The sequence below is a fragment of the Eubalaena glacialis genome, chromosome 15 (assembly GCF_028564815.1).
Source record: "Eubalaena glacialis isolate mEubGla1 chromosome 15, mEubGla1.1.hap2.+ XY, whole genome shotgun sequence".
Classification (NCBI taxonomy): Eukaryota; Metazoa; Chordata; class Mammalia; order Artiodactyla; family Balaenidae; genus Eubalaena; species Eubalaena glacialis.
The window spans coordinates 13,198,732-13,270,820 of NC_083730.1; the positions used below are offsets into that span (position 1 = coordinate 13,198,732).

The 72,089-nt window shown below is 40.4% G+C and overlaps 1 protein-coding gene across 1 annotated transcript; it reads right to left on the reverse strand.

The window, feature by feature from the left end:
* Positions 1 to 19,953: 19,953 nt before the first annotated feature.
* Positions 19,954 to 42,987, reverse strand: SERPINB5 (serpin family B member 5). Its single transcript, XM_061169951.1, has 7 exons — positions 42,910 to 42,987; positions 36,896 to 37,070; positions 33,959 to 34,096; positions 31,308 to 31,425; positions 28,413 to 28,555; positions 23,744 to 23,911; positions 19,954 to 20,449 (listed from the first exon to the last, which is right to left on the reverse strand). The coding sequence occupies exons 2-7, from the start codon at positions 37,061 to 37,063 to the stop codon at positions 20,057 to 20,059; spliced, it is 1,128 nt and encodes a 375-aa protein (XP_061025934.1). The 5' UTR covers positions 37,064 to 37,070; positions 42,910 to 42,987; the 3' UTR covers positions 19,954 to 20,056.
* Positions 42,988 to 72,089: the final 29,102 nt, after the last annotated feature.

Genomic DNA, 72,089 nt, shown 5'->3' on the forward strand with positions numbered 1-72,089 from the left:
TGTGGAACCTTGGTTCTCTTCTTCACAGAGAGAACAAGTGATAGTCCCAGCCATCCCAGGAGGGGATCCATAGTTTAAATACTGACCAGAAATGAAGGGGGAAATTTCAAGGATAATTTATTCCTATGAAATTTCATCCGGTTACCTTGGACTTTTGAGGAAAGAGTAAAGAACTACGTGCCAAGTCAGGGGATTTGCCTCATTTAATTTGTCTCAAGTGAACCTCTCTATTTCAGATATTATGAGGTCCCCAGGCAACATCCAGTAAAGCTAAAGGCACATGGTTATGCATAGAACCCCAAGAGCAAAAAATATATGTTTCAGTCCAATTTAATAACTATGCTCAAACTTAAGAGAGGTATCAGGATACTTGCAGAAATTTTCCTGCCAGACTTTCTCACTGTGTGAGATTTACCTAGTCAGTAAAACTTATTGACTCTCAGTTTCTTCACCAACACTTACTGAGCCTTTTGGGTTCTTCAAAACCAGGTGATAAAAGAAATGTACAAAGTAGACAGTCAATACATGTCAACTCCGAATTTGTGCACCACCAAAAGAAGTGGGAACTGACAGTGGAATTTAGGGTGACAAAGTAGAGAGCCAGGAGTCAAAGTTGGTGACAAAGGGATCAGGGAAGACCACATCACTCTGTTTTGTCTATGATATAACGGGAGTCTAAACAATTGCCTTGCCAAAGCCAAGATACATTTGTCCTCTGTTCAGTAATTCAAGAAATCTGATCACAACAACAAAAAAAAAAATTAGGGGGTGTTTTGGGGTTCCTTTTTTTAGTTCCATATTTGTTTATTTTTAAACCACTTTATTAAGATATGATTGACATACAATTAGTTTCATCATCCAATTAGTTTTATTATATAATAAAGTTAAACATTGATAAAAGACAAATAATAATAGTACCAACTTTATAGAATTGATTTACAGGTTGAATGAAATCATGTGTGTACATAATGTACTCCACACTGTGCCTAGTGCCCAAGAGCTCTCAACAAAAAACAGTGGTTTTCTTAGTCCAGGGGAGATCAGGTTCTGTCTAATCTAACTAACCACCATTGGCTGGAATGGGTCAGTAATGGAAAGAGGTGAAAGTGTTAGCCCATCGATGCTTCCTTTGTGGGAGTAGAAAAAGGAGGAAGCCCCCAATTTCTCCTAACATTATCATTTTTTTTTAATTTGCCAAAAATGTTGGATACATGTATATCTATAACTGATTCACTTTGGTGTACACCTGAAACTAACACAACATTGTAAATCAACTATACTGCAATAAATTTTTTAAAAAAAATAAAAATGTTTAAAAATTTTTTAAAAATAAAATTTGCCAAAAATGGTAAAAATAGAATTGCCCTGTTTTCATTTGCATTTCTCTGATTAGTTATAAATTAATCATCTGTTCATAGTCATTGGCATTTATATTTTTTCTGTTAAATGCATCTTTGTATCCATTGCACTTTTTAAGTATGAGTTGTTTATATTTTCTTATTAATGTATAGATGCTCATTTGATGCTGTATATACATATTAACTCCATCTATTGTTTTTCCATTTCTGTTATTTGACCTTTAAATTTGATTGTTATTTCATTCAAAGTATAGTCATTTTTAATTCTTATTAAATCTTTTTTCTTTATGACTTTTCTAGGAAAACTTTTTCTTTTTTTTTTCAACTTTTATTTGGAACTAATTTCAAACTTGCAGAAGGTTGCAAGAATGTTATAATACAAAGAATAACTACATAATCTTTATTCAAATTTACTAATCACTAACATTTTGTCTAATTTGCTTTATAATTCCATCTCTACCCCACCCCTGCCTCTCTCTCTCTCTCTCTCTCTCATATATACATATACATATATCATATATTCAGAAGTATTGGTAAATAGCTGCATACATCATGGCCCATTACCCCTAAATATTTTGTCATATATTTCCTAAGAAAAACGACATTTTCTTACATAACCAGAGTACAGTTATTGAAATCTGCAACTTTAACATTGATACAATCGTTCATCTACAGTTCACATTCCAAACTCACTAATTGCCCCCAAAATATCCTTTATAGCAATTTTTCCCAGTTCAGGATCCAATCCAGGAATACATGCTGCATTTAGCAGTCATATCTCTTTTGTCTTCTTATCTGGAACAGTTCCTCTGCCCTTCTTTGACTTTCATGGAATTGACATTTTGAAGAGCACAGGAGAATTATTTTGTAAAGTGTCCCTCAGTTTAATTTGTGGTTGTTGAAGCTTCCTCCTGATTAGATTCAAGTTATGCATTTTTACAAGGAACAATACCTAAGCAATATCGTGCCCTTCTCAGGGCATCATATCAAAAGCACATGAAGTCCATTTGTCCTATTACTAGTGATTTTAACTTTGATCATTTGTTTGGGTGGTTTTCTCTAGATTTCTTCATTGTAAAGTCACTATTGTCTTTTTTTTAAATTTTATTTATCTATTTATTTATTATTTATGGCTGTGTTGGGTCTTCGTTTCTGTGCGAGGGCTTTCTCTAGTTGCGGCAAGTGGGGGCCACTCTTCATCGCAGTGCGCAGGCCTCTCATTATCGCGACCTCTCTTGTTGCGGAGCACAGGCTCCAGACACACAGGCTCAGTAATTGTGGCTCACGGGCCCAGCTGCTCCGCGGCATGTGGGATCTTCCCAGACCAGGGCTCGAACCCGTGTCCCCTGCATTGGTAGGCAGATTATCAACCACTGCGCCACCAGGGAAGCCCTCTGTCCTTTTTATGTTATAAAATAAGAGGGAGATATTTTGAGACTATACATATCCTTACCTTCATCAAACATTTTCAAATTTCAGCACCTATTAATGATCCTTGCTTGAATCAGTTAATACTATCATTGTTTCAAAATAGTGGTTTTCTAATCAGTAGTCCTTCTATATTTGTAGGTTGGTATTCTAGGAAGCCGTTCTTAAAATCAGCAAACCACTGAAAAAAAATTGAACCTAGCTTGTCTATATTTTGCTTTCAACCTTTCATCCAAATCTTGTGTAGGAAAAAGATTGTCATTTTTTGAGACTCTGGCTCTGTGATGTGAATGAATCCATGTTTCGTGGTTTCAATTTCCAAATAAGTTTCATCACAGGCACTCACCTTCCTCAGCCATCCAGTCATTATACCAGGAGAAGCCCATAAGTCCAAAATGCTATGGCAACGTCTCACCACTACTGGAAAAGCAACTCAAAAGACAAGTTCTACTGACTAAGGTACAGAGGCACCATATTAGAATATGAATGAGTACAAATTACTGCGTATTTTGCTTGGCTGGGTTTCTCTGGGAGAAAAAAAAGAAGAAAAAAAAACCTTGTGAGTTCCAAGGTCTTTCATATTCCAATAGCTTTAATCCTCAGAACGTAAGTGTACAATCAAAATCAGCAAAATCTAGCTCTTCTGAGCCTGCTAATACTATGCTTTTTCATGAAAGTTCATGGAACAAATAAATTCTGTGAATAGTATGTAATGTGGAAAAATCTGGTCTCTTGGTGTCACTGATGGTACAATACAATAAGGCAGGAAGGACATAGTATGAAAAATTCAGGACCCTCTCACTTTAAGTCCATACAAGCCTTACAGATAGCTTTGCTTTTTAATGAGTTGTCTTCTTTAAAAATAGATTTCAGTTACTATTGATTTTACAATTGCTTTTGATGACACAAAAAAATCATGAGCTCCTACAACCAAACAATTGAGAGAGAAGTAGAGGGGTCAATCTGAAACGGCACTTAAAAGCTTATTTTCAAAAATAAGTTTTTATTATGTAGATGCAAGTAAAACAGAATCTTGGTGTTTCTTGGGCCAGGGGTGGGGGTGTGGGGTGGGTAGAGAGCCTGTCATAAGATGCTTAAATGTACCTTGAGGGCATAAAACCACCAGTCTTATAAAGACGTTTAAAATTCAGTCATCACGTTTAGAATTTTTCTAATTAAGATGTCTTAGCTAGAAAAAAAGGCAATAAAAAATACTATCAAATAAGCAGTAAAAGACTACTTTGAAATTCCTTCAAGGTCAGTTTCAAAGTCAATTGGAAGGTGAAATTCATATAATAGAAAAGATTGTGGTAAGCTTAGAGCTGAAGATATGGTCAAATCCACTCAAGAATCAAAAAGGGGCTGGAAAGTATTTTCATCAAAGAGTACATTTTAATGTGCTCAGTAAATAAACAACTGATTTAGTGGCTAAGGTAAGCCCAATTTTTTAACTTACAGCTTGATGAAGCATAATTGGGCTCTTTTACTGGATATTGTTCTTCACTGAGATATTGAGAATGTGGGTGAAGACATTAATTTGAAAGTACTGGTGAAGAATTTTTCAAGAAGGCAAGTGAGTTTAGCGGGTACGATATCAACTTAAAATATCACGCAGTAAAACAAAAGGGGAATTGAGCCCACAACAAGTAAAACTGGAAGCAATAGCCTATGTTAATATAATTCCAAACTCTGAACACAGCATTCTCTGTGCATCCCAGGAACCGCCTCACCTCACACTTTTTCTCTGGAGGTGATATACAGAAGGGAAATTGTTGAAAAATTCAAGCTATTCTCATTCAGGCACTATTCTCTTTATCGAAACCTATTGCATAGCCCCCAAAAAAATTTTTTTCAAAAGACCATAAAAATTTAGACCTATAAAAATATTAGGGAGAAAAAAATATCCCCCTCCTCCAAATGTGGATATTTCCCACCTGTGCAGATTTCTATAATTCTACCCTTGGAGATTATATTCCTTGGGCCAGGAAAATCCAAGAGTTGGGAAGGTGCTCTGAAAAAGGAGATGGGACGCCATCCAAGTTACAAATAAGCCATTATAGACAGAGTTATGCAAACTCATCTCTAAACTCAGCTCTGGGTGAGCAGTGAGGATCAGCACCCTTTCATTACAGTCATGAGGGAAACTGGTTTAACATGTTTTTAAAGGGATTAAAACTATGCCTCTGTTTCATTATCTGTAAAATTAAGGGGTTGGACAAAATGAACTCTCAGGGGTGACATTCTGTAATTTCAGACTTCTGTAATTTCAGACTTCACCCTATGGCATCATAGGGTGCCATATTTGTTCACAAAAAAATTGAATGGGAGGACAACTGGGCTGACTGGTGATTCCACCACGATGTCAAGGTTGAAAGACCTCATTAAATGCCACATTCATGATTCAACCTTCTTACACAACTCCAACCACGAGGATTTAACTTTTTTTTAATCAATATTTTTTATTGAAGTATAGTTGATTTACAATATTATAAGAGATATAATATGAGAGATGAGATATAATCAACATTTCCCACCTAGAATCCTGCAGTCACCTCCTGGCTGTATTTCCTGCTACTGACCTTTCTCCCCTCTGATACATTTGCTACAGTGCTGTCTTAGTGATTCTTCTTCATAAACAAGATGATCATACCCTATTTCCTATTAAAAATCTCTACTATTTCTCCATGTTTATTGTATTGGTATCAAGAGGAAGATGCATAAGCTGATCTTTGTATTATGCCTCTGGCAGCGTGGAATTCTGGCTACTCTGAAGGTTCCTACCTCTACATACTTTTTAATGCATGGTTGGGCTCCTGCGATGTAAAAGTGATGGTCAAGAACAGCGCCGTCCAGGAGAAATGTCCGCAACGATGACAACATGCTGTGTCTCTGCTGTTCAGTGCAGTTGCCACTGGCTACATGTGGCTATTGATCTCTGGAAATGGGGTTATTGTGACAGAGAAACTGTATTTTTAATTCTACTTAATTTACTAACAACATATGGCTAGTAGCCATCATAATGGACAACATGGTTTCAGAATGTTAAAAAAAAAAAAAACAACTTGTGAACTGAAATCTGAGCTTTAAAGGGTAAGCAAACTCAAAAAAAGGGAAATCCGATCCCTAGACTCCCACATTAACCTCTGGACTCTGAAAGGCTGCTAGATCAATTACAGCTCAGTAGCACCTCCTGGCCCTCAGAAAAGGAAAATGCAAATCATTTGAGAATAAATGCCTCCAGTATTCCCACAGATTAATAACAACCAACTATGGTTTTACAATAAAAATCCCCAAACATACAAAGAAATAAGCCACCACGAAAGAAGGTTGGCAGAAAAAAGAAAAAAAAACAGATTTAGAACCCAAGGTTTTCAGCTATTGGAATTATTGCATAGACAATATAAAATAGCCATGTAAATAAATAAACGTGTAAAATGTTTTTAAAAAACAAAATAAAAGTTACAGTCCCAAGAATGAACAAGTATATATGACCAGGCATATTTGAAAAGGAACCAAGCAGAAATTTTAGAGATGAAATATGCAAGTATTGAAATTAAAAACTGAATAGACGGTTAACAAATTAGACACAGCTGAAGAAAAAATTAATGAGATAAAAGATAGATATGAAGAATAGCCTAGAATGAAGTGTAAAGATGTAAGGAGATGGAACATATAAAAAAGAAGATTAATAGATGTGGAAAATAGAATAAAAGGATGTCTATTTTGAGTCCCAGGAGCAGAAAATGGATGAGAGGCAAATTGGAAGAGACAGTGGCTGGGAAATTACCAGAACCAATGAAATATTGGATTGGCCAAAAAGTTCGTTTGAGTTTTTCCATAACATCTTACGGAAAAACCGGAACAAACTCTTTGGCCAACCCAGTACGTGACTCTATAGATTCTGAAAGCACAACTTTATCAGCAGAACCAGAGCCAAGCAAAATTATAAAATAGAAGGTTTTCTTCTGTGCCCTACCCATTCTTGGAGATGCCTTTCTCATTTTCAAGCATCCTCTGCCAGGCTTCCAAATGCCCATCTCCTCCACACTGCCCCCAGCCTATTCAAGCTCATTAGACACACATCCTCATCCAAACCAGCCCCTTCAAGATACCAGAGAATGATAAAGAAAGGATCAGATAAACCAGCCACTGCTTATATATATTCAGAGCTAATGGGTTGCCTCTCCCAATTTGATAATGCTTTAAAATAACTTTACATTACAGATGTGCCTTGAGGAATTATTGGAATCCAAGGCACAGTGCCAGGAAGGGATGGGAAAAGAGAGAAGCTCTGAGTGTCCTCAGTTAACCTCAGTTTGAGGGCCCTACCTTGCTGGATGACTAATGAGAGATTTAAGTGCCTAATTCACCCACACATAAGATTAGCCCCCAGGTGTGGTGGGTCCTTTGTCATGAAAGAGAACAGACTTCATATTTATTAACAAAATGAGGAGGGTGGAAATCAATATTTGATGCTGTCTCTCGGAGCACCTCCAGCCCTCTAAGTATCATATACAACCAATATCTAAGACAACCAACATACAGCATTCCTCTGGCCACGATTATTGGTGACAGTGAATTTGTCTCTTGAACAATTACTTATTGAGCACTTGTTATGTGTCAGGCACTGTTGTAGACATGGAGAGACAGCCCAAAGCAAAATGGACAAGAGGTCTGTCCTCGTGGCCCTTACACTGGGGTGAGAAGTAGACAACTGTAAATAAACAAAATATTTACATACATTTCTTTACAAATATCTCTTCTTACAAGAATATATATGTATACATAGATGCATATGTGATATGTATGTATATATCACATATGTAATATCTATATATGACTGCAATATGAACGAATGGAGGAAAAGAAAAACAGGAGGCGATTTAAGAGTCTGTTTCTATTATTCAGAGGAGAGACATGGAGTTTGGATCAGGATAGTAGCAGCAGAGAAGTAGGTGAATTTGAGACATATCAGAATGCAGCGATTGGTTGTGTGAGGTGAAGGTGGGAAACTTGTGGAAAATGGTATGAGTCCAGTTTGGACCGCTGGGTGGATGGTGTGGCCATATACGAAGAAACAGAACAGGAAAAGAGAAGGTGAATTCAGCGTGGGTCCTTAACTTGGTGTGTCTGTGTCACCTGTAGGTGTCCACGGGGCGGTTGGATATGCGGCTGGAACCCAGCAGGGAGACCTAGCAACTGAAGCCAGGGAATTGTATCAAAAACAAAATGGGGCCCCAGAATAAAACTCTAAGGATTTTTAACATTTAAGGGGCAGGCAGAGGGAAAGTTGCAGAGTGCTGTGTCTTCGAGGCAAGGGGAAGCAAGCACTTCAAGAACGTCCCCAGAAAAGCAGGGGCAGAAGGTCTAAGGCACTGCCTGAGTGGACGTGTCTTAAAAGCTACTACAACTAAGTTTGAGATCCAGAGCAGCACCGTTAGAGTGCGAGAAACAGCGCCATCTAGTGGAAGGTAAGAGGAACAGACGAGAGAAGACCGATTTTCTTGTCTGTTGGAGTTGGAAGGAACTTTAGAAACAATATTATACAGAGGAAACATAGGCCACAAGGGCTAAGTTTGATTTCCCCAAAATTTACGCCAGCTCTCCAGTGAAAGAGCTAGGACTAGTACGTGGCTTGTCAGATCCCAAGCCAGTAGCCTCTTTACACTGAACTGCCTCCAAAGGGTTTGCAGATGACAGAAAGCACTCGGACCCGGACTAACCAGGACCAAGGAGTCCTGGGGTCTCTCAGCTCCTTAAGACCTGCACAAGTTTTGGATCAAATCCGGGTTCCCTGCCCTGCGAAATGTCCAATGCCTTCCCAAGGCGTATATGAATTCTCAGACACCTCCAGTTCCAGAATCTTCCTCCAGTGAATTCCTATCCTCAACTCTACTTCATAGGGCTGTTCCTTTACCTCAGCCTTGGCATCAATCCAGGCATGGAAACAAACCCTTTCCATGGGGCCAGGTTTGAGATAACAACCGAAATCAGCCTCACTCAGCAAAAATGAAAAACACCTCACCCAAGGCCAACACGGAGGTGAAGAACTGGGCATTAGAAAGCTTTTTCTTGACAGTATTTTGACTATTTCATCACATTACATGGGTTTCCCTTATCTTTTCTGTCTTTGTTGACACTTTCAGAGCAGACAATTTTTTTCATATTGTCTTTTATAGAAAGTGTGACCATATAGTTAATCTTCCAAACCAGACACTTTTGAAAGTGAAAAGGACACCAAAACTAATTAAAATACAGACATACATATACATATACATATATGAAATCTTTACTTGACAAACTGGTTTTATTTTATTGGTGGGCTTTGCAAGATTTCTGTACAAAAACTATTTTCAAAAATAAAATGTTATTTTAAAATAACATGTGTCTGTGCACACAAGCAAAATAGGAGAAAGAAAAAACCTCCTAGAATCGATTATCTGAGCGTTAAAAAAATAACATAAACATAAGCAGAATCATTATTGTCGTGTAGTTTAAGCATTGTCTTAATTATATTGGTCTCTAAATCGGTCACTAGTATTTCTCTGAAGATTGTAGTTTTTCAGTATGATGTATTTTTAACTCTTTCATAAAACTGCCAGAAATTACCTTCAAAGTTGCATTTGATGATTAATAAAATTTAAATTCTTGAGAAAATAGTCTCTCTCTAGGTGCTGAAGTACCTGTTAAGCTCAGAGCAAATTCTGCTACATGAGGAATAGTCTGAATTCAGACTTTATTGCAACGCTTAAATAATCCAGCTCCAGTATTGTCACAGGGACAGTCTCTGTGTTTCTATTCAGAGAACATTTATTCTACAAGCCAAAATGTGTCAAATAAGTTATCTCAGTTTATGAGTCTCTTGAATGTTTCATTAAATTTAGATTATGCAAAATTGACAGCCTCCGTTTTATTCTATTTGATAAGAAATATAAATGTATCCAATTTTTAAAAAAACAAGTTCTATCAAAAGATACTTTCCACAAGTGCAGTTACAGAATTTCAAAATTAAATCTTGTACACATTTGAGCACCTCTTGTTCTTAAACTTGTTCAGTTCCCCCTTTCTTTTTCAGGAATTAATTTAAATGTCTTCCTGTCAGCGAGTTTTGTTTTCAGTAATTACAATTAGCCAAAAGCACCAAAAGCTGAGGTTTGTGGGGAGGTCTGTTCCTTATATGCTTTGATTAGGCACTTCCCCCAATAGTGAACATAATGCAACCAAAAGGTAAAGGATTCATTCTCCAAAACAAGAACAAAAGTTTTAGACTATTGTAGGACATGAGTTGGTTTACAACACAGTTCTTCAAAGATTCAAGTATTTCTAAAATCCAACTGATGGTGGATTTACAAAAAATTCTGTAGTTACTTTGTGTATACATTTTAAAATGTATACCTTTTACAACTGCAACTTCCGTTTTGGTAGAATAACACAGCATATTTGGACACAATTATGAATTTTATGAAGACCACAACCAATTTCAGCTCTACTGCTATTTCATTAGGGTGTTCTTAAATTTAGAAAAGAAAATTGTTTTCATTATACCATTGAGGTCACCAAAGTTTCTATTTGTTATCACTAGAAAAATAAATAAGTTTATCTTTAATGCTGAAACTTTTAAACTAAATTTATTATTGATTCATAATACTTCAGATGTTTTTCATGTGATAGATGGAAATTCCGAAAGCTTTATGAACCAGACAAAAGAAAAAGGGAACCACGATTGAAGTTACGATAAATGATTGTCTATTTGAAACAGCTCCTGACACTGATATAAAGCTGTCATCATTTAACTGTTCAGGGCATTCGCCTTCTAATGGAACTGAAACATCTACAGCTAGTGCTTCCTTGGCCTCTGTGCACGCAAACACACACACACACACACAAAACCCTTGAAATTGAAAATGAGTTCATTAATTTAGAAGAATAGTCACATGATCTGAATGAAAAATGACACTTCCCAGGGTGCTGCATCAAAGTCCCTTCTCAATGTGGTGTATACATACAATGGAATATTATTCAGCCATAAAAAGAAAGAAATCCTGCCTTTTGCAACATGGACGGACTGGAGAGCACTGTGCTGAGTGAAATAGGCAGCTTCCATTCTCACGAGTCCCGCACGTACTTTCTGCCCAACAACCAGGCCTGAGGCCAGGTTGGTCTGCCCAGCATATGCTGTCCCCTCCCTTGTTTGCCTAACCTTAATAACGCCTGCTCGTCCTGGAAGACTCAGTTCAGATCCTGGAGGGTCCCTCAGACCGAGCTGGGCACCCTCCCTCTGTGCTCCAGTGCACGCTCTAATTCCCCCACCAATCCTACCATAGCTGATTGTTCATTTTCTTTCTTTTTGTTTTGTTGTGTTGTGTTGTGTTGTGTTTTTTTGACCACACCGCGCGGCATGCGGGATGTTAATTCCCCCACTAGGTGTCGAACCCATGCCCCCCGCAGTGGAAGCTCGGAGTCTTAACCACTGAACCGCCAGGGAAGTCCCTGATTGTTCATTCTCTGTATGACTGTGTGTCTTATTCATGTTTTTCATCCCACACATTTTGGCCAGTGTCTAAGACAATAAATGTTTATCCAATGAATAAATGAACGATTGAGTCGATGAAAGTTTTCTTGATAACTTTGTGGATGGCCATAGGACATGATAGTCTGGTCAGGTAGTTTCACAGTTAGGTGGGCAAACAGTTTTGCCTACTAGATGCTCAACACAATTTTATTTAATGAAGAAATATTTCATTTTCGAGCCTGACGTGCTTAAAATTATTGAAAAGAGAAGTGCAAATCTTGTTCACTGTCTACTGTAACTCCATTCATTACTGGTGCCCGTGGTCCCACTGGGATGAATTTTACGGCAAAGAAAACCACACTCAGCAAGGTCTCACATTCGCCAGCTCAGACAGGCTGACTCTCCTGCAACTTCGCAATGACGCCTCCCCAGGGGTGGGAAAACCTGTTCTCTACCTGGAAAGCCATTGACCTAATTATCCTACTCATTCAGTTCCTGCTTTCCCCTAAGTCAACAAAGAAGAAGAATTAAGGACAAGGGAAAACAGCTCATTCCAGCTCCCTATAACCTGCCTTCAGTGTTGGATCAAACTCAGCCATCAACTCCAGGCTGTTGAGAAAGGAAAGAGCCCTGTTTATTTGGGTGCAGAACACAAAGTGCCCGACTCCCGCAGTGTCCAGAGAACTCGTCCTCAGGCAGAGAACTCCCTTTATCCACGCGTCCTCCCTAAAAAGTGCCGGGACTAGGGGTGGTGATGGTAATGACCACTTTTGGACCACAGGCTGCCTGAGGAGGAGACAAGGGTGAGGCCAAGGAATCAAGTCCGGTCTCAGCTTGTCATCACAGCCAGCGGGATACTCGCTGCGACAGTCCCGGCTGTTCCGGTGCTCAGTACACACCGAGATGCCTCGCTCCTCACCAGCCCTCTCCCCCTGGGTAGTTACATCCTCATAAACATGACCTATTTCTCATCAGCTTATTTGCTCCTAAAATCTATCTACTTCTTTTTTTCATTTGTGGTAAGAACTCTTGATCTGAAATCTACCCTCTTAACAAATTGTTGAGTGCACACTTCTGTGTTGTTACTTGTAGGCACGATGCTATCCAGCAGGTCTCTGGAACATCTTCATCTTGCATGACTGAAGCTTTAGACCCAGTAACACCAGCTCCCCAGCTCCCCTCCCCACAGGCCCTGTCAACTGCCATTCTACTCTCTGCTTCTATGAGTATGACTATTTTCGATGCCTCGTAGAAGTGGAATCATGCAGTATTTGTCCTTCTGTGACGGGCTTATTGCACTTAGTATAATGTCAAGATTCATCCATGTTGTCACATATGGCAGGATTTCCTTCTTTTTAAGACTGAATAATATTCCGTTGTATGTATATACCACATTTTCTTTATCTGTTCATCCACTAATGGACATTTATGTTGTTTCTATCTCTTAGTTATCATGAATACTGTTGCGATAAACATAGGAGAGCAAATATCTCTTGGAGATCCTGATTTCAATTCTTTTAGATATATACACGGAACTGGGATTACTGCATTACATGGTAGTTCTATTTTTCATTTTTTGAGGAACCTCCATACTGTTTTCCTTAGTGGCTGCACCATTTTACATTCCCACCAACACAGTACAAGGGAAAATCTATCTACTTTTAATTGGCCTAATTTTATGTAAGGATCATTATCTTTCCAAAGCAAAATATTGAATTTTTGATGATGATATCAGCAACAGCAATTATAATAGTAGTAATAATGATGATGTGATTATGCTTTTATTTCTCTTTCACATTTTACTGAGTACTGAACGAAGCCACTATTAACCTATACAGCGCCTTGTGTGAATTAAAAAGAGTGACCCTTCCTCAGACCGACACAGCCCCACCCCCTGGTGCACTGCTCTATGAATGGAATGCCAGCCTGATTTCAGCCCTTTCTCACCCTCTCTGTAGGGTGTCCTTGTGCAGTGACTAACCTACAGAACAGTATGCAATGGTGCTCATGTAGGGGGAACCCAAATAAAGAGTAAAAGACTGGATAGCCTGCAGGAAAAGAGCCAGGTCTGTGCTTATAACTAGACAGAAAAAAACAGCTACATGATGTCAGGAAGCCTGCTTTATTGCCTTGACCCTTTCCACCTCCCTTGATAAACTCCTTTCTGGGACTGCTGGAAGGGGAGTCTTTTGACAACTGATAGAGGTCCTAGAATTGGCAAGGAGAGTCTCTGCCTCAGGGGTTTCCTTCTTCCTGCCAAAGTGGGGGGCCATAGCTATCATGCTCTTCACTGTGGGGAGGCCGACCTTGGTTCCAATGTGTAGAGGAGAGTCAGCTCAGTCAGACCCTCGCCCAGGCTTTTGGCAATGGAGGCAGCGGTTGGTTCCGTGTGCATGGAAGGGTGAAGACTGGCTCAGGTAGACAAGATCTGTCTCAGCCGGTGAACTACTGGCTTGAAGAGGAATCTCAGAGACCATTGAGATAAACGCCCTTCCTCATATTCGAGTGGAACCCCAGCCCTTGAAAGGGTGAGTGGCTTGGAGCCGGAATCCAGGCTTCCCACCCACAGGGCAACTTGACAAACCGAGATTTTCTCCCCAAGCTGATATTGGTAAATTTACCTTTCCCAGAACTTGCTCCACAAAACAAAATTCCTCCAAGGTGCAGTATGGCCAGCAGGTTGAGAGGTCCTATGAATTTCAGAAACCAGTCTTCTTCACGCCCTCCCCCGGAGAGTCACAAAGCACATTGACTGACTTTTCAAAAGCTGAGAAAGGACTGCAGACCCTGTTTAACTCTGTTCAACCCAAACTTTTCAAGACTTTTTAACCATGGACTCCTATTTTCATATCAGCTTCTCATCCCCACAGAACGACTGTTCTTCCAGGCTCACTTTCAGAAATACTGAGTGATTTTTTTTAAGACAGCAAAGAAGCCTTTGTTAGGTCTAAGAGACAGCCACGGCAACTCAAACCCGTGGATGACCTGCCCAAGCAGATGCTTTTTTCCCATCAATCAAAAGCATGTATTGCTATTTATCATTTGTGGGAGGCACAAGAGAGCCTGTGGTAGAGTCAGGGAGGGCTCAGTCCATGAGCTCAGGGTCTGGCCTGAGCTACACGGGTCTGGCCAGGCTTCTGGAAGGCGAGGAGAAGTTCCAGGGGCACATCTGGATCTATCCCATCTCTAGAGGAGAATAACGCCATCTACACTCTTTGTGGCAGGACCTGGGGGTCAGAAATAGTCATTTACTGTTAGTGAAAACACTTTGATCCCCTCTTGAAAGCCCTCACAAACTGGAGCAGCTATTATTGCTGGGGTGGATGATGGTGACCGGGACAGAAGCCACTGAACAGGCGAATGCCCATCTCCTAAATCTTCCCACCATAGGGGGTGGGATTGAGGGCAAGAATGTTGTAGAAGCAGTTTCAGGTCTAAGAGCAAAAATGTGAAAAAGAGAAGGCTTACAAATCCGGTGTTAAATAGCAAATGGCATGCAGTTGACTGAATATGACACCTAAGGAAAAAGCTCAGAATTTTCAAAAAATGTATTAGCTAACCAGGAGTGCTTGAAAAGTAAACATTCCTAGAAGGCTTGTTTATTATGTAAATATGTAGCTAAGGTTTCTCCTTATCTACAGTCATTTGTCTTATATTTAACGTAATACTTCATTTTAATGTAAACAGAAGAAAATCTGCCCTTGAAGGTAATGGTTTAATTCACCAAGTGAAAAAAAGTTTTTAATTGTTATTGAAGTATAGTTGATTTACAATGTTGTGTTAGTTTCAGGGGTACAGCAAAGTGATTCAGTGCCATATATATATTCTTTTTCAGATTAGTTTCCATTATTAGGTTATTATAAGATATTGAGTCTAATTTTCTGTGCTTTTCTTGTTGGTTATCTATTTTATATACAGTGGTGTGTATATGTTACTCCCAAACTCCTAATTTATCCCTCTCCCCACCCTCCTCTTTGGTAACCGTAAGTTTGTTTTCTATGTCTGTGAATCTATTTCTGTTTTGTAAATAAGTTCATTTGTATTATATTTTTAGATTCCACATATAAGCGGTATCATATGATACCAAGTGAAAATTTTTTAATGTAACCAAATGCATAGAGATTATAAACATGGGCTCTGGAGTCAGAGAGCTGAGGTTTACATCCTAACAACACAACTTACTAGCCTCATGTGCTCTGCAAGTTTCCTCATGTCTCTGATCCTCAGTTCCTTTCACCTAAAACAGATCCTCACAGGATTGTTGTGGAAGCTGAATTATAATATATGTCACAGCACAGTGCCCGGCTCATAATTACTCCAAGAATGGCAGTGGGGTTGTTAAGAGTCATAGTTGGAAAAGCTAATCATTGACAGTAATGATGTAATAATAATAATAATAATAAAAGATAGAGAGGCACTGATAGAACACGTTGGAAAACTGTTCGGCAGTATCTCCCAAAGCTGAATACTTGCATAACCTATGGCTCAAGTAATGCCATCCCCAGGGATGTGTGTGTCTATGTGTGTGTGCAAATACATAGATGCGTTATTTTTATATACACCCATAACAAGGCAGCTCTGGTGTCCACACCACAGCCCTGGGCACTGCTGTCCTCAGGCCGTCTGGACGCCAGTGCCCCGGCACCGTCGCAGTTTCAATCCGGGCTCCTGCCTTTTCCCCTCAGGTTCCACAATCGTGCTGAGCCCTCCCACGAATCTCCTCATTTTTTCTTCCATAGCCAATGGGCACACGTGTCTCCTTTGTGAGATCCCTGCCTCTGCTCTGTCTTTCCATGTCTGGACTGAGGCTCCAGGCCCTTCTAAAATCCCACTTCCTTCTCGATGCTATCTGGGTGCAGCCACCTCAGGCAGAAATATGCTAACCTGCCAGCCAACGCCAGGTACGCTGAGCACTCCCCCAGGGCGGGAGGGAGGTCTTGCTGCTCCTGGGGTCCTAGCGGGGACTTGTACAGGGGCTCGCCTAGAGTGTCGGTTTGGTTTTCCTGAAGGAGAGAGACAGACTGATGGCTTTGACAACACTGGGCGGCCAGAGGTCTCATGTGATGCATCAATCACAGTAAAGCCATCCAGAGAGAGCCTGCCCCAATCATGGTCCAAAGGCCTTGAGTCACAGTGGAAGAAGTGTGGGCTGTGGGATCAGACAGAGCTCAGCCCAACCCTGATATTTACCAATTTGGAGGCTTTACCCACTTCCTTTGATCCCACGTTTCCTGGTGAAATAGACGGGCATAGCCCCTATCTCTAGGGTTATTGTGAGAATAAGCAAATGGAGTAACATCCATAAAGCATCTTCACATACAATACACGGCCCATAAAAAATGGGCCTAACTGGGCCGGTTACATCTAAGGATGTTTTGGTTGACAAGAAAAGGACTGCCGACATAAGATAAATATTTGGGAACTCCAAAATGGAGACGGTATAGAGGAGAGAGGAGTTGTTCTAGGTGCATCCGGTGGCCATTTGTCAAGGGTTGGTACCAGCTGGAAGATGGTGGCATTGAGTACAGATGTTAGGCCCCCTCGTTCTGGCCCCCGTCTGCTGAGTCTGTGACCTTGAGCCAATTATATATCTAGTCTGTGTCTCTCAGCATCCTCATTTATGAGATGGGATTGTGGTTTTCCTCCTCCTCTGTTTGTTTTGACGATTGAATGAGATAATACAGCTACAACTGGTTCAATGGTGAACTAGACCAGGCAGGTGCTAGGAAAGTGCAGCTTAATTCTTTCTTTCCAATGCCTTCAAGCCCACTCTGCCGGCTCTTCCTCACCATCCCCTAGACCAAACCCCCTAAACTAAAGGCCCTAGACTAACACTTCTCCAGTCACTTTCTTGTATTAATACACACAATTTCAGAAGTGAAAAAGCCACCAGAATTCTTCTAGATCAGAACTCCAATCTGTCTTTTGATTAAAAGCTTCTCCATCCATCACAGCTGGGGTCTGGTTTGGGTGCACTAACCACAGAGGAAAGGAAGCAGAGGGGGGCTTGACCATCACTTACCTACCTGGCTCTTCTGCTCCTCCCTACAGCACCTGACTCGTGGGGGCAAAGGAAGGAGGGAGAGGTAAGGAAGTAAGGACCTAACTTGACAGGTGAAGACGTAATCCAGGATCTCGTAGGAGAAGTGTCTGATAGTAACTCTTTCTCACAGGGTGCTCTTCTGGGCTCTTTGCAGACCCCACACCTTCCCTGGGTCAACCGTCTGAGCAAAGTCTCAAAATAATCAAGCCTGGCTACCTCCACATCTCACTGTAACTGACAGCAAGCAGGCTCCACTCCGCCTGGAGACCTTTGTCCTTGCTCTGACTCAGGGACCCCTCCAGCCAGCATCTGTGCTTTAGGTAGAGTCCCAGGTTTCTGAACCTCGGTGCTATAGGCTCGTGTGAGTACCATTTGCTATGGGGCCCTGTTCTGGGCATTGTAATGTGTTTAGCAGCATTCCCGGGTCTATCCACTAGATGCCAGTAGCACCCCTCCCTCTAGTTGGGACAACAAAAATGTTCTCAGACCTTGCCGAATAACCTCTAGGGGGCAGAATTGCTCCTGGTCGAAAACCACTGGCTGAGACTATCCGAGGCAAGAGTTAAGTCCAAATTTCAGTGCTCTCTAAATTCCAGGAGACAGGTTAAGTTCCCTGAACACTTACTTGGCTTAAAGAGGCACTAATCTCTCCTCTCCTTGAAACACTCACTAAGCTTTTGCACAATCATCCCACACCTTCTATTTCACAGCCTCGAGAAGGGGGATAACAAGCCAACAGTGGTAAAACCTGGCTTTGGCCACCCCCAGAAATCCCACACAAATGGTCTTTTCTTTTTAGAATGTGGAGGCATTTGTCACTTTTTGTACTCAACGTTTATTGCAAGGGGGGGGGGGACATTCTATCTGAGCACTCTGCAGAGACACGAAAAGGGCTGTGTTGAATATAAGGTTCACAGATACCATAATTGATTTAAAACAAATGTACATGACATTGACCAAAAAAAAGTACTTAATAAGAAAACATTTTAGGCATATACAGCTTAACTTGATAAAATTACATTTTGAGGTAGGGCCCAAAGTGGGAAAGGCTGGAGAAAAGTTCCATGGCCTCCTACAAGGCCTCTGCTTTCATGATACACTTTTATGACATTGGAAGTCATTCTACCACTTCCCTGGTCCTTCCCTCCCCAGGATGAAAGGGGCTGGAAGGAGGAAGCAAGAGCTGGTGGGCAGGAAGGAAGACCAGGAAATAGGGGCAGTCATTATTCTTATTCCTTTTTATTCGACATCAATCCCCGTCCCCAAAGCATTTTGTCAATGGAGGGCTTGGTTCTATTTCAAAATGGTCAATCTAACTTCATGGAAAAAAGCAAGTCATGTAATTCAATAATATTTTATTTTCAACAGCATAAAAGAAATTCAATATTGAACCTTCGGAGTAAGAAGAAAGTTGAACCTATTTACAACAAAGCCAGAGGAGAAAGAAGGGAGGGCTGTCACCAGATCCAAATCTTCCATGCTGTCCTGTTTCTGTAGTGAATTAACACGTGAACTGGTGACATAAATAACTTCTCAGAAACATCTTTAAAAACTGCAATTGTTGTAGGTTCCCAACTAGCTGTCTACAGTAACTAAACCCATAGGCTTTGGAAAAATACGATTGACAGCAGTGTGAGCATATCAATAGCTTTTGTCACGTTTCCTAGCAGCGTGAAGTTCCTCCCCCTTTCCCACTATCACAGTACACAGAGAGACAAGTCCCTTCAACACTCGTAAAATTCTTTTATTGTCTACCGTGAAAGTCCCTGTGCATTTAAGCCCTGGTGGTCAGACATCCACAAGCCTGTGAGTCGGTTAGAATTCCCTGCCAGTGGTCTCTCGCCAACCCAACAACCAGGAAGCGGTTCTATCAAAAGTGAAAGTGAATTCTTAATAAGATCTGAACTTCCCCTTGAGGTGCTGCCCTTTGGTTACTACAGGTCCAACACTCCAAAATTTCAAAAAGTTCTGAAAACAAAGTTTTTTCATAAGTAGGAGGCACACTGATTTGGCAGCAAAACCTGATACTTATGGGCTACCTGGAGTCTTTATTTTGTGCGGATATCCTACATTTAGTGGCAGAAATATTAAGGTGTTGATTTATAGGGTGCTGCTCCAGCCTCTATCAATGGAGAGCCATAACATACAGTAGGTGCAACATATTATCTTTCTAAAATCCCCAAAAATCAGAATTTGAAGGAAATATTTGTCCCGCAGGGTTTAATGTAAGGAGCTGTGGACGTACAGTAGCCTGAACGTATGTCCAAGTTTCATTGGTGCCAAGAAAGTTTTGCAGAGCCCATGTACCAGTTTCTTCAGTCTTTCAGGGAAAAGCAAATGTCTGGAACATCAAGTATCCCAGTGATGGAAGGCTAAGCTTTGGTAATAAAATCCTCCAGATCCTCCTTATAGGAATTTTCTTTGTGAAAGACTGTATTTCTGCCAAAAACCCTAGATAGTTTGACAAATGATGAATACATATTTTTTCTCTAAGGTGATTCCTTTTCATTAAAAGTATTGTCTTTTAAGGGGGTGGGAGGGAAAGAACAACAAACAAACAAACAAAAAATTGGAAAAAAGGCCTATTAGTGTGAATACCAGCAGCTTCCTGATCCAGCAATATTAACAATTTATTGTATTTAGAAAATGATTCTCGGTTGCAGAGTTTACAGAGAAGTAGGGTGGGACTTAACCTGGGAACCTGGGCTCTGCCACTTAAGGAGAACAGAACTTGCCAAAGAAAATGATGTTTCGAGTTTTGTTGTGCCTGATGATGTAAATAAAGGGGTGGTCAGCATTGAATTCATCCTTGTGTTGCAGGATTCGTGATCCTGGCACCTCTATGGAATCCCCACCTTCTTCAGTTATTTCTAAGCACACTCTGTGAATGACATTTGAGAGGGCCACTCCCTTGGTCTCTGACATTCCAGAGAAATCAGATGCATTCTCATTAAAGATGTTTTTCAGCCCTAGGTTTTCCAGACTAGCCTTGGGATCAATCATCTTTTCCACCTTAAATTTTGGAATGGAGAGTTTGACTTTAGCATTGGCCATGGTGCTAGGATTGGTCCACTGCAATAGCGTCTCTGAGTTGAGTTGTTTTTCAACCTGAAGGACAAAAAGGAGAGGAAATTGTTTTTTTTATTTCCAATTATAAAAGATCCTCCTTGATTAAAAACATAAAATGTCATTGTGAGCCCTATTTGGAAGCAGTACAGATGGTTCATCAAAGATGGAATCAGCCCTGCAGTTTTGGCATGTGACTAGGTTCTCTTAAAAATGGTCCACCCACATAGAGCTACCATATGACCCAACAATCCCACTCCTAGGCATATATCCAGAGAAAACCATAATTCAAAAAAGATACATGTACCCCAATGTTCATAGCAGCACTATTTACAATAGCCAGGACATGGAAGCAACCTAAATGTCCATCAATAGAAGAATGGATAAAGAAGATATGGTACATATATACAACAGAATATTACTCAGCCATAAAAAAGAATGAAATAATGCCACTTGCAGCAACATGGATGGACCTGGAGATTGACATACTGAGTAAAGTAAGTCAGACAGAGAAAGATAAATATCATATGGTATCACTTATATGTGGAATCTTAAAAAAATGGTACAAATCAACTTATTTACAAAACAGAAATAGAGTCACAGATGTAGAAAACAAACTTACGGTTGCCAAGGGGGAAAGCAGGGAATCAGGGGGAGGGATAAATTGGTAGATTGGGATTGACATATACACACTACTATATATAATACATAACTAATAAGAACCTACTATATAGCACGGGGAACTCTACTCAATACTCTGTAATGACCTATATGGGAAAAGAATCTAAAAAGAGTGGGTATATCTGTATGTATAACTGATTCACTTTGTTGTACAGCAGAAACGAACAAAACATTGTAAATCAACTATACTCCAATAAAAATTAATTAAAAATAAAAATGGTCTACCCAGCTACCTAGCATTGGTCTCCTCCACTCACTCCACGACAATGGTCCCTTTGTTCTGAAATTTATGAGGGCATTTCTTTTAACTATAGAGTAGCTCTATAGAAATGAATGCATGAATCATGATGTTGCATGGATAATAGTGAAATAAGTATAAAACTAGAAAAGTTTTTATGCATAATATTTATTGAATACTTATTTTAATTTCTCTACTAGGGAATCTAGAATATTCGTGCCCTAGACATAGTATCAAATTTCATAACTCAAATTAAAGCTAAAGTTACTCTTCTTAAAATGAGAATTTGAACTGTCTAGGATCATCCTTTAAGATCATAGGTGATGAATGCATCTATTTCAGTTGGCTATTTTTAAAATGAGAGATATGCAATGACACATAAAATGATTTAGTCATAAAATTCTTCATTGAGCAAATCTTAAATTGCTCCTTGCCCTTACAGTCTCCCCACTGGCTAGAGGAGAAATACATGTACAACAGACAATGATACTACCTTGACTATTACTACATGGGGCAATCCTGCACTGAAGTTACTCTTGTGAAACCTATAAAAATCAGGGAGATGACAAGGTCACAAGCTGGTCACAAGTTTTTTTAATGGGAGAGGGAACCATTGGATTCTCTTGCTAAGCTATGATAAGTATTTTTTCATGGATACTGTTTTATTTAAGACAAATTATTAAGACCAAAAGATTGTCATAGGTAACTAGAATTTTCGAGCCAAAAAGTATAGTCTCTTGGCCATTTACTACCTGAGAGTGAGAAGACAGGAGAAAATTCATCCATAAGTCAAAAGTCATTAAGAAGAAAAAATAAACTTTTTCCTCCATTGTATGGGTCAAATTGTGTCCGCCCCCGCTCCCCACCAAAATTCATGTATTGAAGTCCTAACCCACAGTGCCTTGGAATATGACTTCATTTGGAAATAGGGTCCTTGTAGGTGTAATTAGTTAAGGTGAGATCATTAGGCCCTAACCTAATATGACTGGCGTCCTTTTTCTAAGAAAGGAAATTCCGGACACAGATACAGACACACACTCACACAGGGAGAATGCCTTGGAAGATGAAGGCAGAGATTGAAGTGATGTGTCTACAACCAAGGAAAGCCAAAGATTGCCAGCAAATCTCGAGAAGCTAGGATGGACAGATTCTCCCTCACAGCCCTCTGAAGAAACCAACCTGCAGATACCTTGATCTTGGACTTTTAGCTTCCAAAACTGTGAGACATTAAATTTCTGTCGTTTAAACCACCCAGTTTGTGATACTTTGTTATGGCAGCCCTAGCAAACTAAGATGATTTGTATCCTTGAATATACCTTCTGAGACTCAAAAGATCATCTTCTTTCATTCTGTACTTTAATTTAAAAAAAAAAATGGTGTGAGGGTATTTTAAGGAAGTAAAGTGTGAGACAGCTGAATAATGGCTGCAAGAAAAAAATGAGACTAAGGCGTGAAGTGCAGTAAAAAAAGAGAGGAGTGAACAGAAGAATGAAGATGGGAATTATGATTCAGTTAATAAAGTGATGGATAAAACATAGAATCAAAGTAGCAGGTAGGATGGGGACCAAGTTAGACTGTCCCCTGGAAAGTCAGGGAGTAACTGAGGTGTGACGGGAAATAAAGCAGGTGAATCCTGGGTTGGTCAAAGAACCCCTCCTTCTTCCTGGCGGAGGGTGGAGGCCCAGGTGGAGGGGAGCCAGGAAGCCCGGAGGGCAGGACTGAGGGAGAACAACGGGTCTTGGGGCTGCAGGGGGCTGACAGAGCAGAGGGGAAGCTAGAAAGTCATTCCCAGGCAGGTGAAATCTCTACTGTCATTTAAACCTTGTGTCTCTACCTGTATAAAAGCATAATAAAACCTTGTATACGTGTGTGCATTAAAAGAACTTTTCAAAAACCCATAGAACGTGCAACACAAAGCGCAAGCCCCAAAGTCAGCTGTGGACTTGAGTGAATGTGTCAATTGTAACACACGCACCACACTAACACAAGATGCTACCAACAGGGGCTCTAGCCTGGAGTTAAGAACACAGATTCCAACTTCCTGGGCTCACCTTCCGATTCTACACACCACCCACGAGTTCGTGACCCTGGACCAGTTACCCACCCTCTGTGCCGCCGGCCCCTCGTTGGTAAACGTGAGTACGGTAATATTATAGTTTCTAACTCCTGGGACTGCGGTGAGAATTAGATGAGCCAGTGCGCATGGGGAACTTACAGCTCCTGGCACGTTATCAGTACCAAATAAATATTAGCTGTTCTAACATTGAGGAGAAAGGCCCCCAAAGAACCGTGAAACCCTTAGAGACCACTGAGCAAGTGAATCGTTAAGGCAAGGCTGCCGCCACCCCACAAGCACCGCCCGAGCATCTCCTTGGCTCCGCTGCGCCTGCGCGCTGGACGCCCGCCTCCCTCCTCACCTGTTCCAGGCCCGTGGACCCGTGCTCCACATCCTTGGGCAGTAGGATTATCATGCTGAGGTGCTTGTTTTGAAAGGGAAGCTCTATGAGCTTACAGTTGATACCGTCGACGTTGCCCATACAGAACGTGGCCTCCAGGTGCATCATTTGCACTGGTTTGGTGTCCGTCTGAAAAAGGAGAAGAAATTTGCTCTGCTTTTTTTCTCACACACACCCACACACCCCTCTATACACACACATACTCATAAATTCGTTCCTGATGTAGTTTCACATCATTATGGCTTAAAGAGGCAGGCAGGTAATCCACACCATCAGAGACTGTCCTGTCAAGAGTTTATGACTACCTTTGAAAAGTTATTCATGTGCTTCATAATTACAGGAACTATCCATAATATAATACTGTATTTGCATATATAAAACATTAAAAATAAGACAGGATGACTGGAAATACAGGCAAACTTTAACTTAGCCTTTATAGACGCCTGTAATTACAAGATCTTTAAACCATTCCTGGTAGAGCTCACTTGAAAGTAAATTCCAGTGCAAACCCACATGTCCATTTATGTAGCTTTTCCTTATACAATGCCTAATATGGAAAAGTTAACGTATAGCAGAACAAAAACCATGCTTGTTTTGTTCTCCGTCCGCCTTCGGTTTTAGTCACCCCTCCCTCGGTCCCCTCTTCCTGCTCTGATCTGAGAGAAGAACCTTGGTTTTAGTCTCAAATGTGACATAAACATACTCTGTGACCTTCAGCAAGTCACTTAACCTCTCTGGGCCTCAGTTTCCTTGTCAGTGGAATGAGGGGATTGGAAATTTCAGAATGATGGTTCCCTCTGGAGAGGAAGCAGGGAGATGGAGGGGTGATGGGGCTACACAGGACAGTGCAATTCTTGCTATATTTTTTCTTTAAAATATCTGAAATAAGGCAAAATATAAAGATTTTACAAAGGTGGTTGTTGGTACATTGGTGTTTGTTATACTATTCTCTATAATTTTCTGTATGCTTGAAATATTTCATGATTTTAAAAATTAAGAATGATAACAAACAAAATTATCTCTAAGTCTCTTCCAGCTCCTATCACTCAGGCCTTTCTCTCCAGGCAGCATCCCAGGACTTTTCTTCTCCTCTATGTCCCCATTAATATCTGACCTTGTGTCTCTGCTACAGAGGTGACTCATTTTCTGAAGAAAAATTAATTCATACTAAGGAGTAAAAGACTGATAGTAATTTAGTGCAATTTATTGTCTTGGTTTATACCTCCCATGGGATATTTGCCTGTTAACCGAACCTCTTTGGGGGGGAAATTTCAAACATTGTATCAGGTCTGCAGGAATAATATTACAGTAAAGCTTTTATCCGGGATCTTCAAACAGTAAACTGAACCTTACCCAACACTATCTTCAAGCAAAGCTAGACTTTACTTATTTTATTTTTTGTACATACCTCTATTTTAACACTTGTCACAATGTTAGAAAATGTATGTATGTGCCATCCCCCACCCCAACTAGCCTACAGTCAAAGCAGAAACCATTTCTTATTATCTTGGTATGTCCCAGCACATAGTAATTGCTCACTAAATATTTGGTTGATAAATAATTGAAGACTGTGACTCTATGTATAACCAGAAACAAAATTATGATTTTAAAACAAACATACTACTTTTGAAATTAACTGGTAATTCTTCCATGTATTTCCCTCAAAGAAGTATAGATTTGTCTAAAAATCTCCATCAGGTTAGATTACTAATAGTTTCTGAATTCACAGAAGCTGTGACCACCAAAAACGGTCATCTATTTCATTTATCAGCACTGACTATGGATACAATAATCCCATTTTCTAAAACATAAATTAAGATGTATCTTCTGAAAACAGGACTAAGTAACGACCATCCCAGAAAATATTGAATACAGTGTGTGTGTTGGGGGGGGGGGGTGTGTGCGTGCACGTGAGTGTGTGTGTCCACCTTGTCAGGATAGGTACTGTACTAAACTTTTTTTTTTTAATTTATTTTTGGCCACGTTGGGTCTTTGTTGCTGCGTGCAGGCTTTCTCTAGTTGCGGCGAGCGGGGGCTACTCTTCCTTGCGGTGCATCTCATTGCGGTGGCTTCTCTTGTTGCGGAGCACAGGCTCTAGGCGCGTGGGCTTCAGTAGTTGTGGCACGCGAGCTCAGTAGTTGTGGCACACGGGCTCTAGAGCACAGGCTCAGTAGTTGTGGTGCATGGGCTTAGTTGCTCTGCGGCATGTGGGGTCTTCCTGGACCAGGGCTCAAACCCATGTCCCCTGCATTGGCAGGTGGATTCTTAACTACTGCGCCACCAGGGAAGCCCTGTACTAAACTTTTAATAATATAACTTCATCAATTTAGTCTAACCCTTAAAAGAGACACCAAAGGATATGAGAAAAGATTTAGTAATATCACCCCAAAAGTTCAGGAGCTGACAAAAGCAATTCAAAGGAAACAAAGGAAAAGTAAGAGCGCCTGCATTCAAAAGCAGGGTATATCCCCACGCAGCCTTGAATAGTGTTTTATTTTTTTGTTTGGTGAACCGCTGAGAGATCAATGGCATTTTAAATCCTTATTCATTCTCTTCGTAGAGTCTGAGTCTCCAGGACGTGATACGACCTAGCTTTATGATTTAACGACAAGGATAAAGGAATTGCACACATTCTTCCTCCTTTTATAAAAGACACCCATTAACATTTTCTTAAATGTAAAAGCCGCAGATCTGAGGGTGGTCGGCACAAAAGTCCATGGTGAACTCACTCACCGTTACCTGGTTCTGATGATGTTCTGGGCTGGCCCTGCAGCCGGTATGAGAAGCACCATGTTTCACGTTTCACTTAAACATTCTCAAGGCCCCTTTGTCAGCCCTTCCCAGGGAGGAGAGCCAACCCTAACCACTCTGGAGGGGACACTCCGTGTGAGGGTCACTGGGGCCAACACTTGGTCCCCGCTCACAGCAGAGGCTATGTACAGTCATGTTCAACTTTAGCTCCAAATAAAAGGCAACACTAAGAAAGTCAAGAAGCCGTGTTTAAAACTCAGGAACCCATATGTGAAAAATACAGAGTCTAAAGAAGTAATTGTTTGGTGCCTGGTGTCTGAGACAGAGCCCTGTGTGCAGGGTCAGTCCTGGCCCTCGCAGGCAGCAATGAGAAGACCACTGTAATTTGGGAAGCCAAATGGAGGTAGAGCAAGTAGATGGGGACCTGGCTCCCTCCCTAGGACCACGGAGGTTTTGAGTAGGTAAGGAGCACACTCGGTGATTACTGTCCTCTCCCAGTGAAAACGGCCCATGGATCCTGCACAGGAACCCATGGTGGTCCCAAAAGCCAAAAAGGTTTTGTTTGCTATTGGCTGTTTAATCAAACTGATCCTTACAGATCGGTCATTCATTCAACAAACATTTGCTGAGCACCTACTAATGTGTCAAGGACTGGGCCAGGAATTATAGAAACTGAGATGGGCAAAACATTATCCCTGCCCTTAAAAGTCCATGCACTGGTAAGAGATCTAGATAAGTAAATAAATAATTAGATTTCAGTGTGGAAAACACAGCTGGGGCAGGGGATTTGGGAGGGGAGGGTGTGGCCTATGAATACAAACGCTGTGGGTACAAACAATAAGTCATGGAAACCAGTCCAGCTAATTCAGGTATAGACTGTATCTTGAAGGTCTTTTCTTCCTGGGTTCTAGCACTAAGAAAGTACAATGATAATATTTGGCAAAAACAAAAGTGATTAATGCTAAGTACTCTAGGTGCTGGGAGAGACCTGAAAATTAGAATTGATGCATAAGAGTTACAGGGTAAATAAGCTTCCTTCCGAGATTGTGCTGACTGACGCACAGTTCTGAGTTTGCATTCTTAACACAAGCCAGATCTCATCAAATGAGACCAAATCACACCATCATATAGATTCCTGGGGTTTCCTAGGTCCTCTACCGAAATGGGTCAGTTTTCCAGTCTCAGTTCTTTGGTTTCATTTATAGAGGAGGCACTTTACCTATTTATATGAATTATTTTTGGCATGGGATATGGTTTCATTATTCACTCAGTAGTATTCATGAGACTTCCCTGCAATACAGGTTTCTATTGTAATTCTTCCTCCTAATGAGTCCTAGCACTGCAGATGAGTAAGCCATGCTTTTTCCTTCACAGCCAATGAGTACTTCAAAGCATCTTTTAAATTAAAATATCAGAACCATTTACTTCACTATTAACAGGTGAGAAATGAGATCACAGAGGAGCTCATTAACCTGGAACAAGATTCCCAAATGGTCAATGTTTCATGATGATCCAAAGGCCTCTAATGTTGGGATTTGGTTTGTTTCTTTTCTTTTCCTTTCCTACTAATGGTCCCAAACATCTGTAGTTATTTTCTGGTTGGTGATTTAGCTTTACCCACTGTGTTAGAAGCTCTATAAACTCTCACTCAGATCAGACCCTGAGGACATTCTGGAAAAAGAGTGAGAGTCTCTGGCTTATGGTTCTTTTTCTACACTTAAACAGTCCCTGCCCCTCCCCGCTGTTGTCTAAGGAAAAGCACACTACCTCCTGTGCCTTAATTTTCCTCATTGGAGTGAATTCCTAGGGTCCCTCGTGTTGCTCTAATTTTTCAGATCTATAGTTGGGATCCTTTGACTGCAACACGCAGCCCACATACCTTATTGATTCTGAAAGGACATTCTTTGGTTTCTGATTCAGGAAATTTCTTCATCCACTTTCCAACAAAGTAGGCAGCATTAACCACAAGGATTTTGGTCTGGTCTGTTACACCGTTGTCAGCTAAAATGTTCTCAAAGCGGCCTGCAAACAATGTTAGGAAACCACAAAATTGCACGGGGTTATGCTTCCAAACCACCTCTGATGTCCCCATGCAAATCCACTGACTGGGCATTTCACCCTGGCTAGAGCCGCGCCATGTACAGCCTGGTAGCCCAGACCATCTCATTTAAGAAGGACCCCTTTTTCTCCTTGCATCTTGCCTCAACCAGACTTTCCAAAGAGACCTGGGGAGGAGAGTGAGGGGGAGAAGGGAGGGGGAAAAAGACGGAAGAGGAGCAAGAAGAAAAGCACAAGCTACCCCTGTGGAACGCCCATGCTGTCCGAGGCCATGTGCTAGACATGCACATGCACGGTACCATGCATTGCTCCCCACTTTACAGATGAGGAAGCTGAGACTCCAGGTTAAGTCCCTCACCCAAGATGATGCATGAGCAAGGGTGAATTCAGGATTCAAAGCCAGGTCTTTGTGACTCCAGAGCCTGTGCTCAGGAAAGAAAATGCAAGAAAGCTTACTTTCCACCGGGCCCTGTGCTCGGAACTGTCACGTGTCTTATCTCACTTCCCTCATGATGATCCTGTAGGGCAAAGGTCATTATCCCCATCTCATAGTTGAGGCCGCGGAGGCTCAGAGAGGCCAAGTGGCTTTCCCGGTTCACTCAGCTGCCAAGCACGTCTGAAGCCACCAGGTCAGTGCTCCCCTCTTTACCCCGCAGCTCACTGCCCCCTCCCCAAATCACACTGTTCTGTTTGCATCCTGGTCAGCTGTAATTACCACCATAAGCTCCGTAACAATTGTAATGACCGTAGTGCTCAAATCCCCAACAGCCAAAACAGTTAGGTGGTAATAAACCCTTAATAAAATTAAGTCCTCGCCTTTGAATAGCATTGACTTTTTTGCTAAGGATATTTCATTTACCTAATCTCTCAGATCTTCATACCACTGCTCAGGCCCAGTTCCTGGGCCTGTGACTAGGTGTGAAGGGCCCTGCACTGGTTTCATGCTCTGCTCTCGCCATCTTAAAATTCTTAATGTGGTTTTTAATATAAAGGGCCCTGTGTTTCCATTTTGCACTGGGACCCACAAACGATGTAACCTGTCCTGTCAGTGCTATATGCTGGGTCGAATATGTAATAGCATCACTGAAGAAGTGGGGAGCTAGCAAGTGCTGGCTAACTTCAACCTCGAGCTTCTGGTTTCAAATTCAGAAGTCTTTTCACTAAACTACGTTCTCCAGTAAAAAACTCAAATTTATGAAGATTTTTAAAGAGAGTCCCTTGGAGAGAAAATGCAATGCATTAACGATTTTAAAAGCAAAACTGGGGAGCTTCCCTAGCAGTCCAGTGGTTAAGACTCTGAGCTTCCACTGCAGGGGGCACGGGTTCGATCCCTGGTCAGGAAAATAAGATCCTGCATGCCATGTGGGCGGCCAAAAAAAAAAAAAAAGCAAAACCGTCACACAGCAATTTAAACGGGAGCTGCCTTTCACGTATACATTTTAAAATTGTGCCTAACCTGGTATTAGTTAGACCAGATTTTTCTTTACATATGAAGCCAAAGAAAATTCATTTCATTAATAAATATATATCGATGTACACATTTGTGTGTGCATACGTATTTAAGGCTACCATATATTATTTTGGCTATCATATATTATTTGTTAGCATATATGATCTAATTTAATCCTCACAACAACCAGGTAAAAGTTAAATCAGGTAATATATGCCCCATTTTACAGTTCAGTAAACTGAGGCTCCATATCCAACTACCTCAGTTAACAAGTGGCAGTGTCTGGATTTGAATCTAGGTCTTGAACGACTCCCAGACCACGTTCTTTCCACGGCCTCACCCTGCATTTATAGCGGGGGCTCCGGCATTCCTGAGTCCGTGCGGCAAGAGGGCCGCCCTGGCATTCTCACAGCAAGTGTGTCTCTCCTGCCGCAGCAGTATGTCCCTCCCCCGACTTCGGTGACTGCAGTGGCACCTGAAAAATCCAGTTTGCTCTTTCACAGTGAGGTGCTGTGTCCCAATAGCTGCCTCCCTATACAAATACTGTACAAATACGTCCCCTGGGAAGGGGGACGTGAACACTGATTTGCACCCAAACTCATCTTAGCTCCAATTCCTTTCTAGCAAGGAGCGCACCTCACAGAGAATTTTAATGGAGGGAGGAGTCGGGAAAGGGAGAGGCCTGAGGGAAGCGCTGAGCAAGAGGCAGGGCCAGGTGGAAGCTGCAGAAGAGACCCCGGGCCCCGGGGCTATCAGAGGGCCAAGGGTAAGGAGAGTTGTGAGACCTGGGACAAGTTTCCACCATGGTTTGTTTTGTTCTGTTTTTTCTGCATGTGTATTTGATTATCTAAGACGTTTTGTCTTTTTTTTCCTTGACAAATTTGTAGAATTTTTGAGCCAAAAGTGGCCTCAGGGATCATCAAGTTATAGCCCAAGCCCTTCATTTCCAGATTGAAAAACCAGCCTCGGAACTGGCCCAGAGCCGTACTTTGTTGGAGGCATATCCAAGCCTCCAGAAGGGCATGTGGCAGCCCGTTTTAGCAGACTAAACCTGAAGTACTCAGAATTTCTGCTAACTGATGATATGATGCAGGAAATGCCCAGAAATCCAAGCGGTTGAAATGGCTTGATGGACAAGAATTTAGCTTGTATACCGAAAACATTCAAGGAATCCTCCAGATGTTCAATCTTATACTTAGCAGATTCATGAGACGATATGGTCTGTTTACTTAGTGATTTATAGCAGAATAAGTAAAGGATACTTGCCATCTGTGAGTTCCTTAACTGAGTTGTTGATCTGACCTTTTGTTTCTTCCAATTTATCTTTGAAATCAACAGTCTCCATTTCATTTGCATAGGGTCTCTTGGTAGACCTGATGAACTCCTGAAAAACATCCAGTTCATAAAATTACCAAGTCCTTAAAGTCTGTAGTTAAACCATTATGTTGGTACACAATTCTAGCACAAGGACTTTTAAATCTCTATTACTATGGATACTCTTTCAAAATCTGTAACACTATATAAATTGAAACCTTATATAAAAATCAATGAGTTTTCTTTGTATTGTTTCATTTGTTCAATTCTAAGACAATATCAATTATTAAATGCCTCCATCAATTTAGCATCAGTTTTGGGGGAGAAAAGAAACATTATGCTACATGCACACAACAATTATAATATGAATTCCAATTTCAGAAACATTAAAATGTACATACAGATAAAATGTAAATTTATATATGTATGTCTTAGAATGGAAGAAATGTACAGAAAAGAGAACTCTATGAGAAGAAAAATCTTATCCACACTGAAATAAATAAATATTCTAAAGATGCTTGCTACTCAAAGTGTGGTCCAAGAACCAAGACCTGCAGCATCACCTGGGACCTTGTTAAAATGCAGAATCTCAAGCCCCACCCCAGAATCAGAATCTGAATTTTTAACAAGATTCCCAGGTGATTCATCTGCATGTTAAAGTTTGAAACACAGTGCTGTAAGGAACAGAGCAGTTCTTCTAATTATAATGCTTGTTAAAAATGCAAAACCTGGGACTTCCCTGGTGGCACAGTGGTTAAGAATCTGCCTGCCAATGCGGGGGGCACGGGTTCGAGCCCTGGTCCAGGAAGATCCCACATGCTTCGGAGCAAGTAAGCCTGTGCGCCACAACTACTGAGCTTGTGCTCAAGAGCCCGCGAGCCACAACTACTGAGCCTCCATGCCACAACTACTGAAGCCCGCGCGCCTAGAGCCCGTGCTCCACAACAAGAGAAGCCACCGCAATGAGAAGCCTGTGCACCGCAACAAAGAGCAACCCCCGCTCGCCGCAACTAGAGAAGCCCACGCGCAGCAACGAAGACCAATGCAGCCAAAAGAAATAAATTAAATAAATAAATTTTTTTAAAAAAGAAAAGGCATTAAAAAAAAAAAAAAGGAAAACCCTAACTCCGGTCCCTGGTGATCTTGATTCTAGTGAACCAAGGCCAGGAATCTGCACTTCTAACACCCAGGTAGTTCTGATACAGGTGGCCCTCCTCAGACCACACTTGTTTGTACTGTTACTAGTAAAATTATAGATGACATACAACCAACAGGAACAATGGAAACAGCCTTTTAAAAAATTCCTTGCAACTCCCGGTTTGAAATAATTCAAAATGTTGAGTGGAAAGTCAACCAAACTAAACACAGCTTGATTAAATATCATGTCACTTCACTTCCTAAGCACAGGACTCCTTGGATTTTTTTCAGAACAACTACAGGCTTGCCCAATTTGATTCTGTTCATTGCAACCCAACCTTGGGACTGAGTGTTACCATTTACTAACAGAGCTAAGAACATTCCAGAGACTCAGCAAGATGAAGGGCCTCCACCATCTTCACTGCCAACAACAAAATGCATTAAGCATCACTAAGGACCACCTAGGGAGTTTTTAAATTCTTTTCATGCCCAGGCCCCAACCCACATCTCAGTATTTCTTTAATTCCCCAGGTGATTGTTGGAAGAAGAATGGCTGTGTATATGTGTCTTTAAGCAGTAAGAATGAACTCACAACATCTAATGACCTATGTCCTCAAAAGATCCCCACCAGAAAAACACATACCTATTGCCGAAAGTAGTAAAACTATGGCAAAATATTTAACTGGTAGTCTACCTTTTAGATTTGGAAAGCTTGAAATTCTGACCATCCAAACACTAATTGAATCAACTCGATATTACTACAGTAGAGAATGAACATCTATGCAGCCGAGGATATTGGCTATGTGTTTCAAATACATATTTTTTAAAGTATTATGATATACTCTGGATCAAATTTAAGAATATATATAAGTGTTCTTTATATGATTCCTTCAAGAAATAGCTGAAATTACCACCTCTACCTTGTATAGATACCCACCTGAACAGCCTCATAAAACAAACAAAACCAGTTTATGACCGATGAAAACTTTTAATTCATACAGTTACAATTTTTTTCACTGATTTTGAGAAATATCAGGAGAACATTGTGTGCATGAACAAATAAGGTAAAGAACTTAAAATGTTGTCCCAGGCTATATGCCCTGCTGTTCAAGAACAAAGATGTTTAAATCATGAGCTGTCTTGCATCTATAGAGACACATTTATTAGAGAGTAATAATCCCATTCTCCATTTCTTTCAGTGAGGAAGCTAAGAGGAAGGGTGGGATCTGTGAATGTTTTAGAGGGAAAAGAAAACTCACAGCTTCTCTATATTTTAAGTTAAAATATGTGACTGCAATTGATTCCCTCTAGATTCAACCTCTCCATTAGGACTAACTTATTTTAAATAAATCGTAAATGAGCATCCTAGGAATGATTTTCACTGACGAAAAGTTGTTGGTCTAACCATGAGAACGTGTCACCCCTGATAAACAGTTGAATCTTGCTAATTGCTTTGAACCACTTACCGTGGAAAGATTCAGAGATTTGTCTACATAGAGCCGTTTGATTAGTTTCAGAGAATAAAAGGAACTAAGTTTGTTGACATCCGATGTTACTGTTTGAAATCCAAAGGGCACATCTTTGACATTTTCAAAATGAAGGACCTGTGAAGAGAAAAAAATCCATTATCTGTGAAGCACTGCCTCTTCCCACTGAGGTGGACACATGGTCATGGTCAACCTCCTCGGGGTTGGTCCTGAGTATCTCCTGGCTCTGTTTTTCCCAGAAGCAAGGCTTCTCAACCTTAGCACTGCTGACAGTTCAGACTGGATAATTCTATGTTTGGGGACGAGCGGGGGCGGGCGCTGTCCTGGGCATCACTGACCTACTAGGTGTCAGTAGCACTCCTTCTTCCATTTGTGACAACACAAATGTATCCAGACATTGTCCAATGTCCGGGAGAGGGGTGAGGGAGGGGAGGGGCAAATTGTTCCCAGTTGAGAAACACTGCCATAAAGATACACTTCTCTTGATTTAACTATAAGGAAATTTCGCCCTTTCTTCAAAGTGATGCCTCCATGTTCTTTTCCAAACTTGGAAAAGAAGGAAGCTGGGTTATAATTTCTATCCAATTTAGAGATAAGAAGAGAGAAATTAATACCGAGAGACAATCATTAGGCAGGTATCAGATTCCAGGATAGAGGTGTCCCTAGCCAGAGCCTATCCAGTCCCTTTAGTTGCTCTAACAAGCGCCAAATGGGCTGATATGTCATTTATGGTAGGCAGCTGCCATGCCATCGATGGGCTACAGTTAGGTAGCCTTTGCATCCCACCCTGTACCTACTAGAAATGTCATCTTGCCCAACTCTTCAGAACTGTACTTTCCCCTCTGTAAAATGAACTGAGAACACCAACTCTTCTGAGGTGCTATGAGGATTACAGATATTATATGTTAAGACACCTAAAATATCGTATGGATTCAAAATGTTAATAAGTATTCTTATAGTAATACTCTAAGCCACTTAAAACTAGGATGCTATCTTCTGTAAGACCTAAATCCTTTTATTTTTTTCCTAACTTTTCTTTTGTTTCAACCAATAGCTCAGCATCTCCTCTGCTCCATGGTGCCCAAAACATGATGTCAGGATAAGGTGATTTTCTCCTCACTCTTAACTCATAAGAGCCATGCCCTGATGCCACACCTCAGGTGATCACTAAATGGGCACATTGCACCACCGAGTCACACAGCCTCCGTAGTGCAGGGTCAAATTGGCTGGTCCGAGGCTGTACATAACCCTCATGCCTAATGACAGGCAAAAAGACCAGAAAATTAAAGAACCCACGTAACCACTGTGGGGAAACAATTGCATGTACTGAAAAGACCTTTATTGTTATTACTGAGGAACAGACCCACTACCAGGAAGTCCTCTTTTCTATCTCTTCTCTAGTGGGAGATGAGAAATGAGGAATGAGAGATGGGGTAGGGATTGTGGGGTGGAGTTGAAAGAGGAGGGCGGATGAAAAGGTGCAGCTTCTCTTCCCACAAAGGAAGTTTCCTTCTCAAGTCCCGCTCAGTTTCAAGCGTAAATTTGCCATCCTGACACAAATAACATTTTGTGGGTCATATTTTCTGGGGGTTTATAGATAAAAGATGTTCCCTTTTTAAATGCTTATGAGCTCATGAAAAGAGAGATTCTGTTGAACTGGAATGATCAATAGAAGAATAATAATGGAATGGAATTAGAAGGGTTTTCACTTATTATCTAAAGGTAAATGGCGAGGATTGGGGGGTAGGGGGTAAGAGGCTGAGCTGCTCGAAATGGGAAGGAGGTCAAAAGGTACAAACTTCCAGTTATAAAATAAGTCATGGGGATATAATGTACAGCATAGTGACTATAATTAATAATCCCGTATATTTGCAAGTTGCTAGGAGAGTAGATCTTAAAAGTTCTCATCATAAAAAAAAAATTTTTTTTGTTACTGTGTATGGTGACAGACATTAACCAGACTTACTGTGGTGATCATTTTGCAAAATATACAAATATTGATCATTATACTGTACACCTGAAACTAATATAATGATACATGTCAATTATACCTCAATTTTTTTTAAATAATAAAAGTATATAAGGACTTAAAATGTAACAGTATAGAAAATCATCTCATTTGAAGGTCTAAGAACTTTACAAAGATAGTCAACCATAGCCAAAAAGGGATTCTTAAAAATTTTTTATTTATATGTGTACACATATATATACATACTCCTATATACGTGTGCGTGCGTGCGTATGTGTGTGTGTGTGTAAAACATCATCTTAGCCCATTCTTCTCAAATGGGATATTCAAATCCCAGGGAGTATTCTAAAACATAAGTATGCACAATCCATCTTCTTATTTATCCATGTTACTTAAAGGTAGATAATTTCAAACATTATTTCTGTATTGAAATAAACATGGATATATTCTATCTATCCAATAAGGATATAGAATAGGGTAGAATATATTATAGAGTAGAATATAGTTCAGGCTGCATTTTAATATAAAGGATGATGCTGTAAATAAATTTCGTGCGTAAGACAGGGGGGTGTAGATTTACACTCTTTCTGGTCAGGATATTTGCAGTGGAACATTTAACAAACATCATCTTGATTGATGCTTACAATATAATGGGTAGAAAGATGTCAGGTGACTTGCCAAAGGCCACTTGTTAGTGGAAAACTTGTGATTGCCTAGCAGATCCCCGCGTTCTCCACAACAACATAGTACCTGTTCTAAACATGCGTTGCAGGACAGATAAATGAGCTTTCACATTTAAAAATAGATTAAGAGAGTGCTGGAAATGGCAAAACTCTTATTCCTGAGCAATTCTGACCACAGAGCCTCATTCCTTTTTCCCCAGGCATCACCTGTGTGTTCTTATAACTTTGCTTCCACTCAAAGCAGAAACAAGGCATGGGGCTTACCTGTCCAATTTCGTCTGCTGTGTCACCTTTGGCGCCCACTTGAACAAGTGACAGAGAGGTGGAGAGACAGATTGGAGAGAAGAGGACATTGCCCGCTGGCTCCTTTTCACACAGTTGTTTGAACAGGTCAACTGCAAAAGCCGAATTTGCCAGTCGCAGGGCATCCATTGTGGGCCTAGAAAAAAGGACAAGAGTGAGGTTATTTCTAAATCATCCTTAAAGTGTTCTCAACTGCATTTTGCCAACGCAATAAGAATTCTAGTCAAACAAAGTCATGGTCTTGGGTAGAAGAGAGGAAGGAAGGAACTTTCAGTAAATGCAAATTTAAAAGCCAGTGGTAAAGAAACTCCTGCACAAATGTCCTAAAATCTGAACACCCAACATGTGAGGTCCTCTGTGTGTACAGCTCTGCCCGGAATCTCCAAATTCGAGCCCACTTGGCTACGATGGCCTCTGCACGTGGTCAGAACAATGGACAGCACTGATCAAAATCAGTTGGTTTTATTTATCCATATTGTTTCAATTAGGATTTAGGTTAAAGCATACAAAATTGAATTTTTTGTAGATCAAAAATAGTCAAATCACAGCAGTTTTGTGTGATTCAAGTTAATATTTAGTAACTGTTATGGGCTGCATTGTGTACTCCCCCGCCCCCCGCCCAAAGGGTAGGTTGAAGTCCCACCTCTGGGTAACTGTGAATGTGACCTTATTTGGAAATAGGATCTTTGCAGATTGAATCAAGTAGAGGTCATCAGGGTGGCCCTAACCCAATATGACTGGTGTCTGTTTAAGAACAGGGGAAAAGACACAAAGACAGACGTGCAGAGGGAAGACGATGTGAAGACACAAGGGAGAACACCATATGGCGACAGAGGTAGAGATTATTGGAGCAATGCTTCTACAAGCCAAGCACACCAAGGTTCACTGGCAATACCAGAAGCAAGAGAAAGGCACGGAACAGATTCTCCCCTAGAGCTGGCCAAGAGAGCAAGGCCCTGACAGCACCTTAATTTCAGAATTCTGGCCTCCAGAACTGTGGGAGTATAAATCTCCACTGTTTTAAGCCATCCAATTTGTGGTACTTTGTTACAGCAGCCCTACAAGATTAATAAAGTAAGTATTGCCTTAGTAGGGCACCCGGCACATAGCAACATTTAATAAATAATAGCTATTATTGTTTTTGTTGTTAGTACATTATCTACTATGTAGAAGACACTATGAAAAGTATTGTAAGGATCACCTGAGTACCCTCTCCCTTTCTCTGAGTTTTCCATCTCTTTGGGCAGATATGTATACATATAAGCAGAATGCCATGCCATGTGAACAGTGGAACAAGTAACATGGGAGTTAAAGAAAAGAGAGGGCAGCGTCATCTAAAAATACGGAGCCGGGTAAAGTGGAAATAGCAGCAGTGAGCCTCTGGTCTTGTCTGAGAACTCTCGTTCTCATTACCCCTAGAAGACGTGACACTGAAGGTCGTCAGGCAGGATGTGCTCCCCGGTGTCAGACAAAGCATCACCACTCAAGACAGAGGGCTTCCCTCAATCGGGACTCAAGGATGTGTTAAAGTCAAATGCATGAATAGGATCTCAATTTTGCACCTTATACCTGAACAGAAATTCAAAATGCAAAGACGTGAGAATAAGATCAAGGAATGGGCCCTTGATCTTCAAATAGTTCTTTGGAATTCTCCCTTTTATGGGACATATGGCTTGTGTGTAGGATGGAATCAAAAAGATTATAATATATCTTGGAATCTGTAAAAACAAGCTCATTAGCAAAAAAAAAAAAAAAAAGTTTTGTTGACCCGTTCATGCTCACTGGTCATCTCCAATGACTGCTTCCTCCTTTGTCCAAAAAGTACAGCTAAGTGAATTCAGTGTTCTCATTACGCACCTACAATAAGGTAACCTGAAGTCAGGGCAGGCATCTTACATTTTTTTAAGGCCTACTACCTTATGCTCTCTCATCTAGGGAGAGCTGGGGGCCATGAGATGAGAGTGAACTCTCAGGGGAAGCAGACCAGCATGAGGAAGGCAGAGGGCAATAAGATAGAAACAGAAGCATGTGTCCACCACAGGGAAATTAAAAGAAACTTTCTAAAAGTCTGTTTGGGGATCCCAAACAGACTTTCAGGACAAGAAGTCTGGCTTTCTCCAGCAGCAAGTTTAACACTGATAATGCTGAGTTCATCTATGACTAAAATTCAACAGGAGCTATTTCTCTACCAAATAGAAAAGCCTAAATGAGGTATTTCTTCACCAAATAGAGAAACCTAAACCCAAACCCCTGCAAACGTCTCAAAGCTTCAACAACTCAAGGCCTAACCACACCAATGATAGTATGAAAACATACCAACTATGTTTTAACAAGCCCAAGTAGTTCTTCCCAGCCCATATTTCCAACCACCCAGGAGGAGAAATTAGAATAATTTTGCATCATTTATAACAAACTTTGAAGTTTGATGTCTTTTGTGTTTTTAAGGCCTTGGAGTAATCTGCTGAGCGAGTTTGACGGCAGACACCTAAAAGTGGATCCCAGAAGTGGATCAAAGTGTAAGGAAATGCCATTTTGTTCCACTGAAGTATCATTCCTTCATTCATTATAGCATTTTGCAATTCCTTTCATCTAAATGGCTCTATGTGAATACAAGATCATGGTGGCTTTAAGTACAGTTAATTACACAATATAATTAACACTTTGTTGCAATTCAAGGCTTAGATTCAGTCCCTGTTGGAGAATGTAAATCAGGGCACACCTAACATCTGAGGTGTCTATAGGGGTAAATGATCACCAACTATGTAATCAATCAAATATTGCCTGGTAAATCTAATCAGTTGCTTGGTGATTAGTGGCAAGTGACCTAAAAACACTGTAAAGCTGATTTGGTCTGAGATAGTTCAAGGGATGATTTTGGCCACAGCCAGTTGCCACCTCACTGTGGTGCAAGATGAAGCATTTAAACAAATCTCAGCAACTTTAGCAATACACACCCAGGAAAATGGGTCAGGTTCCTATGCAGACCATTTTGCACGAGCAAATGCTATAAAAATTGTGGGTACGAGAGTAGAGATTAGCAATTCCTGCGTAGTAAATTTACATATCTAATGACCTGTTCAGGGTGCTAAAATCGCTGCAGATTCTTTTCATTGTATTATTCCATTGTTACAGAGATAACTTCTTTCATTTTCATGAAAACCTTCTAATGATTAGAACAAGTAAGGAGAATTTCATTTACAGCATCAACATAGAAAACACCACATCTTTTATTGACTTAAATGTTTAAAAGCCACTTTTAATCAGGGAAACGTGAAATGAAAGTTTAAGTAGTAATAAACAAACAACAAAGAAATGCAACAAACAAACAACAAGAAGTTGTAAGAGTTTAATTGTAAAGTTGCCTGTTTTGTTTTTATTGTTTGCAATACATCCTAAAGCCATAAACCTTTAAAGGGGGACAAGACCTTGGATGGATTTAGTCTGGCCCCATCTCTTCAGTTTACAGGTGTGGAAAGGGAGGCACACAGAGACGAAGTGATTCTCCCAGGCCACCCACGCGGGGAGTGAGAGTGGTCAAACCAGACCTGGCACTCACTCTTCTATGTTCCAGCCTGGTAGTTCCTGACCACACGTATCACCTTCCTTCTTGGTAATTGTGTCTTTGCTGACATTTGTTCTCTCAGGAGTCTTTAGAGTTCCAAAAATCCTACGTGTCCTGGATTACCCCTTTAGAGATACCAAGATACCTTACATGTTTTCTTCTTTTTTTTTTCTTACGTGTTTTCTTTTTTTTAAATCAACACAAAACTTTTTTTTCCTGATTTTCCAACTGGCAGAAACTCATGTTCTCTTTCCACTCTTTGTGTTGCAAACTATCAATCTTATATTGCTTTCATTTAATAAGTATTAACTGAGTACCTAATAATGCGTGTCAGGCACCTGATCTAGACATTAACAAATCAAAGGTGAACATAGCATGGTTCCTGCCTCCGAAGAGCTGTCACCTAGTGGCATGATATGTGCTGTAGGCGTGATGGGTGTTTTGATGGGGGCACAAGTTATCATGCAGCCCTTAGGGGAGACAGCGCACTCATAGTAGAAATCTCAGTGAGCTCTCCTCAGAGACAGTGACATCAAATAAGTCGCACTACAGGTGCGTCCTAAAGAATAAGGAAGAGTTAGTCATGCAAAAATGTGTGCCAGAGAACTGCTAGTTCAGAGACAGCAAGCAGTCCCCAAATGAATGCAGACATGTGCACTGGGGTGTGAGGAGGCGTGGGAAGGTCAGTTCTCTCGACTCACAGGTGCTCACTGGCCCCTGCATCAAGATTTCTAATGTTTTTAATGCATCTAAGCCAATATTCCCCAAACTTTTCATCTGTAGACCATGTGGTGGAAACAATCCTTAGGCAATACCTTTGCCTATTACAACAACTACAATGGAATGTCTAAGAACACAGTCTGTGCTGTTCACTTTCTAACCTCACAAGGAAAAAAGTCAGAGACAAATCAAGAAAATAGGAGATCCTGCAGCTTCTGCCATGTGAAAGAATAGCATGAGGATTAATGAGGTGATGAAATGAGTAAATGTACATGAAAAGTGCTTTGTCAGCGGGAAAGGACAATGTGGCTCTTAGTAATAAGGTCAACTGCTTAATTTCCAATGGCAGGGGAGCCTCTGCTTTGCTCAGATATTCTGAGCCATCATATCTGCTCCCATCTGGTTAGAAGCCTGATCTTGACCTCTGAGCCGTCCCACTGCTGCCTAAAACAGTAAAATAGGGCCAGACTCACCATGCCAGGATGACCAAGATTGCTGAGACTTCATACCTTCAAAGTGAACCCGCAACCCAGAGGGACTGAAGTGGCAGAATTCAGGTGCTAAGAAGCAAAGATATAAACCCACTGACTCACACAGAGAATCCTTTCTTCAGACAAGCTTCCATCTCTCCACCCATCCAGGAACCCACCAAACACCTGCATATACTGGTGGGGACTGAGGTTTTGACGTACCCAATTCTATTCAAAACCTCTTCAGTAATGTAGGGGTGACAAAGCTGTTAAGAAAATTCATGGTGACCTGGGAAAGTCCACGAGCCGTGAGTTTGAAGACTTGGATTCCACTTCATCCCGCCCCATATAAGCCAGGGGACTTTGGACACCCCTTCTCCTCCGTGAGCCTCCCCTCCTCCTCCACAAAATCGGGGGTGGCGGAGATGTGAGCCGAAGGACGTATAGGACCCCTCAGCTCTGTGAATCTGAGCCTCATCTGATTACGAGCCTACAGAACAGCCTGGCCTGTTAAATTGCTCTTTAGGGTGACACGCTTAAAGAAAGCCATCAAAACAGTAGCTTCTATGAGGAAGAAACTACGAGCCAACCTATTTGAAAAGTCATCCAAGAACACACATTTGAAATCTGTAATTTGCTTCAAGTATCTTGAAGCCCAAGAATAGGGAGGGAGAATACTTCCTGCCTGGAAGAACGCAGTTGCAAGTAAATGGACACCCACTGGATGCTTTAAAATGCCAAAAAGAACAGCAGTTCTGAAGTCTGAAGCTCAGCCCACAGTGCCAACCCAAGAAGGTGAGCCCGACACTCCTGTGCGTCTCCACTTTTTTCAGGTTTGGGGCACCACACCCTTTCCGAAACTAGCTCCGCAAAACTCATTCTGAGTTCCAAGGTAGGGCTGGAAACGTCCTCGGAAATACTCTCTACTCTGCGAATCACTGTTGGGCCCTCCCAACACCAAAACCTCCCGGCCATGCTGTTTCTTCATGCTCTTACCTTGTGCTTTTAAGTGATTTTGCTCCCTACACGGCATGCCTGGTTCCCAAAGGGCTGGGCGCTGGAAATGCTGCCCATGTAGGCGGCGACAGCCCTACTGAAGCTGACAGCCTACTCTTGAAAATAAGCCATTCTGCCCACTGTGTTCACCATCTCAAAGAACTATTTTCTTTTAAGACTTGCCAAAAAGAGGGAAATCACCACCTTGCTACCTGCACTTTGCTTACCTGAAGTTACAGCGATCGCACGGCCAGGGAAAAGGAAAACCAGATGCGGTAGGACCTTGATGTGGGGCAGAGGCAGGCTGCTTGCTCACCTGAACGCCGACCGGGACCACGCCCACTGTGACCACGCCCTCCCTCCCCTCCCTCCGTCCCTCCCACTTCTGCCCTGGCCCTTACTCATGCCTCTTGGCAGCTTGTCCGTGATTGGAAAAAATGATTCACGCTGAAGTTGCTGTTGTCTGCACAGCTTCTAAAGGCCTGCAACATGCTCAGGCAGGACAGGGCTGTCGGCGGATCGTGCCTTAGGCTGAATACACGCATACATACAGAAGGGCAACCCTAGTAGCCCACGTGGGACTGGAAGGTGAAATATTATATAAAATAGAAGGAATATGTGATGGTCGTAATAATTCATACTTTTCAAGTATGGTGGTGCCACAGAAAGCACCCTCACCTCCATGGCTCATTCTGCTAGACGCCGAAGAGGTAGCTAGCTACCTATTAAACAGAAAGGTGATCACAAAAGAAAGTAAAGAATATATAAATTAAATACATTATACTTAGCAGAATATGTAATACCAAATTGACGCGACAAATTGTTGATGGGGTTCCCAGTAAGATATTGTGATTAGGATTACCCAGCTTTAGGGACTTCCCTGGCGGTCCAGTGGTTAAGACTTTGCCTTCCAATGCAGGGGGTGCAGGTTCTACCCCTGGTCGGGGAGCTAAGATCCCACATGCCTCTTGGCCAAAAAACCGAAACATAAAACAGAAGCAATATTCAATAAAGACTAAACAAATTTGTTGTTAATAAATTAAAGACTTTAAAAATGGTCCACATCAAAACAAAACAAAAAAAAAAGCCTTTGGAAAAAAAAGGATTATTTTGCCCTGGAATCTCTTTGCGAAGTCTGCTGTTTGCATATTCCAGAGTTTTCCTGCCTTCCTGCAACTCCTTTTTTCGGTGGGAACTCCTCCCTTCCTACCGAATCTGTTCTCCGGAAAAGGACCTGAAACTGAGCCAATTACTTATCTGCTGTGCTCATTTAATATTCCCTGTTGTTCATTTACCACATTGCCGCATAATAATCTATTTTATTGTACGATCTCCTCTATCTCACTATGAGAATCTTGAAGGTAAGGACCAAGCCTCATTCATTTTTATAATGCCAACACTTGGTATGGTCTTGATAGACAATGTGCAGTCAATTAATGCTTGTTGACTAAATGAAAGAGAGCCACTCATTTTGCTAAACTAAGAGTGACTAATAGCTTCCCTTCTCTCCATGCCCTGGGTGTTTTATTATGAACCAGGATCAAAGTCATAAACTAAATGAGTTGAACTCCTAAAGTAGAATTTTAGGCATCAGGGGAGCAAGTAGAGGTAAGAAGGTCATAACAGGGTGATGTGGACAGGATACCACTCGAAAATGACACTATCCAGCTGTGGTGTGGAAACGTGGGTTTAAACGGGCCGAATCATAAATTTAGAAACTGACTCTACAACTCACTGCTTGAGAAATCCTAGGCAAAGTGATTAACCTCGGTAGCCTCAGTTTCCTCATCTGTAAAATGAGACACATATATACACGAAGAGACAATGCACATAAAGTGTCTGGTCCATAGCATGTAGTTATTATCAGCATTTCGCCTATTCTCCAGGCAGGCACAGGCTCAGGGAATAATCATAATGGCCAAAAGGCTGGTGCAGGATATTCACATTTAATTCACTGCCATATTTTACTGAACACCTGGTACCTGCTTGCTACTGTGTCCCAAAGATTTAATGAGACTTGCACTTAAATCAGAAATCTTTGTCCACTCTCTCTTTTGATGTCTGAATTCCCTTTACAACTCTCCTGTTCAGGGCTTGTCTAACCTGGGCAGAAACACTTCCAGAGACAGGAATTCAGCAATACCCAAGGAAGCCTGGATGTAACTCTGACTCTTGGAAATAAATGTTTCTTTAAAAATATTTAGTGGGAAATGACATAACTGTTTGTAGGAAGAAGCATTTGCTTTATAATTCCAAAACTAATCTATAATTGTCTTCTCTCGCTTTTATATGCCACAAAAAAAAAAAAACCAAAACATGTTATTGACTTTGTATTTAAAAGAGTAGATTTTGTGTGTGGGAGGGACGAAATACAGCTCAAAAAATGAATTAGTCATTCATTCATCATACAACTTTATCAAGCAATAATTTCCTCTAGATCAACAACAGTAATCATCAGCTCAGATATTTAATAACCTAGGAGACTGTTTTGTTTGTGCTTTTCCTTACCTGTAGGTTGAAATATTCCAAATGTTGTAACTTGATGGCTCAGCATTCTGGGGGCGGTGGCTTGGTACACCCAACCACTCCCAGAATGACTCAGAGGAGCTTTGTTACAGCACGCTTAGAGTGGTTTTCTCCCTCTCTCTCTTCTCTTCCAAGAAGATGAATTTCAGCCGCAAATTCTTAAGCACCCTCCCCAAATACCTACAAATCATCAAGTGGATTTTTTTTCCCACTGATCAGTGTTCTTCCCACTGACGCCTATGACAGCTCTCCCGTACAACAGAGGAATAACCCGAATCTTACACGTTTTCAACAAATTACAGAAATTGCACAATAAAGGGTCCCCTCTACTCACTGAGGACTATAATCTCCTTTCTGCACATGGAGAAACTGAGTCAGGAAAGATAAGGCAACTTCACCTTAGAGTTTCTGAGATAGAAAAAAAGTTTCCAAAACCCCAGATTTATAATCCTTAACCCTGACTATGTCCATTTCGAGAATCCAACAGCTTAACATGTTTTCATACTTCTTGTCTTATCATCATCTAGTGTTTGAGAAGCCTAAAATTCCATCTAGAAGAAATTTTATATTAAACAACAACCTTTTCTGGAAAATAATTTACATGAATTCTGCTAATGTACATGAATTTACATGAAATTTTACTAAGATGCAAACTTAAGGGGGAAAAAAGCTAAGTGAAAAAAATAAAGATCAGGAATCCAGAGAGAAACCACAGACAACCAGATGGCATAAGTGGCATAATTTGCCTTTAAAATCCTTAATACTGTGTGTAAAGGCATAATCCAAGCAGAAAATTCACATCACTTAGATTTGGTTGATGGATGTAGAGAAAAGAGAGATGACAGTGTGGGAAAGAGAATTCATCTTGGAGTTGATTCTGAGCCACACTCTGCTAGGTGTTAATCATCGGCAAAATATTTAACTTCTCTGGACCTCGGAATCCTTCACAGTAAAAAGGAGGGAGGGGTTGGACTCATTGTCCTTATGTTCCTTTTGGATGTAAAGGTCAAAGAGTGAAAGCCTGCCTTCACCTAACCAAACAGAGCTCAATTACTCTTGAAAATGGATAGTATGGAATACATTGGGATGTGACATAAAAATAAAATAAAAATTAAACATATTAGTTCATTAATGACTGGGTATTAATTCATTAGGTAACAGAGCTATATGATCTGGTGACTTCACATTCAGCTGTTCAAATATTTGCATATATACACTATGTTATCATTTTCTTTTCTTATATAATTCTTATAGGACAAAAGGAACAAATAGAAGAATCAAAATGCAACCTTTCCAAAATATCCAGTAGAAATAAGAATTTCAATACAACTGGTAGGAATGTACATTGGTCAACTCTTCTGGGAAATAATTTAGCAATATGTTACCTTATTAGTAATCATCTCCTTCAGCCCAATAATACAGCTTTTAGAAATCTTTTTTAAGGAAATAATTACAGATAAGGTCAGTGATTAATGTACAGAAATGTCCATGTTTGTATTATTTATAACAGAAAAACTAGAAACTAGCTGAATGTCCATCAATAAGCAAATAACTTAAAAAATGTTTTCTAAGACTAATACTCACAAAATTAAGTTGTCTAAGAGTAGGTTATATATATATATATATATTAAATATGTATATGGAAACTTTTGTTTTATGCCGTAATGCACTTAAGGTTGTATGATTTATATTAAGAAATTATGTGTGTGTGTGTACTTAAAAGAAAATGCATAAAATAATTTTAACAGTAGTTATTTCTGGCTGATGAAATTAAAGAGTATTTTTATTTTCTGTCTATAGTTTCCTGTATCTTCCAAATTTCCTACAGTCATCATATGTCATTTCTATGACTAAAAAGTTATGTTTCTTTTTTTTTGAATTTTTGAATTTTATTTATTTTTTATACAGCAGGTTCTTATTAGTTTTCTATTTTATACATATTAGTGTATATATGTCAAAGGTTATGTTTCTTGACAAGTTACTTTCCAAAAGCTGTCTGCCACAACTGGGCCTTCACATAATAAATCTCCCATCAGCCAATTACTACTGTGTTGTACAACAGATACCTTCTATTTTAGTTGTTAATAAAGGGATACACAGGTTTAAAAAAAAAAAAAAAAGTTGTGCTTCTTAAGAAGTTAGCAATTCCAGAGTTTCCCTTGATGAGGTCTAGGACTGCTCAGTGGCCCAGCAGAAGCTGATGTCACACCCCAGACCAGCAAGCAACCCCGACCCTTTCAAGATGAGCCAGGTCAGGGAAGACGGAGCCCGAGGGTCTGGGGCACAGGATCCCCCAGCAGGAAGGGAGCACAGGTGGGGCACACCTGGCCCTCTTTCTCCTCCTTCTTCCTCCTCTTCCACAGCACCAGCCCACGTGCTGTCTCAGTTGCCACTGTGATCTCTGCCTCACTACCTGATGCAATAAAGCATTCAAGGAGAAGCGATGGTCAACTCTGAAGGAAACCTGGCTGTGACCAAGTCCAAATCCCTGTCTCACTCAAATGTCCATCAACTGATGAACAGATGGATAAAATATGGTATATCCATACCATAGAATTTTTTCAGCCACAAAAAGAATGAATTACGGATGCATGCTGCAATGTAGATGAACTTTGGAAATACTATACTAAGTGAAAGAAGCATAATATGCTTTTAAAAGGAAACGTCCAGAATAGGCAAATCTATAGAGATATAAGGTAGATTAGTAGTTGCCTAGACTCGGGGTGGAGACTAGGGGAAATAGGTAGTGTTGCTAAAGGGCATAAGGTTTCTTTCTGGGGTGATGAAAATGTTATAAAAATTAATCATGAGAATGGTTATTTCACAACTTTGTGAATATACTAAATATACTAAAAGTTAATTCACAACTTTGTGAATATACTAAAAGTCACTAAACTGTATGCTTTAAATGGATGAATTGTACAGTATGTGAACTATATCTCAATAAAGCAGTTACCAAAAAATAAATAGATAAATAAATAAATAACCAAATCCCTTGTCTGCACCTGGCGAAAACTAAGCCCACAGTGTCTTGTGTGCACATGTTTAAAAGCGATATGAGTAAGACCTTTAACTACACACCTTGTCATAACCATTTTACATAAGTTCTATTTTTATTCCATTTTATAACTGAAAAGGAAAAAACTACAGAGGCACAGGGCTGGTGAGTAACTTCCCCCAGCTCCCAACGTTAGTAAATGGTGGAACCAGATTTAAATCCAGGCAGAGTTCTTAATAAGCACACTTGTATTAAACACCATAGTCCTGTGTTTAATTTGAGATTAAATGTACCCATTTAATGAGGAGTGTGGGCTATATTACGTGGGAGATAAGAAATACTCCTTCCTCTAATAAGCATTAGTCCTATGTGATGACAGGACCACTTAAATGAGAGAGAGAATGTAAGAATTCACACGTCTCAAAAACATGAAGTCAACTAGCTTCACATGGAACGGGAGGAAATTCTCAAGGAGGTTTCCAAAGAATTTGGGGGAAGAGGAAGAAATGTATGAATCAACCTACACTATGTAGTACGTAAGGCCCCATGGCAGGCTCTTCAGATGAGAACTGTTAAGTCCTGGTCTCTACCACCTAAGATGGGATTTAAGGGTGATTCCTTCCATCCAGTGTCCTCTTGTTCCCACACCTGGAGGACTCTGTGATTTGCTTGTTGTAGCTCCAAATCCATTCAATGAAAAACTTGAGACCAGACATTTCTTCGCTGTGCCCCGTTCTGTACTTGTACCCCTTCATACACACCCACTTCTTATGTGCATTTGAGCCTGGTCTCTCCCCAGACCCTAAGCCGAATGGAGAGCAGGACCACGTTTTATTTATCTATACATCCCTTAGAACTCACGCAGTGCTTTGCACACTAAACATTAAATAAACGTCTTAAATTTGTAAAAGGACACATGAGAGGATATCTAGTAGTAGAAGGCAATAAATTATTTGTAACAATGGTATGGTGCAGACAGTGATCATTATGAAAGGAAATGGTGTCCACTTCCAAGAAAGAAAGTTGCTGTTTGAATATTTAGGAACGTAAAGAATTAAAAATTATAGTAGGTAAATCAAAGTTTTCTTTTTTACCCAATTAGATCAAAATATTTATGCTACTGGTTCTTCAACATCATCGTGCCTCAGAATCACGTAGGGGTGGGGAGTGGGGAATCAGGAGAGGAAGTACGATCAGATTGCACATTCCCAGACCCAAATCCCTGGAGACTGTGATTCGATGGGTCTAGACCCTGGAATCAGAAATCCTCCCAGTAGTTCAGAACTGGTTGTTCACAGCTCATGCTTTCAAAATTACAGGCTTCTGGCAGATTACACACCGACAGAGGCCATCCAATAGCATTGAGCAGTGCACGGCTTGTGGGATCTTAGTTCCCTGACCAGAGATCAAACCCAAGCCCCCAGCAGTGGAAGTGCCAAGTCCTAAACACTGGACCATCAGGGAAGTCCCAGTAGTGTTGATTCTGACTTGAGACTGCCTGGCTCCCAGCTCTGCCATTTACCGACTCCATGGCCTTGAGCAAACTACTAAATCTCCCTTTGCCTCAGTCTCCTCATCTGTAAAATGGGGGTGACATTAGCAACTCCTCATGAGAATTAAATGAGATAATACATGTAAAGTGCTTAGAATAGTGCCTGCCACCAATAAATGTCCAGTAAATATTAACTATCATGATTTCTACTCTCTAAAAACTGTAGAGAAGTTATAAATCTCAGAGAGATTATTTTTCCCATACAGTAAACATAAAGAAAAAAGGGGTAGATTTTATTTTAATTGGAAGAAAAATTGATAGTCTTAAAACTTGAGAGAAATTAAGAATTGACTGTATCACACACATACAAGCACACACACATAGGCACACATACATACATACACAATTCATGTGAAATTTCCACTTTCTACATTTAGGTCTGGGTGTCTTGTAAACAGCAAAGAGCAACGACAAAGGAATAAATATGAAAAACAAAAATAAAAGTGGAATTTACTAGTAGCGAGAGAGGAGGATGAAGACCTGGAAGAGGGGACTCTAACATTTCATATTAAATAATGGACATTTTTCATTACTATCACTATGATGACTTATATTTTGATGCTTTGCAGTTCATAGGTTTTTAGTGCATACCCAGCCTTTTCCCCACAGAAATTGTATGTATATTATCTCTTTCAAAGTCAGTTATGGGCTATGATTCCAATTTTACAAGTGAGGAAAGTGATATTAGAAATTTAAATGTAAATGGATTAAATGCTCTAACCAAAAGACACAGACTGGCCGAATGGATACAAAAACAAGAAATTTAAATAACAAATAGTAGGAGATAGAGTCCAGCTCACACCCAGATCTCAGACTCAAAACACTAAGCCTGTTCAAATACCACACTGCCCTCTAATGCTTAAAAAATTTTCTTTTAAATAAATATGGAGTCAAGAATGGAAGAAAATTAATGAAACAAAGAAAATACCTTCCACTTTTATTATCACTTTTCTTTTCAAAGGAGATTTTGAAGGGGAAGTGACAACTCACCACAAGCTGAACCACCATCCTGCTCACTTGGTTAGAATCAAGCCCAGTCCTGCCCCTCTGTGCTCAGCGCCATTCACTGGCAGAGGGTCAAGGCTGCCCTCTGTGATAGTGACTCCCACATGTCCCACTATTATGGAGCCAGGATTCTTGCACACCCCTAAACTGAATTATATTGTCAGCTACACCACTTGTTAGTATTGCAAAGATGCTGTATTCACTCTCCTTGTGTAACATAATACGTCCTTGATATGTGTTTTACACCTATTTTTTTCAAGCTCTTAGTATTCCAGGATTCGATGAGCATACTAGTATTTACCTACTGTTACCAGTCATGGCTTCACAGGAAGAGACCATCAGCCAGAGAAGGAGGAGCCTGAGGAAAGTGGAGCGAGTCTTTGAGTAGATTTGGAGTAGAAGGAGGTTGTGTGAGAATGGCAAGATCCATCCTCTTTACCTGCCCAAAAGATTACAAGGATGTCTTTAATAGCTGAGCAGCCATAACAGCAAGGTTAGCTTTCAGTTAGGAAAAAGAAAACCTAAAAAGGAATGCAGTTCCTTTAAAAGAAAAAAAATCAATAAATAGGATTATTGGCACATGAGTTGAGAATTAAATAGAAAGAAGAAACACGAGGTGCAAATTAAACTGAGATTTCTTACCCGATAAATCAAACCTAGCATTTGATTCCTGAATTAAAAATCTACACAACACAGAAGGTATTAGCAGGTCTTTTCAAGGAGGAGATAAATTACCAAGTCATTATAAAGATCATGAGATGGGGGCTTCCCTGGTGACACAGTGGTTAGGAATCCGCCTGCTAATGCGGGGGACACGGGTTCGAGCCCTGGTCTGGGAAGATCCCACATGCTACAGAGTAACTAAGCCCATGCGCCACAACTACTGAGCCTGCACTCTAGAGCCCGCGAGCCACAACTACTGAGCCCGTGTGCCACAACTACTGAAGCCCGCGCGCCTAGAGCCCGTACTTCGCAACAAGAGAAGCCACCGCAATGAAGAGTAGCCCCCGCTCGCCGCAACTAGAGAAAGCTCGCGCGCAGCAACAAAGACCCAACACAGCCAAAAATAAATAAATAAATATTTATTTTTTTAAAAAAAAAATCATCAGATGGGTTTTAGGTTAGGAGGTGTTTTTAGGTGACTAATAAGACAAACCTAATGTCAGAAAGAGGCTTCTGGGTTTCTTCGTCTTGAAAAACACCTTATGTTGCTTTTCCCCTCACTCTCCCACCATAGACAGCAGTGTTTGTGCTAATGAGACAATCTTATCCAAGGTCTAAGCAATTATATAGGCTGTTGGGGCAATTAATCTGGGTGGAGAACACAAATTTTGTATGTTCCAGCTCCAAAGTGCTGGCATTATTTTAACTTCAACATCTCTACCATGAAAAATCTGAGTGCCAACCCCAGAGTTAAGAAGACTCTTCCCGAGAATTATATCATCTCTTGTTTGATGGAGCCTCACAATTACATGTGATCTGTCAGCCTGAACGGAGCATATTCAAAGTTTAGTGCAAATACTATCTTTGCTTTATACAAGAAGTAATCAGCATACACTAAATACTTCTGACTTAGAGAAAAAACAACTATCGTCTGTCTTCCAACTGCTGGTGTACAATCATTGAGGAGTTGGAATCTAGTGGAAAGCTTTCTGTCCTTGTCACACTATATGGATACCCATAGTGGCAAATTATTTGTTTTTAGTCGTCTGACAAATATTTGCTCATCACTTACCATCTGTCAGACATTACATCATCAGATGTTTCATTGATAATCCCCATGGCCCAGACTGTCCTCGAATCTCTGCACACGGCACAACTTATGGTGTCAGAATTGAGTCAGTGGTCTCTAGCTCCCCTTTTCTCTGACTCTCCTGGTATCTCTCTTCCTCGGCATGAAACTTTAAATTAAGCCATACACAAATTATATTCTCATCTTTCATGGTGACGCCCGCTTAGCTTGGGGCAAGTTACTCTCATCTCTTCTTCAAGTCTTCATTTTCTTATCTTTAAAATGAAGTTAATAACATCTACTTCTTGGGGAAATGGGAGCAATAATTAGCCCTGAAATGCTTTGAAGACGAAAAGTACCACATTATTCTTTGTGCTAATTGTCTGGCAGAAGATGTGAATTTTCCATTTGCATTAACGAGTTCTTCAGGAAAACCAAAGATGAGACGGTACTAAAAGAGTTTGTACGGTTAATTCTTGGCAAATGAGCAAACACAGTCTATAGTTGCATTCTTCTTAAAGAATATACACTCTCCTAACCAACTGTTTTGAGCACAGATGCAAAAGAGAAAGAACCCAACATTTATTTTGCCTTTCCTATGCAAATCTCAGATAACCAAATAGTTGGTAAAGAGTTTTCTCTTTATAGACATATTCCAGCTAATGAATAAAGAAGAAATTATAAGACTGGAACACCATTTTATAACTCCTAATAAACTAACACATCTAGGCTATGATCATCAATGGTTGATCCCATCACAAAAAAAGACTTAATCAGACATTGTGTATTTCTGGATGGGAGTTCACAGTATCACCTGTGAAGTAGTTTAACCAAAATGAGTAGAACTTGAATATGATCAAGCGTCTAGATTTAACTACAAATTTCAGGAAATATAAGAAATAGAAGAGAACTTTATACCATAGAGATTCCATCAGCAAAATCCAGACTGCAAGAAACTCTACGAGCATATGACTTATTTTCTTCAACAATTAAACTGCAATGACAAAAAGAGTTCAAGGGGGAACCTATTAATTTGAAGAAATTGTCAAGTAATCACAATTATTTGGATCGTGCTTCACACAAATTGTAAATAATGATAGTGATAATAAGAGGAGATTTGAAGACTAATTGGATACTGATGATATTAAAAAAAACAGATGTAATTTTTTCAGGTGTGATTATTATATCAGGGTTACAATTTTTTTAAATCCTTCTCAATCAGAGATACCGCCTCATATTTTTACAGATAAAATGAGGGTTCATTATAGTATTTTCTCAACTTTTAAATACATTTGAAATATTCCATACTTAAGGTTTAAAAAGAAAGAGAGAGGAAGAATGTAAGAGTTAAAAAGGAAAGAAGTATACAGCCTCTGGATACAAGAAGCAGGGGAAACTGCTAGTTATAATGAGTTAATTTTGAAGACAGATCATTTTTCCAATTCAGGAAAGATTTCAGGAATGAGTAGCATCCGAGTGATCAGAAGTAGGCAGGAGTGGAGACGGGCTTGGTGGCGGGGAGAGAACCAGAATTCAAGAGAAGCAGTTGGGCCAAAATCTTGACCTCTCTGAGTCTCAATTTCTTCATCTGTGAAATAGGAATGATAATAGTACCTACCTCATAGAGTTATTGTGAGGATGAAATGAATTAATACAAGTAAAGTGCTCATAGTTTAGCATATTGTTGATGTATGATCAAAGTTATTGTTACTATTTATAGATTTTTAAATCTAATCAGCTGATGCTCAATATTATTGATGATAAGGGAAACATAAAGTAAAACCATGAGATACCACTATACGCTCTTAGAATTGCTAAACTTAAAACAAGTGGGCACATCAATGTTGGCAAGGATGTGGAGGAACTGAAACTCTCATACATTGCTGATTGGAAGGTAAAATTACTTTAGAAAGTAATTTGGTTGTTTCCTATAAAAAAATATATACGCTTAGCATATGACCCAGAAATTGCACTCAAGAGAAATGAAAACATATGTCTACATGAAGACTTGTTCAAAAATATTTGTAACAGCTTTATTTGTCACCGCAAAACCCAAAGGAAACAACCCAAATATTCATCAGCCGATTAATAAACAAATATTAGAATAGCCATACAAAGGAATACTACTAAGCAATGTTTTAAATGAACGGTGAAGACATGAAGCAACGTGGATGAATCTCAAAACATACGGAGCCAAAGGAGCTAGACATAAAAGTGTACATACGGTATAATTTCATTCGCACAAAACTATAGAAAAGATAAATCTAATCTATAATGACAGAGATTAGAAGTTGCCTGGGACCAGGAGCAGCAGACTGATGAGAAGAGGCAACCTTCTGTGGTGATGAAAATGTTCCATATCTTTATTGTAGTGGTGGATACTCAGAAGCATGCATTTATCAAAACTTATTGAACTGTACATTTTAAAAAGTGAGTACATTGTATCATATACATTATATCTCAATAAAGGTAATTTATAAAAATCCAATCAGCTAATTGAATGGATGTGTGACTCTGTATTGGATCCTGAACCAGAAAAAAGAAGAAAGGAAGGAGGGAAGGAAGGAAGGAAGGGTGGAAGGACGAATGGAAAGAAAGAAGGAAGGAAGGGAGGGAGGAAGGAGGTGGGAAATATTTTTTTCTTGAGCTCTATAGGACATTATTGAGACTTTGAGACAATGGGAAATTTTTGTATGAGGTCCATGGATTAGGTAACCGTATTATATTAATGGTAATTCCCTGACATTGATAGTCGTACTATGGATATGTAAGAAAACGTCTTTGAGAAAATACACATTGAAATATTTAGAGGTAATGGGGCAATGTGTCTGTGATTATTCTCAAGTGGGAAAGAGAGATGATGAAGCAATATGGTAAAACGGTAACATTTGGAGAACTTGGTGAAACATACAAGGGAAGTCTTTGTATTATTATTGCAATTATTCCATAAGGCTGAAAAGGTTAAAAACAATCTATTTGAGCAACTTTAAATAGGTAGAAATTTAAAATTTTAGTAGTGACTTTATTTCACTTATACAGTAAAACAATTAAATTGGGAACAACAAATCAGATATTGTGAAGCTGAGATAGAATATTCAAATAAGCAGAGCCCCAGAACTGGCCTAGAAAAAATTAGGAGGTCCCACCTGGGCAAGAAGAAACCAGGATGGTCCACTGGTTAGGGTCTGAAGAACTGTCCCTTCCAATGAACAAGAGTGTGGTGTGGCAAATCAGGGGTGGGTCGTTCCCACCCAAAGCAGAGCTCTGAAGGAATCAAGCTCCTTTTTCCAACCTCCCATCCCCCACCCCCCCTGCTCTCCTTACCCCACTGTAGTGCTAAAAGGAAGCTCTGGAACCAGGCTGTGATGATAAGGATGAGAGTAAACAAAGCAATATAATTTTAAGAAGGTCAAGAGTAGCCACTCTTTATAAGATATTCCTGTTTTTCTCTTCATTGTCTTATATTTCCAATGTATTTCAATTAACATATACAGTTTTATAATTTTTTAAGACCCCATAGCAGAAGTGACAAGAAGAGAAACCAATACTTTTGGCTTTCAAGAAGATATTCTAGATAAAAATTTATGTGTTATAGTTACTAATTGCAATTTTGGTCAAAATAATACCTAGATGTGTTATAACAATGGAAAAAATCATGTAAAGCTAGAACACAAACTTACAGGAGTCCTTTATGCATATGAAAATAAGTTTTTTCCAGCATTCTCTGAGACAAATGATTATATATGAGGTTGAACACATAGAGGAAACAAAATCTAGGTCTCATCTTTACAGTGCTATAGTTTAAAATGTTTAACAGCTATGAAAGAGCTATTGATGTCATAAATCATTGTATTATAAACGTGTGTATGGAAAGGTGTAGGCAGCCACAGTGATTACCCATAGATTCTCAGTATCTTTTCTAATCTATAACACCTTTGTCAATAACTAAAATCCAATTTGTATAAGCTGTGATTTTCACCTAAGTTGTGTAGTGCCTTTGGGTAATCTTACCTAGAGCCAAAATGTTTAGTAATTCATAGTACTAGAAAATGTTCAAGTGTGAAAGAAAATTTTAGAATGATGAAGAAAAACATTACATAGATATATAAACATTATATATATTATGTATATATGCACATATATAGTCGGAATTGTCTGCCATGCAGAGAAGCACTTGAGTTAACTAGCTGCTATGGACTGAATATTTATGCCTCCCTTTCCAAAAAATAATATGTTGAAACGTAATGCCCAATGTGATGGTATTGGGAGGTGGTGCCCTTGGGAGTTGTTCAGGTCACGAGTGTGGAGCCCTCATGAATGGGATTAGTGCTCATACAAAAGTGGTCCCACAGAGCTCCCCAGCCCCTTCTACCATGTGAGGACACAGTGAAAAGACAGCCACCTATGAACCAGAAAGCAGTTCCTCTCACTGATACCATGTCTGTAGGCACCTTGATCCTGGACTTCCAGCCTCTGGAACTGTGAGGAACAAACTTCTATTGTTTATAAGCCTTAAAATCTTATGGAGGGCTTCCCTGGTGGCGCAGTGGTTGAGAATCTGCCTGCCAATGCAGGGGACACGGGTTCGAGCCCTGGTCTGGGAAGATCCCACATGCCGTGGAGCAACTGGGCCCGTGAGCCACAATTACTGAGCCTGCGCGTCTGGAGCCTGTGCTCTGCAACAAGAGAGGCCGCGATAGTGAGAGGTCCGCGCACCGCGATGAAGAGTGGCCCCCGCTTGCCGCAACTAGAGAAAGCCCTCGCACAGAAACGAAGACCCAACACAGCCAAAAATAAATAAATAAATAAATTTATTAAAAAAAAAAAAAAATCTTATGGAATTTGCCTTGCTAGATTTTGGACTAGCTTGGGACCCATCGCCCTTTCTTCTTTCCTATTTCTGCCTTTTGGAATGGGAATGTCTACCCTACGCCTGTTCCACCATTAGATTTTGGAAGCACATTCCAAAATTTGTTTCACAAATTCATCAAATGGAGCAGCACCTTGATCTTGAACTTCTCAGCCTCCAGAACTGTGAAATACACATTTCTGTTGTTTAAATAACCCAGTCTATGTTATTTTGATAGGGTAGTCTAAGCTGACTAATACAGGTACTAAGACAATTCAGTGGGGTAAAGAATAGTCTTTTTAACAAATGGTGCTGGGAGAGGTATACATCCACATGCAAAAGAATGAAGTTGGACTCCCTACCTCACACCGCATACAAAAATTAACTCAAGATGGCTCATTGACCTAAATATTGCAAATGTTGTAAAACTCTTAGTAGAAAACATAAGAGTAAATCTTTGTGACCTTGGATTAAGCAGCAGTTTCTTAGCTATAACATCAAAAGTACAAGGAATAAAAGAAAAATAAATAAATAAATTGGACTTCATCACAATTTTGTGCTAGAAAGGACACCATCAAGAAAGCGAAAAAGACAAAACAAAAAATTCCTCCACAGAATGGGACTAAATATTCGCAAACCAGATAAGGGATTTGTATCCAGAATATACAGTAAGTCCCCTACATACAAATGAGTTCCGTTCCAAAAGCACATTCATAAATCCAATTTGCTCGTAAGTCCAACAAAGTTAGCCTAGGTACCCAACTAACACAATCGGCTATATAGTGCTGTACTGTAATAGGCTTATAATACTTTTCACACAAATAATACCTAAAAAACAAACACAAAAAATAAAGAAAACATTTTTAATCTTACAGTACAGTACCTTGAAAAGTACAGTAGTACAGTACAACAGCTGGCATATAGGGGCTGGCATCAAGTGAACAGGCAAGAAGAGTTACTGACTGGAGAAGGGAGAAGAGGTGGGAGATGGTAGAGCTGAAGCATCGTCAGCAGTAGGAGAGGGAGGAAGCTGCAATTTCACTCATGCCTGACATTGATGGCACAGGTTCCAGTTCCTTGCTGGATTCAATTCTATCTACCCTCTTGAAAAAACGATTCAGTGATGTCTGGGTAGTAGCTCTTTTTTTCTCGTCATAGATGACATGGTAGCATTGGATTGTGTTCTGAACAACTGCTGCAACCTTTGTGTACCGTTCTACATTTGGGTCCTTTGCCTCAAAAACTAACAGTGCTCCCTCAAATAAAGAAAATCCCCTTGCATTTCCTGCATCGAGAATCTCTTCGGTTCTTCAGTTACTTCTTCTTACTCTTGTCTCTCTTCGTCCTTTCTCTGGGACTCCAATTCCATCAGGTCCTCATTAGTAAGCTCCTCGTGTTGCACAGCAAGGAGTTCAATGAAGTTGTCCTCTTGCAGATCTAGCTTGAAATAGAGATACTGTACTACTGTACTCTATACAGTACTGTTCAGTAAAGTACACAAAAGCACAACCGCTTATAGAGGATGCACGCACATGACAATGTACACCAGACACATGAACTAACTTACACGATTGTACGTGCAAATGCACGTTCGCATCTTTGAAAGTTTGCAACTTGAAGGTTCATATGTACGAGACCTACTGTATAAAGAATTTTTGCCTCTCAACAATAAAAAGACAAACTACCCAATTTTTAAAAATGGGCTAAGACTTTAAAAAAATATATATCTCCAGGGAAGTTATACTAATGGCCAATAAACATATGAAAATATGCTCAACCTCATTAGTGTCTAGGGAAATGCAAACAAAAGCCACAAGATACTACTTCACACCCACTAAGATGGCTATAATCAAAAAGAAGAAAAATCAATGTGTTGAAGATGCAGAAAAATTGGAACACACGTACATTTCTAGTTGGAATGCTAAATGACATAGCTGCTTTGGAAAACAGTCTGACAGTTACTCAAATTGTTAAAGGCATGACCCAGCAATTAAGCCCACAGTATATACCCCCCCCAAAATGTGCACAAAAACTCACCCATGAATGTCCATAGCAACATTAATCATAAACACCAAAAATGAAAACAACCCAAATGTGCATCCACTGATGAATGGAGGGATAAGATGTGTTATATTCATACAATGGAGTATTATTCAGCCATGAAAGGAAATGAAGTACTGACACATGCCACAACATGGATGAACCTTGAAAACATGCTAAATGAAAGAAGTCGATCACAAAGGACTGTATATTGTATGATTCTCTGTATATGAGATGCCCAGAATAAGCGAATCTATAGAGACAGAAAGTCGATCAATAGTTGTCTAGGAAGAGGAGAGGGGAGGTTAGAGTGAAATGGGGAGTGACTGTTGAGGGGTACAGGGTTTCTTTTAGGGGTGATGACAATGTCTAAAATTAGGTAGCAGTGATGGTAGCACAACTCTGTGAATATCCTGCAAAAAATCACACACTGAATTGCACAATTTAAAGGAGTGAATTTTATAGTATGTGAATTATATCTCAATAAAGCTATTATTTTTTAAAAAGAATCCTATAGGGAAAGTCCGAGTGACACATAAATAATAGTATTAAGCCAACTGAAGGCTAGAGGAAATCATGCTTTGCTGGACACTCCCTGATAGAATCGGTGGCTGTTTTAGAGGCTCTGGAGAGAAGATAAGAAATGGGACAAGGTAATGCTGAGACAATCACTAGAAGATGGAATGGGGGAGCCTGTGGGCAGCAGGATCCGCCGTTCAGCCCTCAGGTTGAAGTTGTCACTTCAGACCATGGGAAGGAGGAAAGAGAAATTTACACTGGACATACAGGCATTGGGGGGTGGCTTGGGTTGCAATTACACGTCATACAAAAATAGCACTTCTCAGTAACATTCTTGTTATTTGGAGCACTATTCAAAAATCTAAAACCTAGAATATTCCTAGCTCTTGGAATAACCCTAGTGCCTCTTTCAAACTCAAAGTCTACATTCAAAATCAAAGTTTTTGTGTTGTGATCCACTAAGAAAAATGCACCTAATCAAAACTTATGTGAGTGCAGAAGATATACAAGTCCTATATTTAATTGAAAGGAGTATCCCATAGAGAGTCCCTCCCCTAATAGGTGACTTAAGGGAGCAATGGGTGGGGCAGTTAATGGCGGTGTCCAAAAAGCCCCAGGCTACTGGGAGCTCTTGGAGAGTAAGCATGAATCTGCCCAAAGTCAAGGCCAAGCCCCATTAGTCTGGCAGCCAGTGACATCACAGGCGAGGCAGAGGATGGGATGACGGCTATGGTCACACCCCTCCATAAAGGTTGTGTCAGAGCAGATGTGAAACACTGCAAAGGACGGGACAAGGGATTAAGTATTCTCTCTCCATTTTCATGCATGAATTAATGTTCCACTGAGATTCAAAACAACTATGGACTGGAGAGAGCAAGTGGTAATTGTTCTAGGCAGCCCCTGCCTGGGAGGAACTGACTGGCTTTCATGGAAGGGGGTCTCCAGCAAAAGTCACTGGTATGTCTGGGGGGAACAGACCTCACTCTCTTTCACATGGTCAAGATGCCTATAAGTCAGCAATTGACTAGGGTTGTGTCCCATTGGTTAATCATTCATCACATTACATGCACATGACCCACTTAATCTATAAAACATTATATATGCCTTATACAAAGACATTTTGGTCATCAGTTAATTTTAATTCCAAAATTGAGTTAAACAAACTTGTTCTCATTTTTCCATAGTATGTCTCAGTGGAAGGAAGCAGCAAGATGTATTAGGAGAGATCTTTGGCCCCAGAATCCAATGTTGGTTCCAACACTCATAAGATATGTGTCCTCAGATTAATTATACAACTTTTCTGAGCCTTGGTTTTTTTCATCTATTAAATGGGAACTCAGAATAGTTGTGAGATGTAAATAAACATCTTAAATTGTAAATAAATACCAAGCTCTCTGAGTATGCAGTCAAACGAGAACCTCTCCCTAGACATTCCTTGTTTAGCTGGGATCCTCCTCTTTCAAGCTACATGTTAGAATTACCTGAGAGCGTTTAACAAAGACAATTTCCTAGCTCTGCCCCCGGAAAATCTGATGTAATTGATCCAGAAGTGGGGCCCTGGCATCAGTATTTTTTAGAAGTTCCCAGGCAATTCTAAATAGCAACCAGGGTTGAGAATCACTTCTCAAATTGTGTGCTAGGGGTCAGTTTTGACAGAATCACCAGGGTTGATTGTAAAATGAGGATTCCAGGGTGTGGTTCCACACTGTAACTACTGAGTCAGAATATGTGGGAGGAGCCTCCTAATCTCCATCTTTAACAACTTCCCCAGTCAACTAGAATGTATACTGAAATTCAGGACCGGAAGGGTTGGTGGGTAGCCAATGTTTTCCAAATCTGGTTGAAAAAACAGTTCTCTGAGCCTCACCCCTAGAAAAGAAGATTTTCTGTTGTATCTTTTCAAGCGTTCTGAGGTTTGGGGATCACTTATGTAGATTTTCACCACTTCCATCATTCAGATAGAAAGGACCAACTGAATGATACGTGATCCAAAATCTGTATTCAGGATGAGGACATTCCTAAACCAATTTAACTATCACATTTCAACATGAAAGACTAGGTGGGAGACAGAGCTGCCTATTCAGTTGGGAAGGAATGTGAGTTAATAATATGTTGGGATTCTCTACCTTCCCTCTCTTTTGAACTTCTTCCGCCTCTCCAGCTCAAGGAGAGAAAAAACACAAAAGTAATATATTTATTCAAAAAGAATATATTCACCAACATAGCCATTAGAATTACATCTACATGTATACACACACACACACATTATACATATACATACATATACATTCATATATACATACATATATATCATACATATATCTATTCATTGAATTTATTCAAAAATAATTATTAATTCCTTTAGTGAACTAATCCTGCATTGAATTGGTTTTCAGCAAGTTGACCTGGAGCCCCTCTTCTGGTCAAGGGGAATGCCCCGTTCCCCAAATAGAACATTTATTTTCCTGCTTTTGTGCCATTTCCTTCAGTACACCAGGAATATTTCATTTCCCCTTCCTCATCAGTGAACACCTACTTATCTTTAAGGTCTAGCTCACGGGAGAAGCCTTCTTTCTACAGTGCCTGGCCCAACAGTCTTTTTCCTTTGCCTCTCCCCACCAGAAGCAGAAGTCATTACCCTCTGCACACCCTCAGCCGGCGTTCAGCAGAAGACAACACAAGGAGTAATTGTTCGCCTGTGGTCAACAGTCTATGTATTACCTTCAGGAAATGCTGGCTCAGTTTTTACAAGCTACCCATAGGGGTGAACTAGGCATTTACAAGGCGCTCTTTCAGGTAACAAAATATTGTCTGATACATCTCCCAAAATACTGAGAGTAGACCTAGGGAATTACTAGAACCACAGAGCAAAAGCCCAGAAAGATTTCAAAAACTGGTACATGAACTTACTGATAATTGGACAGTTCTGACTACAGTGAAAATTTTAGTTGGAAGCATTTTGCAGGGCCAGGGCCATTGGAGGGTGTAGGAAAGCAACCAGACATTCAAAAAAAAAAAAAAAAACCAAGAAAATTTAAAAAGAGTCAATAAACTCTAAGAAAAACAAGATGAGTTACAAGAAATATAATTATAGCATATATACTTGCTTCAGTTATGAACAATATTCGTATAGTTATAATAATGAAAGCAACAAGTGTAGATTTAACCAGGAATTGGGAAGATGTGGACAGGGAAATAAGGTGAGGACATAAGAGATATAAAATTCTCATCTATTATAAAAGGAAGGCATTCAGTCTTGTGGGTTGAATTGTGTCCCCAAAAAAGGTATGTTGAAGTTCTAACCCCCAGTAATTAAATGTGAACTTATTGGGAAATAGCATCTTTGCAGATGTAATCAAGTTAAGATGACATCTTTAGGATGGGCCTTAATCCAATATGACTGGTATCCTTATAAGACGAGGGAAGTTTGGACACAGAAACATGTACAGAAGGAAGATGATGGGAAGATATCCCAGGATGTCAGCCATGTGACAATGGAGGCAAAAAGAGTTGAAAGTAGTTGCTTCTGGGCAGTAAGAACTTCCTTTAGTGAGTATGTGAATACAATTTGACTTTTTAAACTATGCCTGTATGTTATTTTGATAAAAATGAAAATTAAATTTCAAAAGTAAGCAATAAAATAGGTGGTCACATTGTGGAGGTCACAGCTACCATACGTATAAAGCAGATGAAAAAGTCTGTCAGTCATGTGAACAGGTCCTTGGGCTTGGAGTCCAGCTACCACTTCAAAATAATTCAGACAGACCCTGCATATCAGACAGTCTGTGTGACTCGGGAAGTGGCTCTAGTGATGAAGAGGATGTCAGTGTAAAGATTTGTGCAGGAATTTGAATAAAATCCTTTCCAAAATGTGTTTGGAAAAATGCGATATTTCTAAATTAATATGTTGTTTTGCATAACATGTGATTTTAAATATATTTCAGTAATTAAATATAAATAGAAGAGAAAAAAAACAGATAGACTGGACCAGCCACCACCTTCAAGTAGACAAAATCTTATTTTCCTTACTTTACAGATGAGGAAATTGAGATCCAAAGAAATCAAGCAGCTGTCCAAGTGCAGACAGCTCGACAATGGGGAAGGATGCCTGGATCTGACTCTCTTGCATCCCAGTATTTGCAGTTCACCATTTGCATAGTATCTTTCATGTGAAGACTTATTAAGCTCAGGACTCTTTGAGACAAGGGAAAAGCAAATTTTAATCTTCATGTTAAGTCAACGAAAGAAAAGAAAACACATAGTGTTACTACCAATGATAATAAGACCTGTATGTATGTAACACCTTTGCTGTGAGAAGGCCATGCTCTTAATCCACAATCCTCTCTCTTCATGAACCAAGCAGGAAGCAATTTGCCTCCCCATTTTACAGATGGGTTTACTGAGGCCAAGAGACTCTCTAGCCACAAATTTGATAACCGAGATGAAATAGACCAATTCCCAGAAAGATACAATCTGCCAAAACTCACACAAGAAGAAATAGACTATCTCAATACGTTTATATCTATTAAAGAAATTGAATCAATAATGAATAATCTTCCAAAACAGTATGCACCAAGCTCAAATGGGCTCACTGATTAATTCTACCAAATATTTAAGAAAGAAATTATACCAGATTTCTACAATCTCTTCCAGAAGACAGAAGTAGAAGGAGTACTTGCTAACTCATTCTGTGAAGCAAACATTACTCTAATACCAAAACCAGACAAAGATATTACAAGAAAGGAAAACTACAGACCAATTTCAGACAAAACTAAACATACTCTTACCATACAATCTAGGAATCATGCTTCTTGGTATTCTTGGTAAGATATGTCCACACAAAAATCTGCACGTGAGGTTTATAGCGGCTTTGTTCACAATTGCCAAAACTTGGAAGCCACCAAGATGTTCTTCAGCAGGTGAATGGATAAATAAACTGTGGTACATCTGGACAATGGAATATTATTCAGGGCTAAAAAGAAATGAGCTATCAGATCACAAAAAGACATGAAGGAAATTAAATGCAGATTAATAGGTGAAAGAAGCCAATCTGAAAAGGCTACATACAGTATGATTCTAATTATATGATATTCTGGAAAAGGCAAAACTGTGGACACAGTAAAAGGATCAGTGGTTTCCAGGGGGTGGGGGGATGGAGGATGAATGAAAGAATAGGCAGAGCACGGAGTGTTTTTAGGACAGTGGGAATACCCTGTATGATATTATAATGATGGATACATGTCATTATACATTTGTCCAGACCCACAGAATGTACAACACTAACAGTGAACCCTAAGGTAAAACTCTGGACTTTGGGGGATTACGATGTGTCAATGTAGGTTCATCAGGTGTAACAAATGTCCCATTTCAGTGAAGGATGTTGATAACGAGGGAGGCTGTGCATGTGTGGGGACGGGGTATGTGGGAAATCTCTGCACCTTCCTCTCAATTTTGCTGTGAAACGAAAACCATTCTAAAAAATATTTTTTTAAATGGGCCTAACCAAGGGGTTAAAATTAACATCAGCAGTAACGGGACAAACTGAAGTCCATGTACCACTTGGTGGGATGCACTGAGAAGAACACAGCATCACTTCTGTGATATTCCTGCCAAAAAAAAAGTCTGAATCCAATCATAAGGAAACATCAGACAAACCCAAGCCAAGAGACATTCCACCAAATAACTGGCTTGTCATCTTCAAAAGTGTCAAGGTCACAAAAATTAAGGAGGACCGAGGACCGTTTACACAGTGCAGGAGACCAAAGGGATTCGAAAGCGAAATGTATGATGTGCCAGATTCACTGAAGGAAGAAGAAAATCTCAGGGAAGCGCTCCCCTTGGAAGCATGGGCTTCTGTTGAAATGCTTGCATTTCACATTTACAGACTGACATTTATCACATTACATTCCTATGGATTTTTTTCCCTGAACTTGTCAAGTTTCCCCATTCTCCACAGATCCCACAAACTTTATTTTCAGTGGGATAATGTTTTTGTTGCATTATAAAAGATTTAGTGGAACTGCACACATATTTGAACAACTAAAAGAAAAAAATAGTGACAACATCAAATGCTGATGAAGATGGGAAAAAAGTAGATCTCTCATACACTGCTAACGGGAATGGAAAACAGTACAGCCACTCTGGAGGACAGTTTGGTAGTTTCTTCAAACACTAAAATTACACTTATCATATGTGTTGGCACTCCTGGTATCTGAGTCTGTTACCAATAGGGTGTATCCTTACAGACCTTTGAACTCAAATTGTTCCATTGGAAAGGGGAACACCCCTCAAATGTCTTTTCAAAGACCTTACAGCAGTTCTCATTTTGATTATTAGGCAATAATCACTTTAGTATTAGTAATAAGCCAAATAGCTCCATTGATTTTGACTTCACTAATTTGAAATTTATTCTCATGTAGATATGGTACTGTGATTATATTTGCTTAAAAGTTCAAAATAATTTTTTTATATTTAGCATGTATTAACATATGATGTAGGACTCCAAAAAGTCCATTTTTCATTTAGTTGACTACTAACCATAAGTATTTTAGTTTGTTATATACAGTGTTTCAAAACATTAAAGTATGTTTCAAGTATTCCATAATTCAGAATTTTCCCTATCCAAACTCAATTTTTCCTGGATAATTCTAAACCAGTGAGGATCTGCTCTTCTCTTTCTCCAAGTCTTCCTTCCTCTCTCTCACCTTGGTCAAATCCACCCCCTCTTCTGCTCCTATAAAAAGTCTAGGAGACCTCATTCATTTCCTGATAAGACAAGATATTTGGCTTTGGGATGCAAGTGTGATTGGGCAGCTTTTCTGCCCAAGGACTGGGCACAGTTCCCAGTGAGGTTTGTTCCAATAAAGGATCGCCCCAGCAAGCCCCAGCAAGCCCCTACAAGAGAATCACTGGCTTCCAGTTTCTAGACATGACTGCATTTCTGTTACTCATTCAAAAAGAACGCTTCATCAGGGTGTGGGGCAAGCCTCTCTTTATTGAATCTTGGCTCAACACAATGAACTCACACTTTGAAGAAGGGCGGGGAAGGAATTTGGGAATACATTTAAAAAAAAAGATCACATTTCAGGTCCCCAGCCACCCCAGGAATGAGGGCCCTGAACTGCACCTTTGAGGAAGGAATGCTGAGAACACAGATCCATCAGGACATTCACTCTACCTCAGGGATACATTTTTATGTGGTGATAAGAGAGAACGCATATACGTATTCATTTTCGGAGACATATTTACATCTCAAGGAACTAGAAGCAGAGCAACGTGTTTCCCTGGGGACTCGTTTTTCTAACTTCCTGTCAGCCTCGATGACGGCCCCCAGGAGCTCACTGCCAATGAGTGACATCATCGTCACCTCAATCAGACAGCTCATTTTGGAGAGACATTCCCTCAACTTGACCCACTCAGACATACTGGGGATGTGTGCACGTGTGTGTGTGTGTGTGTGTGTGTGTGTGTGAGAGAGAGAGAGAGAGGATATTTCTATAAGCTACCACATGCTTTTAATTTATTGCATTTTCAAGTGTCTAGGCATTTACTCAGGGTTAAAAGAAAGTAAGTTTTAATGCCCAAGAAATAATAAACAATCTGTTTCCAACCACAACACTTTCTAAGTTAAATAAATGAAAAAGAAGAAGAAATAAACTTTTAGAACCATGGGACAAATGGTCCATAAACGTAGGTTAAGTTCTGTCCACTCTGAGTTGTCCTACCACGATGCTTCTCTTGACTCAGTTCCCCTCAGTTCTGACACCTGCCATCGCTGAGGGTGCAGACTTCTGCCCCTATTTCTTCCCAGGCTGGCCTCTCTGTCCTGACTAGCTCCAGTGCTCCCCAAGACCCATGTCACCTGACCCACCATCCTACCACGCAGGGCCACTTCAGAATCCCTATGCTTTGGTGAACAGAGGAGGGGAGGGGGAGATTTGCGAGATGTCATTGCATGTGGCTCCCACGCTCATGTGCATCTGTCATGTACATTCCCTGGCCCTCCCACCAGCCCCAACATGGCCTGAACTAGAGAACAAAGAGGTTGAAAGGAGTCAGGCAGAAAGGATGTGAAAATAGAAATCATAGAGCAGACCTAGTTCCCTTAGGCCCTACCCCTACTCCAGTAAAATGAAGACCCTCTCATTTGGGAGGAAGAAGGAGGGAGGTCAGGAAAGGAAGCAAGCAGGTCACGTTCAGCTTGGGAATCCCACAAGCTCTCTAGCCCGCGGCAGGTCGTTTGGAGGTAGAAGGAGATAAAGCCTCCCTCGAAGTTTCAGAATCCAGGATCAGGCAGGGCCGGGGCCTCAAACCCCGGAGGAGGCCCAGGGTTACAGCAAGCTCCACAGAGAGGTTCTCCCTGAGGTTACCAGCTTGTGGCAGCCCTGCAGGCGAAACGGCAGTCCGAGAGTGTGTGTAGGCACAGGAGGGCAGCTGAAGTGCCGTGGTCACCCTCTTCCGGGGACCTTACACAGCTGGGATACAAAACCATCTCAGCCTAATATCTATCCTGGGGAACGGAAGAGTGCCCAGGATACTCCCTGCATGTGACTGAGTTTGTTCTGAGTGTCACAAAGTTTTAAATCAGCAATGTCCCCTCCAGATTACTGAATGTAGCTGAATTGACTTATAAGAAGCCAGACTATTTTCTTTTCTCTATATTTAGAGCTAAATTCAGTTGTCAAAATAGTTACAATTTTAATGTCTGATTTTTGGAAATTCATCACATTACGTGCATAATTTACGCTGTATCTTCAAACATTTCCTTGTATGCCTGTTCTAGCTCCATACATTAAATTACTTGGAATTTGCCTTTTTCCCACTGACACCACATCCCTTATAATCTTCTCTAGTGGAAGGTGAATTTCCCCTGTTCTCCCTCGTGGGAAGAGGAAAATGGAAGGAAACGGTGGGCGGGGCCGAAGTTTCACAACAAACCATACACAACTTGGGTAACACCAACAAAACTGAAAAATAAATATAAAGAGGAAAAGCATTCATTGAAACCTTCCTTTGAAAGCTGCATAATATCCATTATATGGAGATATATTGTTAAGTAATTGCCTATTGTTGAATAAGTTGTTTCCCTTTTTCCCTAATAACATCAGGTGTGTTGAACAGCTTCATCCAGGAGTCTCGGTGCACCTCTGACCACCTCCATTGGAAAAGCCATGCTCTTCCACTGTAACCCATGGCTCCTTCTAATCGGACCCACCAAAAATGCCCTTGAGGACAAAGACTTTCATAATCAATAGTAAATTTCATTAGTTTAATTATATACTTACTTTAATTAGTTAAATTATATACATTAATTCATCAGTTTAATTTTATGTATGCATCTTACTGTTCGCTAGCCCACCCAGCCTCAGACCCCACAAGAAGGGGGAAGGAAAGCCAGCCAAGAGTGTGATGGCGGGCAGTCTCAAGGCTATTCCTGCGGGTCATGGGTAGAGCTCTACCACTGAGGGCTGCAGCCATCCTGAGAGCCCACAGAGATGTGCCAGATGGAAAGACAAAGAGCCATAGCAACTGTCCAGCAGGAACTTAATACCCAGGGCTGGCTTGTGCCCACATTCCCCTGCTACCATTCCCACAGGTGTGAACCCTGGTCTAGAAGTTCTGAATGTTTGAAAGCTCTGGATACATGATGTCAAACCACTATGCAGAGCCCTTTGTACCAAGTATCACCAACAACGATACAAAGAAAACATGAACCTCTAAGCTCTTGACAGCCAGTTTAGTCATCTTTGACGTTCCTTTTCTAAACAGGTTTTGGACAGCTTGTGAGATGTCACCCTGAGCTATGAATTGTAAATTATGAAACAGCTAATATCTTATCTCTTGCGTTCCTGTCCTTGCTATTGGAGTTTCCCTGGTCCCATGCGGTCTAATTAACAACCACTAGCCCCATGGGGCTATGGAGCACCTGAAATGTGGCTAGTCCAAACTGGGATGTGCTACAGGTGGAAAGTACAGCCCAGATTTCAAAGAATTAAGTGCAACAAAAGAATGCAAGATAGCTCATTAATTTTTTATACGGATTACAAGCTGAAGTGATAACATTTTGGGTATATTGGGTTAAATAATAATACATAATTAAAATGAATTTTACTTGGTTTGCTTTACTTCTTTTTTTAATGTGGCCACTAAGCAATTTAAAAATGAACACATGGCTCACACTTGTGGCTTTTGCAATATTTTCTACTGAAGAGCGTTATTCTATAGGGATGCATTTTTCATTTTCATTTTCATTTTTCAGAGAGCTGTAGGCCAAGATTTCCTTCACAGCTGGCTTCCTAATCAGTGCCTTTTCTTATTCCTGCCCTGAGGCTACTACCTCAGACAATTTTCGAGGGGGTTACAACAAAAGGTAAACTGCTTACTTTTGAATTCCTGTGTTAACAGCCGCTTGGGTAGAGAACTGTAGTTTCTGTGAGTAGCCAGTAGAGGGACCTCTTACCACACTTAGGACTGAAAAACTGGGAAATCTGTTTGGAGTATCAATTATTTTAACAGATTGTTAATTGATTAACAGATAGATTGGTTGAACTAAGAAAATTAATTAATTCATATTGAGTGGAAGAATTTCTTTAAAATTTGCAGATGGACCTGCCATTGGGGAACTGATTCCATAAACTCTTAGAATTACAATTTTTAAAATGATTCGAATTTCCCTTTCAGACCTCTGGATACTGAAGAGTAAAATTCTGAAATTTCCTGATGTAACTCCTTTATTTATAAAGGAGCTTTATCCTTTGTCATTTGTATAAAATATTTACAACAAAAGGGTGACCTTTTGTAGTCAATATTTAATGTCCTGCCACAATTAATGTTCTTAATGGCAGTTACTCTTCTGAAGCTAATTGCCCCCGGATTCTGCTGCCCCTTGGAACCTTCTGATAATGTTTGGATAATAAATTACTTTCATTTGATATTGCTATTACTCAGAGTTCTTGCTTGCAAACAAGAAAAACTGACTTTGTCTAGTTTTAAAAAAGGAGAGGGAATTAGGTGAAAGGATATAAGGACGATGACAGGACTGAAGGGAAGCCCAGAGAATTCAGCTCAGGAATTAAGCAGTAGCCAGAGGAGGCCAGAAACCTCCCCCTCCTCCCCCGCTCACCCACCCGCTCACCCACCCACACACAGGGCCATTCACTCCACAGCTGGTTGTTTACGGAGTCCACCTCGCTGCTTTGGGCCACCTGCTTAGGATCCTAAACTCAAACGAGAAAGCCCAAGCTGAGTTTGTAAGTTCACATGCTCTGTCCACCAGGGAGGCTGTGCCCCTACCTGCCAGCCATCTCCACATGGAGGAGCACAGCCCTGCCCCCCTCTTCTGCTTGGACAATCTGGGTGCTGTAGGTTAAATTTTGTCCTCCCAAAATAGATGTGTTCAAGTCCTAACCTTCAGTACCCATGAATGTGACCTTATTTGGAAATAGGGGCTTTACACATGTAATCAAATTAAGATGAGGTACACAGAAAAAAAAAGTTGTAACTATGTGTGGTGATAAATGTTAACCATACTTATTGTGATGATCATTTCACAATATACACAAATATTAAATCATCATGTTGTGTGCCAGAAACTCGTATAATGTTATATGTCAATATATCTCAATTTTTTTAAAAAATTAAGATGAAGTCTTAATGGATTAGGGTGGCCCCTAAATCCAAGATGGCTGGTCTTTATAAGAAAAGGAAAATTTGGGCACAGAGGTTCAGACATGAAGAGAACATGATGTAGGACTTCCCTGGTGGCACAGTGGTTAAGAATCCGCCTGCCAATGCAGGGGACGTGGGTTCGATCCCTGGTCCAGGAAGATCCCACATGCCGCGAAGCAACTAAGCCTGTGCGCCAAAACTACTGAGCCCGCGTGCCACAGCTACTAAAGCCCACGCGCCTAGGGCCCGTGCTCCGCGACAAGAGAAGTCACCGCAATGAGAAGCCCGTGCACCACAAAGAAAAGCAGCCCCCGGTCGCCACAACTAGAGAAAGCCTGCGTGCAGCAATGAAGACTCAACGCAGCCAAAAATAAGTAAATAAATAAATATAGAATAAAAATTAAAAAAGAGAACACGATGTGACAGCAGAGGCAGAGACTGGAGTGATTCACCTACCAACCAAGGAACGCCAAGGGTTACAGGCAACCACCAGAAACTAAGAGAGGCAAGAAAGCATCC

Coding starts and splice junctions, on each gene's coding strand:
- SERPINB5 (XM_061169951.1), bottom strand. CDS start 37,063: ATGGATGCCCTGCGACTGGCAAATTCGGCTTTTGCAGTTGACCTGTTC. Junction 34,097..36,895: donor CAGCAGACGAAATTGGACAG/GTAAGCCCCATG, acceptor TTCTCTTCACAG/GTCCTTCATTTTGAAAATGT. Junction 28,556..31,307: donor AGTTAAGGAACTCACAGATG/GCAAGTATCCTT, acceptor CATTGTTTGCAG/GCCGCTTTGAGAACATTTTA.